This window comes from Protopterus annectens, chromosome 12.part0 (assembly GCF_019279795.1).
Source record: "Protopterus annectens isolate FY-2018-M chromosome 12.part0, PAN1.0, whole genome shotgun sequence".
Taxonomy (NCBI): Eukaryota; Metazoa; Chordata; order Ceratodontiformes; family Protopteridae; genus Protopterus; species Protopterus annectens.
Window position 1 is genome coordinate 1,437,653,120 of NC_056746.1, and position 72,089 is coordinate 1,437,725,208.

Here is a 72,089-nt window from a genome sequence, read left to right on the forward strand (position 1 = left end):
GCATGGACTATCCACGGGCAAGTAACACTGTCTCAAACTGTGTACCTGTTTGAAGCCTGCTACAGACCACACACACAAACCCAGGTACCCCAGCCAGCCTTCCTGAAGACACTTCAGAGTATGAATATCTCAACAAATACCAAACAAGGCACACACAAAGTATGACATAGGTGGCAATCCATTGTGTATGGAAGAAGTAATCATGGACCTAGGGACACAAGTGGATGGTAACCTGTCAGGTGACACTCACATTGCCTAGGTGGCCAGGAAGACCTGCTATATTGTCCACCTTAATATGAAAGGATGCACATGTAGAGCTACAGAGGTCACTGTGCCCCCATACTCTTCCCTTATCAGGCCCATACGTGACAACAATGCCCCAGTTTGGATGTACCTTACCTTACACATGCAGCAGTCAGAAAGACCCCAAATGTACCCCACCAACAGGATAAAGGGTCCAAACATTGGACATCTGAAGCCTGGCTGAAGAAATCACAGCCCAATTCAGAAGCATACTGCACAGTCAGAGGTGATATATGCCTGATATACAAGGCCATGTCCAATCCAGAATGAATGGACATGCTCCACTGCAGAAACCCCAAATCCAGCAGACACACCACAGTGAGATATCTGAACCTCCACACATAGATTAATAGGATGTGCTGGAGGGACAGATCCATAACCCAGAGGCTCCTGACACTCTGGAACAGAATACAAGTCCATGATAGGCTGAGCTCCACAGACAAACTCAACAAAAATCCGGTGAAGTGCATGGGAGATAGTAGGTGTACACTGGGGGCCATCCCTGTGTCACATCTAGGAAAGTAAACCCTACGTGGGCATAATATGCACATTGCAAGGGGTGTTGAGACCCACACACAGTCTGTCTGTGCTCAAACAAGGCCATGGCAGATAGCCTAGTATGAACCTATGATGATACAAATTGTGCAGGACACAAAGGATTATCACACAGCTGTCCTGCCATCAGGTAGGAACCATGGTGATAATCCACAGATATGCTCTACAGCACTCTAATATCACAAACAATACACCAAACCCACACACATTGCCAACAGCCTACCGGACAGATTCCTTCCAACCTCCCTACCAGCACATAACTGTCAAATATCTATCCCAGGAGAGTGCTGGCCCCCTGACATTACAGATGCTGAGGTAACAGCCAGCATCCACAAAGCACAGCACACAGCATCAGTGGTACCAGATGGTGTCCTGGGTTGTGTCCAAGTACTGTAAGAAGAATGGAACAGCAAATAGCATTACTGCGCACTATCAGACCTACCACAGGATATGTACCCAAAGAGCAGTGTACAGCAACAGTGGTCCCACACCACAAAGGGGGTGCCTGAATGGATACTGCAAACTATCACCCCTCAACCCCGACTATCTAGGTTGGCAAAGTAATGGAGAGGATGATCATGGATCCCATGAATAATGAGATTGGGTACCTACAGACATTGGACCCTCTCCAATGTGGCTGTCATAGGGCAGATCCTGCCCCTTACACATGTCTGACTCATGTGAAACGTGCACCAAGCCCATTGATATGGGGAATGTTGATCACACAGCCTATCTGGACCTTGCTAAACCCTTCCATACAATACCCTAGTTGGCGGTACAGATAAGCTCACCAGCTTAACTATAAACCCCTATGCAAGTAGATGGGTTGCAAACCAGCTCAAGGACAGAACTGACCTGGCAGACATTCTGTAGCCATGGCAGACTGCAAACCAGGTACAACTGGCATCCCACAAGGCATGGTCCTGGGACCTCTCTTGTATGCTATATATGTCACATAGGTACAGGCCAACATGGATGGACTCTGTCTGAACAGGTTTGCAGAGGACTACAAACTGGCCACCATATTGGACCCTCCAGCTGACACAAGCAACCTACAAAAGGCACACATAGAAACACACAAGTGGTGCCACAGCCATGTCAACAAGCTAAATGCAGAATAGTGTATAGTCAACCCCTGTGGAAACACGGTACATGGCCATAAATTACCACATAGGTGTTAACCCACTAAGTACATCAGGAGCAATAACAGACCTGGGGACACAAGGTGATAGATATCCTGCATGTGACAACCATGTGTCTGTAGTGGTTACAGAAACATACCATATACCCACCTAATCATGAAGGTAAGCACAGCTTGGTTAGGGTAGGTCAATGTGCCTCTCCAGTCATCCATCAGCAGCCTCACAATTGTGTACAATGGCCCTTCAGGGATGTACCATAGCAGACACCTGCAGAAACTAGAAAGACCACACAAATACCCCCACCAGGAGGATCGCAGAGCTGTAACAGATGCCATGTGTCACCTGAGTAAAGAAACTGCAGTTCCACACAGTGCCATACTGCCTGGCTGGAGGTGAACTGTGCCTGATGTATAAAGCCATGACCAACCTGGTATCAATGGACATTTGGCACCATGTAAACACTGAATGCTGGTGACTTATGCAGCTGACAGGCCTGAACCCCAGCACAGACATAAACAGGACATGCTGTACCGATTGGTCCATGACCCAGTAGCTCACTCCACCCACGACTAAACTCCCACTACAGGATATCCAGGGAGTCCCTCAGTGACTGTCATTCAGAGGAATCATGATGACTGGATGGGAGATGGTAGGTGTACCCTGGATAACACCTGTATGTCACAGGTAGACAGAGGTACAGCACACTAACCGTGACATATGTCATGGCAAACACCAGTAAATGTGTGTTGAAGGACAAACACTCTCTGACTAGCATTACAAATGGACTAGGGCACATGGCCATTGTTTGTCACTGTCCACACAAGTTGTGGAATACATTAACAATGTCGGACAATCATGTACTATGCTGTCCATATCTGAACAAAATGCAACATGGTCATATCTGCACAACTGGCCCTCAACCAGTCTGGTGTGCTCACTATAAATATTACAAGCAGTGATAGGACTGAAACCGATTATACTGTCCACCACAGTGAAAGTTTTGCTCCAGTACACTATACGACAATACAACTGTTTGGTCAGCAGGAAAGGATGATGGCAATTGTATGCAAACTATCCCATGGTGACCCTGCAGGCACAGCATAATGCCTGTTAGGTTCAGACACAAAGCAGTTGGGCAGTAAGAACACAACCTGATGTCCAACACTCAACTGTACATGTGATATATAGATGGCGTCCACACACAAACACAAATGTGGTGGTCCCAACATAAGGAAAGGTCACACTGGGCATGCTCGTACACTTAGATAAATGAGACGTGGCAGTCAGGAATCCATACAAACTGTGAACTGGGCATGCTCACACATTTAGGCCATGTCACAGTTCAGCAGTTGCACACACATATCTGGCATTTCTATGTGTTAACACAGGAACCTCCCACAATACAGACATCTGCCCAGTGCACACAGTGAAGTTACAACAGAGACATAAGTAAAGTACTGGATCCCACTGATATGCAAACATCTCCCACAGTACACACGTTGTTTATAGAGATAGGGAAGGCTATGGCAATAAAGACCCACAAGCAGTATATGAGCAACAGATACTTGCATCTGACAGGTAAACATATGGCCGTAGAGTGCAATACTTGACTGTTGTCCCTAGGGAATATAGAAGGCTATCCACAGTGTATTTGGCATCTGCTCCACAGTACAGTAGGCCACTGTGCCTGTGCAAAGTTAATGCATAGATATGCTCTCCCTTGTACTGATGGATAGTCACAGATGTACATACCTCTTCATCCATAATGATGTCAGCACACTATACATATGTCAGGAGCAAAAATTATACCCAGTAATGTGAATAGCACGCTCCTCTATTGCATCTATAACAAGTGTCATAACATAGTTAGATAGGGGTTTGAATCCTGCAAGTGCCCAGTGTGTATGTGAATGTGTGTGGGAGAGTAGTGTGTAATTCCATGTGTATGAAAAATGTCCCTTTTGGAAACTATTACTACACAACACATGCTGCATGTTCCACTGTCTAAATGCTGATGATGTCAGCACCCTATAAGTACAGCAGGAGAAAGTAACCCCCCCCCACCCAGTAATGCAAATAGCGCGCTCTGCTAATACGCCTCTCATTAGTGTCATAACATAGTTAGGTAGGGGATTGAATCCTGCAAGTGCCCTGAATGTGTGTGGGGGAGTAGTGTGTGCAATTCCATGTGTATGAGAAATGTCCCTTTTGGCAACTATTACTACACAACACATGCTGCATATTCCACTGTCTAAATGCTGATGATGTCAGCACCCTATAAGTACAGCAGGAGAAAGCAATCCCCTCAGTAATGGAAATAGCACGCTCTGCTAATATGTCTCTCACAAGTGTCAAAACATAGTTAGGTAGGGGTTTGAACCCTACAAGTGCCCAGTGTGTGTGTGAATGTTTGTGGGGGAGTAGTGTGTGCAATTCCATATGTATGAGAAATGCTCCTTTTGGCAACTATTACTACACAACACATGCTGCATATTCCACTGTCTAAACGCTGATGATGTCAGCACCCTATAAGTACAGCAGGAGAAAGCAATCCTCCTAGTAATGCAAACAGCACACTCTGCTACTGCGACCCTCACAAGTGATCTAACATAGTTAGGTAGGTGTTTGTAGCCTACAAATGCCATGTGTATTTTTGTCACACAGTTTGTACATGTGTGTGGGGTGTTGTTCCCAGTATTGCACGGCATACATTATATCAGTAATGTCAATGCACACCTGATGTATGTGTGTGCCACCTACACATATGTACCTGTGAACTGCAAGAGTTCCCATGTCCGAAGCCTGCCTCATGAATACATGGAATATGCATCAGACAACTGCATGGCTGTGGTGTTCTGTGCAGGGGCTGCATGTGGTATGTGACTATACAGTGTGGGTTGTAGATGGTGTCATCCCACCAGGGAGGGATACATGATTGGTCTGGAGCATATAGTCCACATGTTGGTGATGAACAGGTGCAGCATGTTGTCACCACTTGTTGAAGTGGTAACACGTTGTTCCATAGCAATGCAGGGAATGAATGATAAGAACCCTTCAGATAGGGTCTTGCAGGTAGAATAATGCTCACACTGTATGTTTGGGTAGTCGCAGTACAACCATATAATGGTGTGTGTAGAGACCGTCATATTCCCAGTGTTGTCAGGAAGGCCAAGTGGGTTTCCTGGGTATGGGAGTGTGGTGTGTGCCAGGCTATGAACCTGAAGGCAGTCTAACCCACTGTGTGTTGCACATGGAGAGGCTCTGATGCTTTGTGCAGTGCCACCAACCTGGGTGTGTGTGTATCTCAGGTGCCTTTGGATACATCCCCCCTGTTCTGGTTTGGTGCATGTGTAGGGGATGACAAGCATGGTATCAGGAATGACCTGGCACTGATGGTGTGCACCTGGGAACCTTGTACCAGGAGTCTGTTACTGCACGGATATTGCTGTACCCCATGCTAAGGACAGTTTCCACTGCATGCATCTTGAGGTTTACACTGCTGCTGTTGAGTAGCATTGCTATTAGTGTCCTATCCTGTGTGATACCAGTGTAGGTGGCTATGTAATGTCAGCCTTGCATACAAAGGCACTATGTGTGTAGCAACAGCCTCTGCCAATATACAACGGCCCATGGGTGACAGGTGCAAGCTGTCCCAAGCAAAGCAATGTGGCTTGTCCAGCATGTAATCCCACACTAACAGGCATTGGATCCCCTTTGAATGTCACTGAAAAATACGTTAATTGCAGAAACTGATGATCCTGTCTACATATTGTGGCAGCATTCTTGGTGAGGGTGAGATGCTACTCAAGGCCAGGGTCATACCAGCCTGTGCCACAAGCTCAGAGAGCCCCTCTATGTCCCCTAACATGTAGTCCAGGGAGGTGCATCAGAGGTCATACACACTGGCACAGACAATGACTGAGTCATACTTCTACATGCCTTGGAGTGACTGGTATGCTTGCGTTATGTGGTGGATCATAGTGCCCGACAGGCAGCTCAGCGTGACCGTCACCTTGTTCAGCCTGGGAGCAGGACCTCAGTGTACGTGATGATAGAGGTACCTCATACAACTGTAGCAGGTGTGTTGTCAAGCCGTATGGCCTGTGACTGTTTGGCACACAGGCTTTGTGAGCTATGTGTTCCATGTGCTCTGCTCTGGCTTAACGTTTGCTTGAGTATCTGCTTTGCAGGTGTCAGCTGCTCAGGCAGGATGCTATTCTGAGAGCCCAATAATGTACCTGTGTGTGTCTGTGTTTGTATTGCGGTCGTGGCAGGTCTATGGGAGACTGGTACTGTATACACTGTAGTATCCCACTCCACCTGACAGGGAATGCCAGTGCTGTGTTAACAGAGCTTAGCCCCCAGTTTGGCTATGTGGTTGCATCTCTCACATGTGTTGTACGTGTATGGGAAGGGGAGAGGGTTGTCTGTGTACATGAGGCCGCTGTAACATTGCCACATGACTCACAGATTCACCAACTGGACCTGAGAGCACATCGACAGGTGATCATTGCACATGCTACCATAGCATTGTGACTCCATACTAAGTAACGACACATAGGGCCAATGGGGAAAAAGGTACTCAAGGTGACTATGTGAGGGTGTAGTGCTCCTGATTTGTTAGTGCTGGCATATATGAATGCTGTCTTGAGCAAATGTGAGGTAAGTCATATGCAATGTGTTACAGGCAAGCTACATGCAAACAGGACAAACAGTGACGTTCTGTCAAGTGACACATGGACATCAGTACAGTAAGCAATACAGATGTCACTAGGGATCCACAGAGGCACTGTATATTTGCACTGCAGGTGGAATCAGTGTTTCAGGAACATAACAGGCAAACATGCATACAAACAAAGCTACAGTCAGCAGGCCTGTATGTAGACTATGCTACAACAAACAAGGTGTATGACTTCCAGTAGGTAACAGTGCATATATGCAGGCACTATAAGCCAGTACCCAGACATTCACAGGTCAGATGGGCTGGGTCCAGCTGCACCCCACACAAGTGTATAGACCACGTACCTTCGTAATGTTGAATGACCGGCCTGATACCCAAGTGCCCATACCTGTAACAATACACATGTCAAATAACAGACACTGAGCCCTCACTCAGAAGTTCCAGGCTTAGTATGATGTATGCTACCTGTCCTGGCACCAGTATCCTTGACATGTATGGACACTCTCCCTCCTGTCATAGTTAGTTCTGTGTTTTGGTGCTGTCATGCATGGTATGAGGTGTGACCTTGTAGTGCTAGTGTGCTCTTGTGAGCCTTGAACCTGTTGTGTAGTACTGCACAGATATCAACATCCTGAAACATCTGCATTGCAAAGTCGTGTGTGGACAGCATGCAACTCGCAGTTGACATGGCCATCATTGAGTATCAATATGTACATTGTTGTATCCCCTGTGCTACCTATGTAGGTGGCCATCCCTTCACAGCCTCACCACCAGTATGCAAAGATGTGCAGACAGAACACTGTGGTAATTACTATGGGTGTACAAAACAATACATTGACATTCATACTGTAACTGCATCAGGCATGCTGGTATATACCCACAATGCTATCATTACACTGTACTGTTGTCAACATCATACTATTACAATACGTCTATGTACTCACCCTGTGCATCAGCACTATGTTAACCTGTTCCTGCACTGATTTTACAGATTGCAGGAGGTGGAACAGTTTCATCATATGCACAGGGTGTGCACCTGGTATGCCTGAGCTGAGTCTGCCACTGATACAACCAATTGACATGTCTGTGTGTGTGTGTTGGTGAGGGACAGCAGTACAAGATGGGGCAATGTTGATGCAGTGTGTGCGTGTATGCGGTAGCCCTAGGTGTTATCACTTTGCATGTGTGTATGAATGCACACAGTCCCACCTCATGGCTGCCATATACAGGTGTTTGTGGACAGCCACAGACTGTACCTGCCAGGTCATACAGATCACTGTCTGTGGCCACGGACACAGTACCTGTGCCTGGCAGGGGTGCTACGGACCGTATCAGGTACTAAGCCAGACTGGGTACTGTCATCAGAAGCAGGTGGTTGGTGACTGGAGACAGGTCCCTGTTGGGACTGTCCACTGCCACGTGCACGTGGTCTCCTGGGGCAGTCTGATGACAGCACACTATGTGAGTGGCCCCGGGCCTGTTGTCATCTGAGACGGCTGCCAGCTGCTGCTGTTGCTGGCATACGGCCACGTCGATGCCTCAACTGTCCACCATTGCCCCGGCTCATGGACATGTAGTTGTGGAACTGATCTAATGTGTCCCGCCAATGTCTGTCAATGACCTTGGTGAAGTTGCGGATGGCAGCCGCAACATCACGCATACTGTCACTCATGGCTGTGCGACATGCTCTCAGCTCCCTCAGACCCTGTCTGGTGTACTGTTCCATACGTGACTGTGCCTGCATTACAGCCCGAAACATAGCTGAGGTTGAAAGACTTCTGTGGGCACGTCTGACAGGGGCGGTACGCCCACGGATGCTCCCACGAGAACCCATGGACGTCTGCCTGTGTGGTACCGTGTCAGGACCCTGGCTATGGCTGCTGTGTGGGGATGCATGTGCCACCGGTACCACATTACCCTGGTCAATGCCCACTGTATCCTGTCCATCACCTAGGGACATTGGTGACAAAGGATGCATTGGCAGGATAACTGTGTGCATTGATGGGGTTGACAGCTGTGTAGTGTCAATTGGCTGACCAATGACAGACCCTGGCACACCTGCCTGTGCCATTACACAGGTATTATCATTATCACTATCCACAGCAGCTGATTCAGGCTCCCTGCTGCATGACACCAGAGCAGCACCAGAACCTGTGTGAGTAAGACAGGAAACACAGTTTACAATGTGTACACAATGTCACCACTGATGCACACATGCACACATGCACACATGCGCACATGGGCACATGCACACATGCGCACATGCACACATGCACACACCTCAGTATATGAGATATCAACCCACAGTCACAAACACACCTGCAATCAAACACATAGCACTACTGCTTCAGTCTATTATTACTATTAGTATACAGAGTATTGAAGGTAATGGTATTACACACTCACCAGCATGGATAGGCTGCCTTGCTGTTACACCAGAGGGACCTGCAGAAAAGAGACATTTATCATCAGTGGGCACAACTGTGCCATTGATACTGTGGGCATGATACAGTTCAGTAGTGCAACAGTTAGCTTCCACAGGTGTACTGCAGATATTGAGGATATCACTATTTCACAATAATTACCAAGATTACAGCTGCAAAATGAGGACACACCTCACACATGCATAACCTAACAGTGTACAGAATGGTCAACTATGCACATGGCATGTTACCTGCATGCTCCGTGTCCTGCTGCTGTGTGGCTCCAGCCTCCATCATTACACATGTATGCTGCTGCTGTTACTGTTGTGCTGGAGCCACAACACTTAAGAGTAGTCCCTCCAGTCTGGTGAGTGGGGGATGTCTAGTCACCCCACACCTGTGGCAAGCTGCTGCCTGTGGATATCTGATGCACACTGACGGACATTTCTAATTAAATCACTGCAGTGATGGCGTACCTGCCCATATGTCCAGTTATGTGTGCCTATGTCATTTACCCAACGGACCAGGTCTTGCCACAGTGCAGCCCTCTCCTGCTGGTTCTGGCTGGTGTGGGAAAAGTGTACAGTGAAATCCCGCACCAGGCTCTGGTGTATCTCCTCCTCCTCTGCAGTGGAGTAGACAGGGTTCCGCTGGTGAACCACAGCCCTGAAAAGGAGAAGGAAAATATGTCAGCAATATCTGTCAGCAAACTATGGCACACTTAATACACATAATACTTGACTGCAGTGATATAACTTAAGCACCACATATAGCATCTGTCTGTCTATTGGGGGATACACATGTAAATGACCAGATATCAGTGCTCATCCGACAACTGTGCAACAGTACCTGGCACACTCCATACGGCAGACTAGTATACTGCAGCAGTCAACACACTGTTTCAGGTACAATACACAACCTCACACTGGGGTTTGTATCAAGGTACTGTATGCAGAACATTATCAGCCCATGCACTGCACACAATGCACGTTACATATTTCACTGGTAATGCACACTACTCTTACTTGCCATAACCCTACCTACACCACAGTGACATACAGGGTAACACAGCACAACATATGGCAATGTAGTATGTGTTGATCGCAATACCTCACACACCTGTCTCTGGCCTCACACCAAGGACACACACTACCATGACAGACAGACAGTCATGGTGAGCAATCACACCAGTACACAACATGCACCCAGTCACTAGCACACTCATTCCACCTCACATATTCCATTTGCAATGTGTTCATGGGTGTTCATTGTGTCTTAGGTAGGTAGTGTGCTTTTGGCCCTGGGCCTACAGCAGCATACTGTTATGCTACCCTGCCCCTTGTGACACATGTGTTATGATCGTACCTGCTCCTTACAAACAGTTACACAGGGTGACTCATATGGCATATTACCTATCTGCATAACATTCAGCAGGGGTATGTCTGACATCTACTCATGGGGAGCCTTGCTTCTTAATTCTGTGTGGTCTACTACAGGGTATGTCATATCTGTGGGTAGGGTCCTGTACCTCCACCATGTGCTCTAGTCTGACATCTACTCATGGGGAGCCTTGCTTCTTAATTCTGTGTGGTCTACTACAGGGTATGTCATATCTGTGGGTAGGGTCCTGTACCTCCACCATGTGCTCTATACTGCAGTGACAAGGACGACAGACATAGGTAATTTGTGTTGTGGATGTTGGAGGTGTTACCATGGTTGTTAGACAACTGTCATGGGTGTGACTGAACTATGTATATCCAGCAGTGGTAACCTCTATGTAGGTAGTCTGTGTGCGCTCTGTGGTGTTTGAGTGCATTGACACAGTTACTTTCATATGTCTGTGTCCTTCTCCATATCTGTAGCTGTCATGGGAGGTACATACCGTGTAGGACATTGTGTGGTGTGGAGGGGTACAGTGACCTACATGTCTATAGCTGACACACCATGTCCGCTGACACATTCCATGTACAGGTATTACAGGACTAGTGTGCCACTGTGTATATCAATGTGGAGCCTATTGTACACTTGTTGCCCCTGTTCCCCCTGACACATGCAGCGGTGGGCAGGCATGTACATATGTGGTGGTTACTGGTGTCAGTGTTTTTGAATGGGGTATGGTACTCCAGTATCCACACTGGTGTTCACTCCATGCCATTGACACCAGGCACCTGTTGCAAGACATCTGCACACAAATAGCCTCATACAGTCTATATATATATCTATCTATATATATATATATATATATATATATATATATATATATATATATATATATATATATATATATATATATATATATATATATATATATTTATATATATATATATATATATATATATATATATATATATATATATATATATATATATATGTTTGTATATATGTATATAAAATATGTATATATAGATGTAGACATATACATATAGATGTGGGGAGAGGGGGAGAGAGTGAGAGAGAGACACAGGGAGAGTGAGAGTGTGAGGGGGTGGGACAGAGAGAGAGAGATAGTCATATACAGACATATCTGTTGTCAGTCAGATCTATCTGTATATGTATATGTCTCTACAGATATCTATATATATATATGTGTGTATTACATATATCTGTACGTACATATTTTACCAATCTCGATGTCTGTGCAGTAAGTGAGAACCTGGTTCAAGGCTCCTGAGAGCACACCAGCGGTACCAGTCTATACCCCGTATCATGCTTTTTGGCCCCAGGACTCGGGACAAAACAAAAAGGGAAGTGGTGTGTCCATATTCATGAAGGACACACACACCTCCAGGTTAGTGGCAACACATGAAGCATCACAGACCATCCAGGTGCAGATAACCAAAGGCAAACCTGCTATACAACTGGTAGCATGTTACAGACCACCCTCCCAATCTCAGGAACCACAGTCAGCCTTCCTGAAGACATTGGAGGATATGAATGTCCCACCACACACCATCATATTGGGATACTTCAACTACCCTAACATACACTGGGTGCATTATTCTACCCCAAACACCCTAGCTCAAAGGTTCCCGGAATTCACTAAGTCAAATGCAATGGAACAGCTAGTCACCTCTCCCACAACAGGGGATAATATACTAGACCTGATCATCACAAACATGGGGACAATGTGCTACACACCGGAAGTATACCCCTCACTAGTCACATCTGACCACAGACTAATCCCCCTGGATATACATATCCCACCTCCCCCACAACACAAAAAAACTACAGTGGGAAACCTCTCACATGCCGACTTTACACTTCTTATAACTGAGTTGGTATCCTTAATGCCCACTGGGCCAGTGTAAACCACTTCCCACAATGGAGACACCTTCACATATGCTTTCTACGGACATCTCCAAGAATGCATGGATCATGCAATCACAAATGAAACCATGACCCTCTCCACCAAGGGCAGGCGTCCTGTCTGGTGGACCCCAGCATTGAACAAATTGTATAACAACAGAAGGTAGCTACTGCACGGCAGAGCATAATTCCATAGAGCTACGGCATCTCTGATCAGCAGTAGGAGAAAGATACATTTTGACGTACAAACATGCAAGGCCAACAATGAGAGGGACATCGCTATGGACACTACAGATAATCACAAGGCCTTCTTCTGCTATGTTACACACCTGGGTGGGAACCCTCAGTTGTGTTCACAGTTAGTTCACAGTGACAGACGCTACGCTAAACACACAGATAATGCCAACATTCTGGCAGACAGCTTCAGTGCAGATTTCTCCCCTCCCTCACCCACACATGAGGAATTACTTATCCCAGCTGACTGTAACCTCCCTGTCATCTCAGATGTCCAGCTGGGAATCACCCTCAGCAAAGCTGTAAACACAGCATCAATGGGACCCAACGGTTTTGCAGGTTGCATGCTACGTGAACTGCAAGAGGAGCTACACATGCACATTAAATGCTATTCAGCCATAGCCTTACTACAGCATATGTACCTGGACATTGGCATACAGCAACAGTAGTCCCACTCCACACAGGAGGCACCTCTACAGACCCTGGTAACTACCACCCCATAAGCTTAACCTGCCTGGTCTGCAACGCTATGGAAAGGATCATTATGGTACTCATACACAGAGACATTGGGGACTTAGACACTTGATCCCACCCGGTTTGGCTTTGTAGAGGGCAGATCCTGCCTTATGAATCTGGTTGACCTTTTCAAATCAGTCACTACAGCCATTGACGAGGGCACAGCGGTTCATACAGCCTACTTGGACTTGCCTACGGCTTTCGACACAATACCGCACTCTGGCATCATAGACATGATCAACAGCTGAAATGTAAATCCATATGTCACAAGATGGGTTGCAAATGGCTAATGGATAGAAACCCTACAGTCAAACTCACTGGTGCCATGTCAGACTCAGAGCCAGTCACAAGTGGTGTCCCACAGGGCTCTGTCCTGGGACCGCTCATGTTCGGCATATAATTCTCAGATGTGGAAGCAGACATGGGAGGGTAGTGGCTGACAATGTTCAAAGATGACTGCATACTAGGCGCCATAGTCGATACACCAGCTGACACATACTTCCTACTGACAGGCCTCACGGACACCAACAACTGGTTGCAGAGTCATGGCCTTAAACTGCATGCCATGTAATGTATACTCATACCCTTTTGGACGGACAAGGTACCCACATATTATCACATAGACAGTAACCCACTGAGTACAGACAAAGTAAGCGGAGACCTGGTGACACTGATCAATGCTGACCTCTCATTTGACAGCCACATTGCCAAAGTGGTTGGATAGACTTCCTACCTTGCCCACCTTATCATGAAGGCATTCACATCCAGATCAAAAGGGGTCATTGTACCCCTATACTCCTCCCTTATCAGGCCCATGACTGTGTACTATGCCCCATATGGTATGTACCTCACCTGGCACTTGCAACAGCTAGGGGACCCCATAAGTACATCACCAGGAGAATCAAGGGTCTGCAACAACTGTCATATGCTGCCAGACTAACGTAACTCATGCTCTATTCCATAGCATACTGCCTACGTAGGGGTGATCTGTGCCTGATGCAGTAGGCCATGTCCAATCAGGTATTGATGGACATGTTCCACCTCATACAATCCAAATCCATCAGAACCACAACAGCTATGGATTTAAACCTCAGCACACATATGAATAGGACATACTGTAGGGACAGATCCATCACTAAGAGGCTTCCCACTGTGGAACAGGATCCCAGTTCATGTTAGGCAGAGACCCTCACTGACACTCTTCATGTGCATTCTTGACGAGTGAATGGGAGATCATAGGTTTACAGCAGGGGTCATCTCTGTGTCACTTCTAGACAGAGGCACAGTAAACTAATGCTATTATGTAGGGGGGGTCTTCACTGTGTCACTACTATACAGAGGCGCAAGTTTCTAAATCTATTCTATACACTGTCTGCAGATAGCCTAGTACTAAACTATGACACTGTGAAACTATATATGTCTATGTATTTCTACATCCCTCTCTATCTATGTATACACATATGCATATATATATATATATATATATATATATATATATATATATATATATATATACATACATATCTCGATATACATATGTATACACATGTTTTATATATATATATATATATATATATATATATATATATATATATATACTCCTTTTTAGTTCCACATATGTATACACACAGTAACATACTGCTGAACATCCATTACTATACAACCTACTTGTACATTGCACTACAACCTACATTGCTATGTGCACATAGCTACCGTCACATACATATGTATGTGGAGCCTTCAGTGACAGTTTCAGTATGTCCCTGGCCCTATCCACATCTTCATATACATAGATACAGACCAATAACACATCTGGAGGGTTCACAGTATGTAGAGTATTATAGTAGTACTTTACATTACCTGTGTTTGTTGCAGCTGTTTGCGTAGGCTTGCAGTTACTTGGCCTGCTGTCAGCCTCTTTGTTTTGTTGTTACATGTTTTTTTTCTTTCTTTCTTTCTTTCTTTCTTTCTTTCTTTCTTTCTTTCTTTCTTTCTTTCTTTCTTTCTTTCTTTCTCTCTCTCTCTCTCTCTCTCTCTCTCTCTCTCTCTCTCTACCTCCAGCAGGTGCAATGACAGTATTGCATGTGTGGACTGGGAGTACAGGATGCTTTTGTAGGTATCTGCACATGTCCATGTGATGGCCTCTGCACCAATTGTTAGCCAGCATTTACTAATTGCATGCAGCCTGTTGTGTAGTGATTGCAGTTCTCACTGTGATTATAGGACTGTGCTATAAAAAGGCTGTTAGGTAGGTGTAGCCCTTTCAGATTATCAGGGTGGGGACCATGATGGTTTGCTGTGGACACTGTTCTGTGAGTGTAAGGGTTGGTATGTCTCTCATATTTCAGGCTGTGTTGTGGACACTGCAATGCATGTTGTTCTGTAAGCTGAGTATTCCTTCCTCCAGTGTCCTCTTCTCCATGTGTATGTAAACTGACACCTACGACTAGTAATACTGTGTATATGGGTGTGTGTGCTTTCCTGTGGGGATTGTGGTGTAACTGGTATGTAGCAGTGGCTCTTGCAATCTGTTGCTATGGCTTCAATATTTGGCCTTTACATTCACTCCTTGTATGCCTGCTAGGTGTCTTTCCTGTAATGTGTTGCTATGGCTTTCCTATTTTCCATTTACATTCACAGCTTGTAATGCTTGCTAAATCTGTTTGGGCAGCAATTCCCTATGTGTTTGTTGTGGTAGGATGTTACTGCATGCAGTGTGGTCTGGCCATGGTGTGGGCCTTGACACTTACAGGGGTATTAGATCATGCTGCTGAGCAGGCCTCAGATACTCTCCGGTGCATCTTTTATCAGCCTCATGGAATGGTACATAGCAGTGGGTTATTCCAATGACATATTCTGATATTCTGCAGTATTTCAAGCATATGTATTAGTACACCATTTGTGACGTGCAGGTGGTGCATATTTTCAGTCAGTCATAGTTACCATTGCATGTGTAGTTACACCTTTCTGCCTACTATTAGTACATTTGACAGGATGTTAGTGGGGCACAGTTGACATTTGTTTTCACATCAGGGACATCCCTGTAACAGTCACAGTTGCTATGTCTGATCTCTTAACTATTCAACTATGGCTGTGTTTATCCTGCTCTGAGTATGTGTGTGGCTTGCCAAATGCTACTGTGACATTATTACCTAGTAGCTACCAACTAGCATGTCTGTTTCTCAGCACACAGTACTATTTTACAACTCCACCAGATTTGACAGTAAATATACATGACATACTTTGTGTACTAGACTTGCTATATTCCCTTTACATTAATTCCTACTATTTTATGATATATTTATTTCAGCACAATGTTCTTGTATAGCAGTCATGGCTTAGTAGTAAGTCATGCAGACTAGTGTTTCCAAGGTCCTGGGTTCGAGACTGAGGGAGGCATTTTATTTTGCTGCTGAGAAAACTACAGGCCTTGTCATTCAGAGTGACTAAGGCACTTTTAAGCAGTTGTAAGCGGGTTAGTGCTGGTTTGCATGGAGCTCATGCATGCGCACTGCCGCTTAGCTTCGCGCGCACATGCTTAGCTAAGCGCACAGAAGCGCACACCCGCTTACTACTGCTTAAAAGTGCTTACTCTCGCGCACACCTGCGCTATTTTCTTTTAAAGAAAAGAAAATGGAGAGATAGGAAAGTGGTGAAAAAGGGGGCACAAAGAGGGTAGGACAGTAGGAAAACAAGTTCGGGTTTTGCAGGAGGGATGTAGGAAAGGCCCATAGCTGCCCATTTCTTCGTCAGCAACAGCTGTGCATATGTTTGTAATTTGTTGTGAAATTTGAAACCTTCCACCCCTGAGAGAGGTGTGAGGACAACAATAATATTTGTTGTACAGCCAATTGTAATTGCCAGTTTACATGTCCAGCAGACATGTGTGCAAAATGGGCAGCTATGTATGGGGCATAATTTTTTTGTGGGTACAGAGTGCCCCCTTTTTTTTTTTCAGGTGAGAGTGGTATGTCAGGTACAGGAAGTCAGTATAGCTGGGGAGGTAGGTAGGGGAGGTTAACAGACAAGACAAACAAGACGCATACGGGGGTGGTGTATGACACATGTGGGGGGGTTACACAATTGACGGGGATGGATGTTTGGATATCTCAAACCCATGAGCCCACAGATGGCAACAGTGGAACTGAGATCCCCACCCAGGGGCAGTTGCCACTGTGCCTTCACTGCCCGGGATGGGGCTGTGCTGGGGGGCTGTGTAGGCCGGGCAGCAGGCACGCCCATGAGTTGTGCCACCCATGCCTCAAGCTGGTGTAGGGGCCCAAGCACGGCGTGCCGGATCTCCCTAGGCACCACAGTCCGGACACTACGGAGGGTGAGTGGATGTTCTCCTCTGGCCACGCTTGCAGAGGGGGAATGAGCTCCATCCCCTGAAGCGCTTCCACTCGCAGGTGGCACAGGGCCACCAGAGGAGGGTCCGGCCTGGGCACTACTGCCAGATGCACTCGCCAGCTGAGGTGGGAGAGGTGGGTCCGATAGAACCCGCCTTCCCTGTCGTCCTATGTTTTGCATTATTTTATGACAGTTTGGGTTAATAACGTACAATACCATTCACAATTAGTTGTAACAGCATGCATTAGTATTCCCATTAATCAAACACCCATAAATTCAAGCCATTGAACAGCAAGCATAACACATGCATAATTTGAACAGCAATACACAATCCAACAACATGCAGGGTTGATTGATGGCAACAGGCCATCAGGTTTGGATGTATGAACAGGGCATATGCATCAACGTACATGCAAATATGTATGAACCAACAGGACAAATGTCCAGGGCTGTTAATTTTGTATGCACATACCCATTTCACGTGGAATGGATTATTTGTGGTTATAGGGTAGAGTGAAGAAATATTTCATTAACAACTTCAAATACCTATACATATGCTGTACATTTCTACTAGCTGCAGATATATACACACTACAGGTCTGACTACAGTTTCCTATGTGATAACTAATTCAGGTTGGTGATAGGAATGTTACTGCTACATCAATATACATTTCACATTTATTTGTACACATTCATATCTGGCTCTGTTCAGCTACATCATCCTGCTACATTTGCTTTATATGGCTCTAGACAACTGTGGATGTTTGGTATTTCCTACAACCATACTATCTGCATATTGCAAACTGAGATCAACATATCCAGATTTTGGGACACACATTCCAGCTTCAGTACTTTTTTCAACACATGTTGCTGTTTGGTTCTGCCTGTCACATTCATTTCATTCTGTACTGACTGCAGTATACTTTATTCAGGAGTTATTACTACTTTATTGGTGGATTCATACCTCTTTCTCACACTCTCTCACTTGTTTTATTTTTACAATTCAGGATGGTACTTAATTCTAGGCTTTATTGACATGTTTTACTTTTAGTTATAACAATCCTTTCCAACAGTCTCACTTGTGTCATGTTTCAGAATTTAAACAGGGATATATTTCAAACGTGTTTTACTCAGCTTCTGTAGCTGTACTTTTCAGCCTGCTGCAGGTTATGTACTATTATATTACAGGTGGGACATCTTTATTTCAGACTTGTTTCATTTTTATTTTTGGATTACAGGCTGCATGACACTTTTGTAATCAAGCAATACTTGCAAACTCTCTTACACTGTTACTTGTACATTTTATTAATAAGTGACTACACTGCACTCTTTTGCAAGCTGTCATACTTACATATTTTTTTACAGTTACAGGGAGAGAATTACTAACCTGCCTGGTGGCGCAACTGCACCAGCCTATCGGCATAGGCTTGATGGTTCATGGAACGGACACCTGCAGCTGTAATATAAATGAAGTAATATTGGAATACCCATCTCCATAATATCAGCTAGGTTAATTTCTTAAATAAATAATTACATGTAGCTTACTCAGTAGTGGGGCGTTGGGCATTTGCCGGGCCTCCTGTATCCAACGGTTCAGTTGGTCCTGCTTCTGTCTCTTCAGGTCCGCATGGTGGTGACGGACCTGTTCACCAGTCCTTGGTATTCCTGTGGCACTGGTGAGATCATGTGCCAACCGGTCCCATGCCTCAGCCCTATATGCTCCCCACAGGACCTGGCCCTGCATGAGTTGGGCCTCATGATCATGGACGAGGAGCCAAACCATATATTTGGACTCCTCAATGCCCCATCTCTGTGCTCGGAAGCAACTACCCTCTCCTACACCTGCCATCCTGGCTGCAAATCGGTTCCACAATCGGTTATGCTGTGTATTCCCGCCTATGAGGCTTATATATGCCGTTTTTCCCACACTTATCTGTGATTGGCCATTTTGGAATTGTATCAGCTTCACAAAACCTGCTTTGTCATGCTCCTCTTTCTATTCATTCATATATATATATATATATGCTATTACTGTACTTCTAAGTGCAACTGCCATGGCTTAGTGGTTCAGTACTTTGACTATGGTGCATGGGATCCTGGGTTCAAGTCTGGCCATTGCTTTTTATATTTTATGACTTTCTACACAGGCTAGGAGGTGTGTCTGTGTAAAGGCAGTTTTGATACAGCTTGCTCAATGTTGCCCGTCAGTTAGCTTGTTGGCGCGGTGGGCAGCTCCGCACAAATGGGCCATGCTGGTTTATGGGTCGTTTGGCTGTCAGCACGCATATTACACTCAGCTCAGCTACGGGCACACAGTTTCAGCGTGTCAAAATGCTGCTCAACCCCGGGCACTCATTTTACACCTGTTAAACCACTGCTCACCTACGGGCACTCATTTTAATCCTGTTAAACCACTGCTCACCTACGGGCACTCATTTTAAACCTGTTAAAACACTGCTCACCTACAGGCAGATATACTCAACTTGTTAGACTGTAGCTCAGCTATAGGCACATCTGACATTTTTTTTTTTATTATCTCACATTTCTTCAAAATACATGGCCCATTTCATTACATTTTACATAAAATATAATTTTATATATGTACATATATGTCAGGGAATTGTGTCATGCTTATTTCATTAAAAATAAAAATTGATGTTGTGAGGGCTCGAACCATGACTGCCTCCTCTTCAGCCAACGTTTCTACCGCTACGCTATTGCTTCTTGGCTTACTTTGCCTATTTAGTTCTTATATGCTTTTCCACTTATTGCTAACTGTGGCTAAGCGACAGGCACGCCCACACAAACAAGTGCACTCACGGGCAAACATCTTTACAACTTATAAAAAAAAATATAAGATGTTCATTTATACATTTTATGTTCATAGTCTGTGGGGGCATGTGTTGTGTTGTGTTTATTCACATTTACACAGACTCTGTCATGGGGGTTTACTTTCGGGACTTTTACTCTTCTGGGGGCGTGTCCGTTTGCAGGGCTCGCCCTACGGACACGCCCCCTACTGTCTTACACAGACCATGTTAGCCTTAGGTGTGATTCAGCATGCCCTCATGCATATGCATGGCATGCTGACGTCACACCGTTTAACTGCAGCCTCCGTGTAAGCCTTGTAACTCTTATACGGAGGCTTTGTGAATCCTGCCCATTGTCCCTGACTGGGGACCTTTGTACCCCTCATTAATATTGCTTTATCCCTGATCCTCCAGATGAAGAAGGTGAGACTTACAGTGGAAGCGAGCTAGAAGTCATGGCCAAAGAGATACTAGAGAGTTGTGTGTGTGTGCGTGTGTGTGTATTATTATACACACACACACACACACATATATATGTATATATATATATATATATATATATATATATATATACCTACATATATCTATATATATATATATATATATATATATATATATATATATATATACACATATATAAAACATTTTTAAATAATTTGACTTAAATTTCTGTAGACATGCTGTGTGACTCTATGGTAAGTCCACTGGATTTCAAAGTTGCTCCTGTAAAATCTTTATTGTTGGATCAGAGATCTTTTATGCAATGCATTTATGAAATCTGATTTAGGGAAGAAAATTTGTAAATGGCTTTAATTCAATAAAGAATATACATCTCTAGAACATATACAGCAGATATGACTTTAAAACTGAAATACTTCTTGGTAGCTTAGAATGGCTGTTTTAACTATTGAAGATATTTGTACAGACTTGAAAATGTTGAATCAGTGGCTGAAGAAAAGCATGTTTGATCCAAGAGGTCTGTGGGCTGGGAAGCAGTGGCAGGTGTGAAAAATGAAAAGGATGAGCTTATTCATCTTTGGCTAAAGAGGAGCTCATGCTTCAAATATATCATGCAGCTGATTGCATACTATTACTTTGTACAGTCTGTATATTTAATTAAGCAGAAGTAGTGGAAAAATAAATGCTGTGAACAGTGAGATGAACAAGGACACTCGGACATCACTTAAACCATGCTGTAGAAAACGTGGGGCTTCAAAAGCATTTGCAGATGGAATATGATTCTGAAGTTGAAGGGGTGGCAATATACTGGAAGTGTGGAAGACTCAAAGTGTAAAAGAAGTAGCAGTGAAGTAGTAAAAGATGTTATTAGTGACAAAGCTGTAGTATTATTAAATACACAAGGAGAAAAATATATAAAAAACTGGGAAATGAGAGGAATGTGCAATGCCTATAAAACAAAGATGATGTCTTGACAAATCATACTGAAACTTGTTTAGAAGACAATACCATAAATGGGATGAACATAAATCGTTCATAGGTTCATAGGTTCATAGGTTCATACTAGGCTATCTGCCCAAGGGCATTTATAAGCCTAGCCCATAGTTATGTGGCTTTCGCCACCCCTTTAGTTTGAATAAAAACTATGCCTATCATTTTTCTGTGCCTCTGTCAAGCAGTGACACTGAAGTAATCCCTGGGGTATATCTGCGATCTCCCATCCATTGGTCAAGATTCCTCTTGAACAAGGCCAGCGAGGTGCTCTGCCTCACATGTACCGGGATTTTGTTCCACAGCATAGGGAGTCTCTGGGTGATGAATCTGTCCCTCCAGCACGTTCTATTTATAACCGTGTCAAGGTTTAAGTCTCCGCCCTTGTGGTTCTGAGGGATCTAGATTTTTGAGGTGAAGCATATTCATCAAATCTGGGTTTGACATGGCCTTATATGTCAGGCACAGGTCACCTCTGAGCAAGCGGTATGAGACTGAATAAAGCTGGAGTTCTTTCAGTCGGGCAGCATAAGACATATTTTGAGACCCTTTATCTTTTGGTGAGGAACTTTTGGGGCCTTTCAAGCTGCATCAGGTGTCTGGTCAGATACATTCGAGCGGGCATTGTACTCAATCATAGGTCTAATGAGTGATGAGTACAGGGGACGATGACCTCCCTTGATCTAGATGTGAATCCCTTCATGATCAGGTGGGTGATATAGAAGGTTTTCCTAACTACTTTAGCAACATGAGTGTCAAACGAAGACTACTGTCAACTTGGGTCCCCAGATCCCTGATGACTTTTCTGTGCTCAGTGGATTGTCACCTATATGGTAGCTAGGGGTAACCTTGTTTTTCCGAAGGGTATGACTATGCATTTTTGGCGTTTAACTTCAGGCCATGGCTCTGGCACCAGTTATCCGTTTCTGTGAGGCCCTTCTGGAGGATATCTGTGTCAGATGTGTTTTCGACTATGGCCAGTTTGCAGTCATCTGCAAACTTTGTCAGCCATAACCCTCCTGTGTTTGCTTGTACTTCAGAAAAGTAGATGCGAACAAGAGTGGACCCAGGACTGAGCCCTGTGGGACACCACTTGTGACAGGCTTTGAGTCTGACATGGCTCCAGCAACTCTGACCCTGTGGGTTCTGTCGCTTAGCCAGTTTGCAACCCATCTTGTGATGTATGGGTTTACATTCAAGCTGATGAGTTTTTCGATGATACCTGAGTGGGGTATTGTGTGAAGGCCTTTGCCAGGTCGAGGTAGGCTGTATGGACTGCCTTTCCCTCATCAATGGCCTTGGTGACTGTCTCAAAAAGTCAACCAAGTTTAAGAGGCAGGATCTGCCTTTGACAAAGCCAAACTGGGTTGGATCCAAAGTCTGCAAGTTCCCTATGTCTTTATTTATGAGTTCCATTATGATCCTCTCCATGGCTTTGCAGATAAGGCTTGTCAAGCTAATGGGGCGGTAATTTCCAGGGTCTGTGGAGGCACCGCCCTTATGAAGTGGGACCACAGTCGCCACTCCTTGGAGTGGTGGGTAATCCTGAGGTGAGGCTAAGATTAAACAGCTGTCCTAACTGTGGGTTTAATTCCTCGTTGAGTTCATGAAGCACACAGCCGGGGACACCATCCGGTCCCATGGATGCTGTGTTTTGCCTTAGTGAGGGCAGTTCTCACCGAGATGTTTGGGGGCTACAATCCTCTGGAATAGATATCTCTCCTTTTGGGGGGGAGAAGTTTGCACTGAACCTGTCAGCCAGTATGTTAGCAATGTGTGTAGGTTCAGTAATTTTCACATCATTTTGAACTAATTCTGAGCATATCTGGGAGTTTCCTCCTAGGTTTCTAACATAGCTAAAGAAGGCCTTATGATTGTCTTTAGAGTCCTTGGCGATTTTTCTCTCAAAATTTGCCTTGGATGATTTTATGAGAGCTCTTAGTTTTTACTTATAATGATCAAAGGTGTCTTACCTTTCAAGGATTTTGCTCTATCTTGTAGTAGCTTCCTCCTTTTGTTGTAGAGCTTGTTTATGGCTGGGGTCCACCAGACTGGACGCTTGCCTTTGGTACAGAGAGTCTTAGTTTTGTTTGGGATTGCCTGATCCATGCAGTCCTGTAGGTGCTGGTAGAAGGCATTTGTAAGTGATTCAGTGGTTTGAGTAATGTTTACCACTGGCTCAGGGGCCTTAAAGGAGACCACACTAGTTTTTAGAAGTGTGAAATCGGCTTTTGAGAAGTTTTTCACTGTGGTCTTTTTGTTTCAGGTGGGCGGATGAGGACCTCCAGCGAGATTAGTTTATGATCTGATCTTACCAGTGAAGGGTATACTTCGGTGTTGAACATTTTGATCCCATGTTCGTGATGATGAGATCAAGTATGTTTTCACCTCTTGTGGGGATGGTGACTAGTTGTTCCATGGCATTTGAGTTTATGAACTCCAGGAATCTTTGGGTTAGAGTGTTCGGGCTTGAGTAGTGTTCCCAGTCTATATTAGGGTAGTTGAAGTCACCTAGTATGATGGTGTTTGGAGATACATTTATCCTCCAATGTTTTCAGGAAGGCCATGTGAGGTTCCTGAGTTTGAGAGGGTGGCCTGTAACATGCTACAAATTGCAGAGCAGTCTTGCCTATGGTTAATTGCACCTGGATGGTCTCCGATGCATCGTGCGTTGCCACCAACCTTGAGGTGTGGGTGTCCTTTATGAATATGGACCCCTCCTTTCTTGGTGTTGTCTGGATTTTGGGGCGGATGATATGAGGTGAAACCTGTTAGTGCTGGGGTGCTCTCAGGAGCCTTGAACCAGGTTTCTGTCACAGCACAGACATCGATGTTCTCCATATTGAGAAGGGCCTCGAGTCGTGCATCTTGAGATTGAGACTTCTGGCATTGAGCAGCATTACCCTTAGTTTTTTCCTTTTGGTGTTCTAGGGTGGTAGGTTTAGAATTTGAGCCTTGCCTAAAAAGGCACTATGGGGTGGCAAGAGCCTTTGCCAATATCCGGAAGCCCAGGGTGACAGGTGCAAGCCGTCGCCTTGGCAGCGTGGCTTGTCCAGCATGTCATCCCAGGCAGACAGACATTGGATCCCCTTTGAATGACACCAGAATTTAAGCCAATTATTAAAACTGATCATCTTATCACTGTATTGTGGCATCATTCTAGGTGAAGGTAGGATACTGCTCAAGGTCAGGGTCATACCTGCCTGGGCTACATAATCAGAGAGCTCCTCGGCGTCCTTTTCATGTAGTCAGGAGAGTGTCTCAGGTCGTTGACACCAGCGTGGACAATGACTGAGCCGGACTTGTACCTGCTGTTGAGAGACCTGAGTGCTTGCGTTATGTGGCGGATTCTAGCGCCCGACAGGCAGCTTACTGTGACCTTCTCCTTACTCAGTCTGGTGAGCAGGGCGTCAGTGTGTCTGACTATGGAATCACCAATGACAAGTGTGTCTGGCATTTTGTTTGGCCTTAAGGGCTGTGACTGTTTGACACTCTGACTGTGTGGTCTATGTGTTGCATGTGTTGGGTCGTGAGGTGGTAGTTGTTTGGGTGTCTGCTTTGGTGGCCTCTGCTGTTTTGGTAAATTTTGACCAGAGCCTCCGAGTATGTCTTTGTGTGAGTATGTGTATGATTTGAAGTTGTGATGGTACCATGTGTGACTGGGTATGTATTGTGTGTGGTTGCCTTCTCCTCCTGTCTGGTCTTGCCAGTCCTATGTTGAGAGAGCTCAGCCTCCAGTTTGGATAGTTGCATCTCTCGCATGTATTTGTGTTTTGTGGGAGAAGGAGAGGATTGTCTGTGTACATGAGGCAATTGTAACATTGCCTCAATATTCCCAGGTTCACCAGTTGAGCTGGAGAGGACACTAGCAACTGATCCTCGACATACTAGAAGTAGTAGATAAAGAACTTTCAAAGGACTCCGGGAAGTGGGTTTTGGGCTGGTGGGGTACTATCTATAATAAGAGTGCTTTATCAAGGTGCAAGTACTGTAGGAGTAAGTGCTAGGCTTTACAGATAGAGAATAGTCTACTTGGGAATCAAGTAGAGATGAACTTTTCAGTTATAGGATATGCTGTTTAGATCAGCAGTACAGTTTAGCGTGTTTTATAGCAGGGGGCTGAAGGGAGCTAGGAATTGGCCCAAAACGACCAAGGGACTACTAGTTTCTGGCTGAAACTTCACCAAATCGGACAAAAGGCTCAGTGCTTCCCACTCCCACTGGTAAGCAAAGAAACTTCCCTCCTTCCTAATAAGGCAATGGATCAGTAACAGGAACTAAAAACAAAGCCCAGGGATCAGCAACTCTGAAACTGGACTACTCTAGTTCAGTAAAGTGGGAAAACAAGAGATTTTTTTGTTTTATTACAGAGATAAGGAAAAAAACAGACAGTAAATGCTATAAATGCTGTAAATCTTTAGTGTGTAGCCTACAGAAACAATTTGCAACAATTAGTAACTTAAAGTGCAATAAACAGTGTAAAATGCAGAAATCACTTAATGTTTAAATGCAGGTTTGTTGTTTAAATGTAAATAGCATTAGGACTCAGTTGAGAATGTTAGTGGTTGGAAACTGGAAACACTTTTTCATGTATGAAGTTTTTTGGTTGGTGATAGTAAACAGAACCAGAAGAAATACAAGCAATGCCATCTGTTCAAAAAGAGAAGATGCACAGGGATTATAATAGTAATAAAATAAATATGCTAAAGATATATTTTACTGTGATATGGTTTGAGGGATGTGTTACGGTACATCCTTTAGTTAAAGAAGTAGTACTGAGATGGTATGTATGTATGTACTTATGTATACACAACATATGCATACAGGAAAGATTTGTTGGAGAAAGAGAAACCTTTTGTGCTAGTAAATATGAGCATTATCTGGGTGGGGAATTTTAATAACACTGATGAAGACAGCAGATGAGAAGGAATAGTCAGAGATATGCAATTTTTGAAATTTATGCCTGGACACTACTGTTTGGTAAATATTCCAAGATATCCATATGAGCATAAATATATTTTATGCATTTTCTGTCATTGTGCTCATGAATTGACTGTGTGATTCATTATTTCACATGCCCAGTCACCAGAGAGGTCATGAATGGCTCCTCAAATGAGTGAGCATTTGGTAACATAACAATTATGAGTTCTTTCTTGGAAATACTATGAGTGGAAGACACATGTTCATAATTATGTTATTAATGCCCACAAGATGGTATTTATATGGGACTGCATGGTATCAAAAGAAAGTATATACAATTCCTAAAAAACTTTGCACTGATAATTGGTCTCTAACCAGCACTGCATGGCAGATATTTACATGTATTTGTCCATTACATTTTCAGATATGCACAGCATTCATAATTATATAAATATCTTAAAAATGGAATTCCATCTATAAATCTAGTATGCAGTGAATATCTCATCTTCCAAACAAAAGTCACACTGATAGTTGAGGTCTGTCAAGTATGGTTACAGAGGTGTTAATGCTTCTTTGCATAACTATAATAAGTAAATGTATACATTATCTAATTACTTGTGAAATATAATATTATTATGGCTGTATCACCATTGTAAAGAGTGAGTGCTGAATAACTTTTGTATTTTAACTCTTTGTAACTTTTATTGTTTTGGAGATATATGCATTTGTTTACAGATGAGTTGAAAAAGTGCAGTCTCAGAATTTTAGCTCAAGTAAAGCTGTCCAAGCAGGAACTCTTCAGGGGTCAGGAGATGTGAAATTCCACTCAGGCTAGGGGTGAAGGAGTTAAGGAGTGGTTTACCTGAGGACAGATATTGTTACAGAACTTAATGAATTGCTAATCTCTGAAGAGGGAAGGTTAACAGTTAATTTTCTCATGTTCTCAAAAGAAGTCAGTAAAATGTTCAACATCTGAGCCTGGCAGTTCAAAATTCTGAAAATTAGAGTAGCATAAGAATAAACTTAATTTCCATATGTATCAAAAGTTTTCCCATCCTTGTCAGAGAGAACGTGGCTAGCATTAACAGTCTGTTTAGCACTAGACATTTTAGATAAGGAAATAACTGCAGAATCTGATTTAGGATTATAAAACAGATGTTTCAGAGTTTGATGTACTTTGTATAACCCGTGAGACTTTTCAGGACCTGGAGGATGCTTGCCAGGCATGCTGCAAGCTCTTATAAAAACATTGTCTACAGCTGATAAAACAGGAGAGACAGTGGCTGGCTGTTGAATATCAAATTGCAATGAATCATAATAATCCCACGGAAATTCATCTTTTATTTTTCCTCAACATCTTCATCTTTTGGAGAAATCACTGAAACAAAAACTTTCTCCATTCACTGCTCTTGTGAGTAGGAATCAGTACCAGCACACAAAGGCAATCTTACTATTTGTAGTCATCGAAGCAATGATATTTAAACATAAAGGCAGAATGCAGTCTCTTAGCAAACCCTAGCAAGTCTTCCATGTCCATAATTAAAGAAACAGGAGAAGAAACATTCTTAATTTCCAGTGGTTCAAAGATTTCCTCACCAGCCAAACTGTCGCAGTTAAAATTGGGCCTGCCTCCAGTCTTCCCTCTTTCAGGTGTTCTTCAGGGATCAATTCTTGCAGCAATACTATTCCCTATTTTTATAAATAAACCCACTCTTGACCTACCACATCAACAACTCTTCCTTTACACTGATGACATGGTTATCTATACATCCAACCATTGTCAAGACACCATCCAAAATCAATTTCCAGCTGACCTTCTACAACTAGACAGTTGGCTTTATTTAAAAAAGAATACTCCTCAACCCTAAAAAAAGTCCATGCTGCTTGGTGCAAACAAAAGACTCATTAAAGCCACAAGCCATTAACATTTCACAGTCCAAGACCATAACCTAATTGAATTCAGCATATCAGTTAGACACCTTAAGATTTGGCTTGACCAGTCCCTCAAATTCCAAAATCATATTAAGAAAATCAATCACCAGTTACCAGAGTCAACTACTTCTTAATCTGGGCCCAAAACATATATAATTTCTTCTCACAACCTGCAATAGCAGCCTTAGGCAAAGGCATCCTACTTATCCAACTAGAATATGGCCTATCCTGATTTGCTACTGTCTTACAAAAACACTACTAGCTTACAGTCTCTGGTTCTGATTGCCCCGAAGAGGGAGATGATCTTTTTCCAGATTTGTCAGATTTTTCAGATTTCACTGATTTTGAAGTACCTGGACCTTTTTCCAGTGCTTCTGCAAAGAAGAATTTCAGTAAACTTCTCACTATCAACTTATTTTTTTCTTTCAAGCAGTACTCTTGAGCTGAAAGAATAGCAGATTTAACATGACTCCTGTAGATGCACTGCTCCCAGGCAGTACACACAAACACTATGGGCATTTGATAAAGACATCTTTTGGCTGCACTTACCACATTTTTTTGAAGCCAGAAGGCTTAGTTTTCTTATGCTCCTTGAACATATTCAAAAATGACAGTCAACCACACAAAAAAAGCAGAATAACAGCAACAACAAACTTAGCAGAATAACTAGTCAAAATACAGATGTCACTACAAAAGGTATAATATATATATATATATATATATATATATATATATATATATATATATATATATATATATATTTTTAAACAGAAATAACTTCAGCAAACAAGGGCAGTTCTCTAAGTTAAATGAAGCTGCCTATAGATAAGGGGAAAGTCAAGAAACTAAGTAGCCCTCAACTTCAAATGGGCAGCGGCAGCCCTCTAACTTAAACGATCTGACACTTTTTTTTTTTTAAAGGTAGGAAGATTAAACTACTTATAAACTTACAAAAACTACTTATAAACTTACAAAAATCAACAAGAAAAAAACAGCAGAAAGCCCTTTAACTAAAAACGGGCTTGTATGATAGAAATTTAAGCCGGGATAAGGGAGGGAACAAAGGCCTAGTGGTAAAATGATGGCCTGTAGCAAAAAAAAAAACCACAGCAACAAACTTTCTAAAGTTAACTAGAAAAGTAACAAACACTAATCGCTAAATTTGCAATAAGAGAGAAGAAGAAAATTTTTAATAATGAATAAAAAGTTTTCCCATTTAGCCAGAGCCAATATGGAAGCACCTGATCTGTTTAATGGCAAACGAGATCTGAGGAGACGTACTAGAGCGCTATGGGATAGGGGATTCAGCCATGAGTTAGTGGAAGACCTCGAGTTTTTGTATACGGCTAAGTCAGAACCGAGGATCGGTTCCAAACCAGTGAAGAATGAAGGCGAGATAGGACAACAACACACTGAATATCAAACAGGAGAAGGCCTAGTACAGAACCCTGTGGTATGCCACTAGTGATTGGCCTCTTGCTAGGGGTGAATTCACCAACTTTGACAGTATGTGTCTTGTTGGTGAGGCATCAGGCTACACATCTGTTGATGTAGGGGTTTATGCCCAATTGAGAGAGCTTCTCTATAATAGCTGAGTGAGGAACTGTGTCAAATGCCTTGGCTAAGTCAAGGTAGGTGGTGTGCACAGTCTTTCCCTCGTCTATGACCTTGGTAACCTTCTTGAAGAAGTCAACCAGATTTAACAGACAAGTTTCACCCTTAATAAATCCAAACTGGGTTGGGTCCAGATTTTGGAGATTACTTTTGTCCTTGTAGATAAGGTCCATGATGATTTTTTTTCCCATGGCCTTACAGTTGAGATTAGCTAGGCTTATGGGTCTATAACTCCCTGGGATGGCATTCTGCCAGAACATAGCCTGTCTGGAAGTTGTGGTTAAACAGGGATCCAAGTTAGTTTCCTAGATAATGTTTTAAGTAATTTAAAAGGCAACCTTGAATGTTGTCAGGGCCCATTGATGCTGTGGTTTTAGTCTTAGAAAGTGTAAAGATGAACTGTTCTCTTGAGATAATAGGCTGAGGAATGGTAGCAGGTATACTTTGCGGATGACTGGGTTGACAGGGGTGGGGGGGGTGAAGTTTGATCTAAATTAGTTAATTAGCAGGTTGGCTATTTCCTCCAGTTGTGTAAGGGTGGTGCCATCCACAACCAGCTCTGCACACAGCTGCGTATTCCCTTTAAGGTTCTGGACATAGTTAAAAAATGCTTTGTCATTTTCCTTGGCTAGGCAAGATATTTTTTCTTCATAATTTGCTTTTAAGAACTCAACCAAATCTCTGATTTGTTTGTTTATACTAATGAGGGATTTCTTTTCTGCTGAGTTTGTTCTGCTTATTTTTGGACTTTGGCTTCTTTCTTTTGTTATATAGCCTGTTTATATCAGGTTCCACCAGGGTGGCTTGTTTTTCAGGCAAGACCTGGGTTTAAAGTGGTACAATACTGCCAATTCTTTATAATTGCTTAAGTGACTCAATAGCACGTGTCATGCAACCAAAACAGAAAACTAAGAAATCTAAAACACCAGGCCTTCGTAGTGATTCCTGGTGCTGCTATGTGAGTCTGGTGTTTTGGATTTTGCAATTGCTTATGTGGCTATACAGGGTATTGGTGTACACTTCTGCAAAGGATTCTTGTGTTTTCTAGGTTCAGTAGAACTATGAAATTTCTTATGCCATTGCCTAGTAGGAGATAATTTGCCTTGGCAAATTTCTTTAGCTTTTTTTGAGCCTGAAGGATTATCTGGCCTTATATTTATTTCAAAGGAGACTGTTTTGAGGTCTGATTTTACCAAAGAGGACATTACATGGCGGGGGGAGGGGGGGTGCAACTGTCCTCCATGTTAGTGAGTACTATGTTCAGGATATTTGAGCCCCTAGTGGGTGTAGCGACCAGCTTTTCCAGTGTATTTGCATTGACAAATGTCCAAGAGCCCCTAAGCCTGCATGTCAATGATCGTGTATGTCTCCAAGTCAAAGGTAGGAGTGAGGTATTTGGCTGCATGGTCACCGACTTCAATAAGTCCAGGTATGTAGTATGTTTTTCCTGGTTCATGGTAGGGGACTTAGAGCTAGCGATGGTGTGGTAGGGTTTTTGCCTGTGGTTAGTTGGACATAGAGTAGCTTGAAAGAGTTGTACTGTTTGACCAGTACTGAGGTTTCCTTATCCTTTATGAAGATGGATACACATTGCTCATTTAGTGGTCTGAATGTATGGAAGGCATTGTTGCCTTGTATGTCCGGCATGCTTTACATGGCTTTAAACCATGTCTCAGTGACTGCACAGATGTTAGCATTTTCCAAGGTGAGGAGTGCTTCTAGGGAGTGCAGTTTCTTGTTTAGACTCCTAGCATTGAGCAGCAGTATCTTAAGCTTATGAAGGGAAGATTTTGTTTACATTGGGAGGTTGGTTACTTTGACACTGCCTAAAATAAAGCACTATACAGATGGCTAAAGCCTTTGCCAGTATCTGAAAGAATAGAAGAGACAGGTGCAGACCACCTCAGGTAAAACAGCATGGCATGCGGATCATGTCCTCCCAGGCTGACAAATATTGGATCCACTTGGACTGACACCAAAAGTTAGGCCAATATTTTTTTGTTTGTATTGTGGCATCATCCTTGGTGAAGTTAGAATGCTGCTCAAGGGTAGGCTCATACCTGCCTGTGACACATAATCTGAGAGCTCAATCATGTCCCTCTTCATATAGTCCAGGGGATCTATATCAGTTCGTTGAATGGCTAGTCAGTGAATACCCATTTGAACACCTATTTGTCAAAGCCACTGTTCAGAGAATGACAGATTTTCACTAGGGCAAACAAGCATTTGGCCAGCATCTGGAATTTGCTCTTTTCCCCACGGTAGTGGAATCTCGGAGTTGGTACATTTAGTTGGGGGGACACAGCCCCCACCTTGGCAGGTTTTACATTTTATGTTTCTTTTTTTGTGGTCACTTGGTTGATTTGGAGCCCAAGGGTAAGAAGACAACACAATCTAGATGCAACAGCCCTGACTATCTGATAGAATGTAATAAATAAGAAGCAGTAGAACACTTTAGTCTCCAGCAATACCCATGGCTGCAGGGGACCCCTCTTAGTCATCCTAGACTTTGTTGGGGCTACACAAAAGCTGCTGCTAGTTGGGGAAAATGAGGAGAAAAAAGTTTTCTGATTACAGTCTTTATCCGAAACAGGGTTGAGATATGATCCTGTTAAGATAAAGCCAGTTATCTGTGAAAGAACTTGAGCAAGGTAAGCAGTAGAGATCAGCAGTCGATAGTGAACAATTACAGTGCTTACCTTGGATTTTAAGAATAGCAGATGGTTTCAATCTTCAGGAATTGTTTTCTGTTTTAGGGAGTTTTATAAATATGGGCAGAACACTAGATACTATAACTCTGAATTTCTTTGCACAAGAATGTAGGGCAAAACCAAAAAAATAGCAAAATAAAGGCTCAAAATCAAGAAACTTTTTAAAATTTTACTCTAACTTAAAAAAGTTATAAGAATAACCCATTTTACATCAACATGCACATTTTTTGGACACTATGAAGTATAAAACTCTGATGTCTGAATGTACTGACTGTCTGTAATCCTTAATGATTTACTAGCAAATCAAACTTTTTTTTTCAAGAGACAGAGCAAAATTATGGGGGAGAATCAGGGATGGTCTGTGAAATCAGGGACAGTGACAGGTATGCATCACTTCTCAGTGAGGTCATTAAAAGTGACTTACCCCTGCTGTTGTTTGTTGATAGCTAAACAGTAGTCACTAATCTGGTGTGCAAGTACCACTGTTACACAGTATATTGCTATTTGCTAAAATGAGTGCAAAATTTGTGCGTGTGCGCATATGTGTGTGTGTGTGTGTGTGTGTGTGTGTGTGTGTGTGTGTGTGTGTGTGTGTGTGTGTTGCATGTTGCAGTTTAAGAGTAGCAAGCTGGCTATGATTTATTTGACTTTTTCACACAAACATCAGGGTGTGTGTGCTCGCAGTGTATTTAAGAGTAACAAGCTGGCCATATTTTCTTTTACTTAACATCACAAAGGCAGACCTTATACATGATAGGTGGCTATGTTTGGTGGTTTGGCACAAAGAGGATTTGTGTGAAAGCACCTGTTCATTGCCACTGTGGTGGAGTGAGTAACATTGCCATGTCACAGTGTTTTATTCTGACTGAATTCTTGGCTCTGTTTTTTATTTTTCTACATGGAGTCTGCATGCCCTCTCAGTCTTTGTGTATGTATAGCCATGTGCTCTGGTTAACTCCACCACCTCAAAAACATGCAGCAGGTTAAACAGAATTCCTCCAGTTTCTGTGAAGGTGCAGTTTGTGTGTTTAAAAAATATGTCAGATTTTTATCTGTGCACATACACACAATAATGCCAGGCACATGCTAAACCCATCGGGCAGCAGTAAAAAAAATATTCAGTTAACAAGTAATTACATTTCAAAGGTAAGGCAAAAAGTACATCACACAACATTCAGACATTTAAAGCTTCTAGGAATCACACACACCCCAGACTGTATAAATTAATTTTGACATGGAATTACTTGTGACCTCTGCCATCAATTGCATCCATTCTAAAACCAGCCCTTCTCAGAGGTATACCAACGATTGCTGTAGGATATATGGGATGTCGGAGATAGTGTGGTCATTACTACTCTAATTTTCATCAGAATCAGGCCTTAGAGGTGTGTACAGGACATCATTATAGCTTGTGTTGAGGTTGAGGACAGTGTCATTATTAGTTATTTTATTTTTCTCACAGACCTCAGAGGTGTACAAAGGTGGTTACTATAGCTTATGTAGGGGCAGTGCACTGTTTAGCAACAACAAAGTGGAAAACATTACTGTAATCATTATTTTTTCATTTTCGCATAACCACACATCAGGCACATATACAGATGGCTAACTTTGGAGAGTAGGGGTGAGGAGGCATTCTATATACATGTATCTCAGCAGTCACTTGAAATATATGACTGTGGCCATATAAATTGATGCTTTCATTACAATCTAACAGGCATGCAGCCAGTATTCCCAGATATGATTTGTGTATCCTCACAACAGTTGTTTTGTTAATTTGCTGTGAGCTACTGTGTTGTCAGCTTTAAATATTAAGCACTGGGCACAACTTATGTCTTTCTTGAAATCCTGATGCTTTTAGATCAGGATAGCCATTAGATTAAAAAGTTGGGAAAATTATATAAAATGCATCCCGGACATCTATAACCCTATGGATTATGGGGAGTCCGTCTTGAGTTATTTCCGAAATGGATATCACTGTACTGTTTTTTTCAGGAAAGGTGTCTTTAAAGGATGCAAGGAAAACTAAAGCTGAACAACAACATTTAATTTCTTCCCTTAATTTTAATTTCTGTTCAAGCCATTACTGAATGAAAAGATTGCATAAAAAAATGTTTAAAATGCACTTCATATTATATAGAAAGTTAAGGCTTCTTGAAAAAGCTGAAGAGTAAGGCAGAATTTGAGAAAAGGAAACAATATATGTAATGCTCATGATGTGGAGAAGATCAGGATGGGGAGAAAACAGGTGTGCACTGGAGGATGTGTGTGCGTGTGTGTGTGTAGGGGGGGTGAAACAGTTGACAATACTTAGGGCACCATTTCACCTAAGTCCACTCCTGTACATAGAGTTTCTGTAAAGTATCATTGTTGCAACTAAGTGCCAGTAATTGTGAATGCCCCTCTGTGAGATGGGCGAACAGAAACACAGAGTAGTACACAAACCTGCGTTAATGTAATACCATTGTAACCACAGTTCAGTCTGTGCAAACTACTCCTACCAGCATGAACTAAAAGGTTACTTAGGAGGGGTGGCACTGACAGGGTAATACTTAAACTGGAAGTCCCCAAAATGCCAACCCTGGCTCTGGTTCAAAAGCATGTAATACTTTCATATTTGTCACCCACTTAACAGTTTAAATCCCGATTTATCCTGAAATTCCAAGGACTAAGCTGCTTTACAATGAATATCAGGAGTCAAAGTGTCAGTAAGGGGACAATATTCTAAATCCATACCTGCAGTACTTACTTATAACACCCCCTCCCCGAATGCTCAGTAGTAAATCCTGCCCACCACTAGCCAATCAATGATGCTTATGACTACCTAATGAATATTTATTAGGATCTAAACAAGAATATCAACATCAATATTCATTAAGTAATCATGGCAGGGAAACTGAAAACAAAGTATTAATGCAATGAGTAAAAATAATTCATTAAATATATACAAGATAGTTCTCTTCCACTAATCAAGTCATGTCTTGAAGTGCCGATCACTCCCACCCAGCTGAATTACTCATTCTGCAATGTAAGCAATTAATTAATGTAAAGTAGGCAAGGCATTGAAAATAGTGCACCTGTAGAATGAAATAGAAATTCAAATTAACTAAGCAATATTGACAGAAAGAGTTATATGGAAAACTGAGTTGACAAAAGAATGTGAACAATCACAGTACAAAGCAAAGCAGTGCATGTACAAAATGCTATGACTTCAAACACAGCAAAGCAGTTAAATTTTAAACATCAGCAAACTGATACTGTCTGTTCTTACAGCACAATGTTTAAGGTAGAAATAAAGCACTGTAACAAACATTAAAGAAAGCACAAGACAGGCATTGTTAAAAACATGGTTTACTGCTGTGCTTAGTTATAAAAATTAGTACAAGCTAAAGGCAAGCAGCACAGTCATATCTGTCATAATAACATGATTGTCAGTCACACTTCATTTGTGTACAGCATCGCATACCAAACGGGACCTGCCCACACAGGCACAGCCCTGTCTAGGGGCTACTATAACTGTCAGTTATACCTGGTGATTTCAGAGTTAATACACAGATGCATGAATCAGTAGTTATAACAATTTCTGTTTTATGTTAATTGAGAATAATACAGAAAGTGCATTATCTTTTCAGTATGTTCACTGCATTAAGACAAAACTACTGAGTCTACAGTATGGATTATACCACTGTATATGTGGGAAACCATACCTCCAAACTGAACATACAACTGATGGGAATGCTAGATAGATCCAGTGAAATTATTCTTAGCAATTTCAATCTTCAAGTAATCATTTAATTTATTTTTATTATTTCAGGGGTTTCATACAGTTTTGAAAGCATTTGTATATATCCATTGGAGTTGTGTTATCCCTGATGTGTATGCTTTTAGGAAAGATAGTTAAAAATCATCTGATTTAAAATCCATCTGACAATGCAATGGCCTATGGGAGATATTACTTTTTAGGCATGATATAACCTCCTTTAAAGAATCGCCTTTTTGAGACAATGCAAAAAAATATAAGTATCATTAGAGTATGAGCAAAATCCTGCTTCTCAGCATCCCACAGTTACAATTCTGCAAGAGAAAAATGATTATCCAAATGAAATACCTAGAATCACAGAAGTGAAAAATCTGATTTGGTAAGAAGGGCTGCAGCATTGCAAAACCAAACTCATACGTTGATCACAGAGAATATTAAGTTAATAGCTACAACTGGGAATCCTGGCACTCAGTCAAGAATGTGCAACAAAAAGATGGAAAATTTTCAACTTGACTGAAGCACATTTTTAGTGGAGGAAAGAAAAATCTCCAGGAAGCAGCAGTAATTGTTAAGATACTGCAGCTCTGTGGCATCTGGAAGTGCAGGCCTGATTATGTCCTACATAAACCAAATTTAAGTACTGGCTCAGGCTCTGGAGGAGTCAGGGAGGGGTTCGTTCATCACCAGTTCATCATCCAGGAAATGGGAGAGGTTATTTGCTTGTGACAAGGACACATCCCTGATAATGGGGATGTCACCATAGTCATGAAATAGACTGTTGTGGGGGGGGGGGGTGAAGCTAGCTGACAACATATGTGGTGATGTACATGACATCACTAGCGTCATCCAGTTAAGGCATGCCAAGAAAATCTGGCATGTACAACTACCATATGCAATGCTGTTGGTTACTCCCCACCAATTCCCATTCCCAGTCTACTACTGGTATGGTCTCATCCTTGAAGCAAAGTACTGGGGGCACTTATGGTAAAATGATGCAGCTTATAGTCAACTGTGAGACATGCAAATTGGGGGATGTTAACATAATGGTGTAAAAACAGAACAATTCAATTTTACATAATTAAATAATGCAAAAGTGGCAACACTAGGTTTTCTTGACACTTGGTTCTTTGAAATATACTGTGCTAAGAGATGTTAAGGCTTGACACCACATTCCATTTAGGAGCCATTGAAAAATACTCATTTTGAGCTATTTTGTTTCTTTGCATACATTGGACATTTTTCACTGTATTAGACTTGTACTGCTTATATGCAAGAAATTAGGTGTCAGCTTCTCATATAGCACCAGTGATAATGTAGAGTGTTTTCTTGTAGAGTTTTAAATATATCCAGATTATTAAAAATGTCAAGGTAGAAAGCAATAAAATAGTCTGTAATATAATATGAGTTGGCAACGCAATCTGCAGGTAGAATGCAAGATTATTAGTAGAACCTGTAAAATACAAAAGGGAAATATCCTTGGCATGAAGAATAACAGCAGCTTATATGGAAAAGAAGGATGGGAGGAAATAACAAGGTAATATGGTAGGTAAATACCACTGATTGCCAAGAATATTAAGTGTATGAAGATGCTATATATCTATGACAAGGGACATATAGTTAGTTTGAGTTCAGAACTTTTTTCTGTTTCTCATGTCTTTAGGGACAATTGTTCAAGATATAGCATATAGATAACTAGCATAGATAGAGAAGAGGCTAAAGCCATATAAGTTGTAAATTCTTGGCTGAATAATCTCCTCTGCACTTAGGGTGTGCAGACATCTAGCAGGGCAGTACCAAACTAAGGAGGAGTGTTGCTATGATAAATTAGCTGTCTATAGAAAGTGAAAAGAGAACTACAGTAGGAGGGAGTTTAGTTTGCATAAAAATGAAACACAGTTTAACCTCTTGTAGAAGCTGAGTTACAGTCCCTGGATGGAACTAAAGTTAACACCTTTGTCATATTTTACAATTTAGAGGTTATGTAATGTAATATCCCATAAGCAAAATGCTGGCATAGAAAAAAAAAAAAACAAGACAATTATTTTCTAGCTTTTATTATGATTTTCACTCAATACAAGCAACACGTTTAGCATACATAATATTTCAGTATACTAATCATACAAATGAGTGACATTTGAACTGAGAACAAAGTAAAGTTACTAATTACTATTACCTCAATTATATCTACAAAAATACAAAACATGCATCTTATCTAAATGTAAACTATCAACAATATACACAAGGTGCACCAAAGTCTTTCAAATAAATGTTAATAGTAATTATAAATTCAAACAAATTATGTTATCATAGAGAAACATTTTTGTATTTTGCCAATAATAAGGACAGTTTATGTCCTAATTAATGAATGTTGTTTTATATTGTATTGTAAAAGAATTGATTTTATTTTCATAAGCATTAGAGTTTATATTTGTAAAACAGAAGTTAACAACTTTTTTCATTTTTTTTCATATTATTCACATGCAACTGTTAAGAGACACCAAAACCAGTCTTTATTAATGCAGACAGGACCTGCAGTGTTAAACAGGACTGAATGTTTGGTCAACTGAAATTTAGCTAATTACAGTGCTTAAGCAAATAATTGAAAGTGTGTGTGTACACCTCTGTTAACAGATTACACTTGTAAACATGTGTTGACAATCGGTGCTGACCACTAAACTGTATATCCAGCAATGTATGTCCATCCATAACTTGGGAGAACAAGAAATGCTTTACAATTAAATTTCCATATAATTCTTTTAAAGAAAATTTTTATTAATTTAACATATTTACACTATATACAATGAAAGGAAGAAATTCAACATCACCTATCTTTATACAATGGTAGGAATATATTGAATTATCAAAGTAATCTTATACAATTAACACATTAAGATTCTTGGTATTTCAATAGCAGCATTTCAAGGTTATCCCAACCACTAAAAATCTTAATATGATTTATAGATCTTATTGTAATCACTTATTTTTTCAGTTTTATATACTACTGCTGTTAAATTTAAAAATTATTTGAACAAAGGAAATGAGTTTGATTTCCAATTTTTTTGTAATAACTTTTCTAGCAACTGCCAAGAAAGCTCAAAACATTTTTGCTCTTTGGCTTTTACAGATACAGGAAGTAGAACATTCATTAGCATTACTGATCTAGTTAATAACAATTATCATCCCATAACCCCTTAAAAACATACTTATCTCTTCCTAACATGCATTTAAGTTTGCACAATCCATAAACATGTGTATCCAATCAGCTTTTACATCTTTACTACATTTCCAACAAACTGAAGTCATTTTACTAAACAGAGATTTTGTAGGGAGTAACAAACATTATATGTATATTTCCCACATAAAAAGCTTTCTAGTATAAATCTGAAGAAGCCTGACTAACTGATTTAAGTAACAAAATTTTATTCTTACCATCTATTGAGTCACTCAACCTACGACTATTTAAAAAGTTCCAGAATTTTGCATCAAAATTATTATTTATAATTAACTTCTATAACTTAGACAAGCTTCCTTTGTCAGTCAATCTACTTCTGATAATAGCATTCATATATTCATAAAATATGAGAATTGTGTTCTGTTCCTCTTCACTCATATTATCCACAAATTCATCTAATTTCTTACTGATGGATAATATTAACTGGCTATCAGATTCACCCAACTTATATTTTTTCATTAACATTTTTGGGAACTTAGTTTTTCCATTTTCAAAGCTATCAGACCATAATACTAATCCATTCCTTTTTAGTAAATTCATTTTAACATTGTTCTGAGTTTCCTTAAATCTAGAGGTGCGTGCAAAAGGAAAGCACAACATTTCCATTTTGATATTAATGGAGTTTTAAAAACATATTTCTTAACTGTTTTTAGAAATTATTTCATATATGCAGAGTCTAACGATTGAAATTAATTTCCTTTCAAGGCAAATTCTGTTAACCAGATGAAAGGATTATATATATATATATATATATATATATATATATATATATATATATATATATATTTCTAATTTTTCATATTTATTAAACATAATAATTTAGTATAATCTGCTCCTGGATGATTTTTAAATGACTAGTGTAATCTGAGTCTATACAGAGTATTAAAACTTGCAGCAATAGAATAAGATTCTATATCTGGGAAGCTAATGTCACCATACTCCCATAATCTTATATAATTTCTATAAGCAATTTGTGGCTTTTTAGGATACCATAAGAATGATATTAACATTTTTGTCCATTTTCTTAAAAATGATTTTGTCGGGTATTAAAGCTTTGAATGCAATATATATATATATATATATATATATATATATATATGTATATATACATATATATATATATATATATATATATATATATATATATATGTATATATATAGGAAAACTAAAGCTGAACTACAACATTTAATTTCTTCTCTTAATTTTAATTTCTGTTCAAGCCATTACTGAATGAAAAGATTGCGTAAAAAAATGTTTAAAATGCACTTCATATTATATAGAAAGTTAAGGCTTCTTGAAAAAGCTGAAGAGTAAGGCAGAATTTGAGAAAAGGAAACAATATTTGTAATGCTCATGATGTGGAGAAGATCAGGATGGGGAGAAAACAGGGGTGCACTGGAGGATGTGTGTGCGTGTGTGTGTAGGGGGGTGAAACAGTTGACAATGCTTAGGGCACCATTTCACCTAAGTCCACTCCTGTACATAGAGTTTCTGTAAAGGATCATTGTTGCAAGTAAATGCCAGTAATTGTGAATGCCCCTCTGTGAGATGGGCGAACAGAAACACAGAGTAGTACACAAACCTGCGTTAATGTAATACCATTGTAACCACAGTTCAGTCTGTGCAAACAGCTCCTACCAGTATGAACTAAAAGGTTACTTAGGAGGGGTGGCACTGACAGGGTAATACTTAAATTGGAAGTCCCCAAAATGCCAACCCTGGCCCTGGTTCAAAAGCATGTAATACTTTCATATTTGTCACCCACTTAGTTTAAATCCAGATTTCTCCTGAAATTCCAAGGACTAAGCTGCTTTACAATGAATATCAGGAGTCAAAGTGTCAGTAAGGGGACAATATTCTAAATCCATACCTGCAGTACTTACTTATAACACCCCCTCCCTGAATGCTCAGTAGTAAACCCTGCCCACCACTAGCCAATCAATGATGCTTATGACTACCTAATGAATATTTATTAGGATCTAAACAAGAACATCAACATCGATATTCATTAAGTAATCATGGCAGGGAAACTGAAAACAAAGTATTAATGCAATGAGTAAAAATAATACATTAAATATATACAAGATAGTTCTCTTCCACTAATCAAGTCATGTCTTGAAGTGCCGATCACTCCCACCCAGCTGAATTACTCATTCTGCAATGTAAGCAATTAATTAACGTAAAGGAGGCAAGGCATTGAAAATAGTGCACCTGTAGAATGAAATAGAAATTCAAATTAACTAAGCAATATTGACAGAAAGAGTTATATGGAAAACTGTGTTGGCAACAGAGTGTGAACAATCACAGTACAAAGCAAAGCAGTGCATGTACAAAATGCTATGACTTCAAACACAGCAAAGCAGTTAAATTCAAAACATCAGCAAACTGATACTGTCTGTTCTTACAGCACAATGTTTAAGGTAGAAATAAAGCACTGTAACAAACATTAAAGAAAGCACAAGACAGGCATTGTTAAAAACATGGTTTACTGCTGTGCTTAGTTATAAAAATTAGTACAAGCTAAAGGCAAGCAGCACAGTCATATCTGTCATAATAACATGATTGTCAGTCACACTTAATTTGTGTACAGCATCGCATACCAAACGGGACCTGCCCACACAGGCACAGCCCTGTCTAGGGGCTACTATAACTGTCAGTTATACCTGGTGATTTCAGAGTTAATACACAGATGCATGAATCAGTAGTTATAACAATTTCTGTTTTATGTTAATTGAGAATAATACAGAAAGTGCGTTATCTTTTCAGTATGTTCACTGCATTAAGACAAAACTACTGAGTCTACAGTATGGATTATACCACTGTATATGTGGAAAACCATACCTCCAAACTGAACATACAGCTGATGGGAATGCTAGATAGATCCAGTGAAATTATTCTTAGCAATTTCAATCTTCTAGTAATCATTTTAATTTTTTTTTTATTATTTCAGGGGTTTCATACAGTTTTGAAAGCATTTGTATGTATCCACTGGAGTTGTGTTATCCCAGATGTGTATGCTTTTAGGAAAGATAGTTAAAAATCATCTGATTTAAAATCCATCTGACAATGCAATGGCCTATGGGAGATACTATTTTTTAGGCATGATATAACCTCCTTTAAAGAATCGCCTTTTTGAGACAATGCAAAAAATATAAGTATCTTTAGAGTATGAGCAAAATCCTGCTTCTCAGCATCCCGCAGTTACAATTCTGCAAGAGAAAAATGACTATCCAAATGAAATACCTAGAATCACAGAAGTGAAAAATCTGATTTGGTAAGAAGGACTGCAGCATTGCAAAACCAAACTCATACATTGATCACAGAGAATATTAAGTTAATAGCTACAACTGGGAATCCTGGCACTCAGTCAAGAATGTGCAACAAAAAGATGGAAAATTTTCAACTTGACTGAAGCACATTTTTAGTGGAGGAAAGAAAAATCTCCAGGAAGCAGCAAGTAATTTTTAAGATACTGCAGCTCTGTGGCATCTGGGAGTGCAGGCCTGATTATGTCCTACATAAACCAAATTTAAGTACTGGCTCAGGCTCTGGAGGAGTCAGGGAGGGGTTCGTTCATCACCAGTTCATTCATCCAGGAAATGGGAGAGGGTATTTGCTTGTGACAAGGACACATCCCTGATAATGGGGATGTCACCATAGTCATGAAATAGACTGTTGTGGGGGGGGGTGAAGCTAGCTGACAACATATGTGGTGATGTACATGACATCACTAGCGTCATCCAGTTAAGGCATGCCAAGAAAATCTGGCATGTACAACTACCATATGCAATGCTGTTGGTTACTCCCCACCAATTCCCATTCCCAGTCTACTACTGGTATGGTCTCATCCTTGAAGCAAAGTACTGGGGGCACTTATGGTAAAATGATGCAGCTTATAGTCAACTGTGAGACATGCAAATTGGGGGATGTTAACATAATGGTGTAAAAACAGAACAATTCAATTTTACATCATTAAATAATGCAAAAGTGGCAACACTAGGTTTTCTTGACACTTGGTTCCTTGAAATATACTGTGCTAAGAGATGTTAAGGCTTGACCCCATATTTCATATAGGAGCCCCTGAAAAAAACTCATTTTAAGCTATTTTGTTTCTTTGCATACACTGGACATTTTTCACTGTATTAGACTTGTACTGCTTATGTGCAAGAAATTAGGTGTCAGCTTCTCATATAGCACCAGTAATAATGTAGAGTGTTTTCTGTTTTGTAGAGTTTTAAATATATCCAGATTATTAAAAATGTCAAGGTAGAAAGCAATAAAATAGTCTGTAATATAATATGAGTTGGCAACGCAATCTGCAGGTAGAATGCAAGATTATTAGTAGAACCTGTAAAATACAAAAGGGAAATATCCTTGGCATGAAGAATAACAGCAGCTTATGTGGAAAAGAAGGATGGGAGGAAATAACAAGGTAATATGGTAGGTAAATACCACTGATTGCCAAGAATATTAAGTGTATGAAGATGCTATATATCTATGACAAGGGACATATAGTTAGTTTGAGTTCAGAACTTTTTTCTGTTTCTCATGTCTTTAGGGACAATTGTTCAAGATATAGCATATAGATAACTAGCATAGATAGAGAAGAGGCTAAAGCCATATAAGTTGTAAATTCTTGGCTGAATAATCTCCTCTGCACTTAGGGTGTGCAGACATCTAGCAGGGCAGTACCAAACTAAGGAGGAGTGTTGCTATGATAAATTAGCTGTCTATAGAAAGTGAAAAGAGAACTACAGTAGGAGGGAGTTTAGTTTGCATAAAAATGAAACACAGTTTAACCTCTTGTAGAAGCTGAGTTACAGTCCCTGGATGGAACTAAAGTTAACACCTTTGTCATATTTTACAATTTAGAGGTTATGTAATGTAATATACCATAAGCAAAATGCTGGCATAGAAAAAAAAAAACAAGACAATTATTTTCTAGCTTTTATTATGATTTTCACTCAATACAAGCAACACGTTTAGCATACATAATATTTCAGTATACTAATCATACAAATGAGTGACATTTGAACTGAGAACAAAGTAAAGTTACTAATTACTATTACCTCAATTATATCCACAAAAATACAAAACATGCATCTTATCTAAATGTAAACTATCAACAATATACACAAGGTGCACCAAAGTCTTTCAAATAAATGTTAATAGTAATTATAAATTCAAACAAATTATGTTATCATAGAGAAACATTTTTGTATTTTGCCAATAATAAGGACAGTTTATGTCCTAATTAATGAATGTTGTTTTATATTGTATTGTAAAAGAATTGATTTTATTTTCATAAGCATTAGAGTTTATATTTGTAAAACAGAAGTTAACAACTTTTTTCATTTTTTTCATATTATTCACATGCAACTGTTAAGAGACACCATAACCAGTCTTTATTAATGCAGACAGGACCTGCAGTGTTAAACAGGACTGAATGTTTGGTCAACTGAAATTTAGCTAATTACAGTGCTTAAGCAAATAATTGAAAGTGTGTGTGTACACTTCTGTTAACAGATTACACTTGTAACAATGTATTGACAATCAGTGCCGACCTCTAAACTGTATATCCAGCAAAATATGTCCTTCCATAACTTGGGAGAACAAGAAATGCTTTACAATTAAATTTCCATATAATTCTTTTAAAGAAAATTTTTATTAATTTAACATATTTACACTATATACAATGAAAGGAAGAAATTCAACATCACCTATCGTTATACAATGGTAGGAATATATTGAATTATCAAAGTAATCTTATACAATTAACACATTAAGATTCTTGGTATTTCAATAGTAGCATTTCAAGGTTATCCCAACCACTAAAAATCTTAATATGATTTATAGATCTTATTGTAATCACTTATTTTTTCAGTTTTATATACTACTGCTGTTAAATTTAAAAATTATTTGAACAAAGGAAATGAGTTTGATTTCCAATTTTTTTGTAATAACTTTTCTAGCAACTGCCAAGAAAGCTCAAAACATTTTTGCTCTTTCGCTTTTACAGATACAGGAAGTAGAACATTCATTAGCATTACTGATCTAGCTAATAACAATTATCATCCCATAACCCCTTAAAAACATACTTATCTCTTCCTAACATGCATTTAATTTTGCACAATCCATAAACATGTGTATCCAATCAGCTTTTACATCTTTACTACATTTCCAACAAACTGAAGTCATTTTACTAAACAGAGATTTTGTAGGGAGTAACAAACATTATCTGTATATTTTCCACATAAAAAGCTTTCTAGTATAAATCTGAAGAAGCTTGACTAACTGATTTAAGTAACAAAATGTTATTCTTACCATCTATTGAGTCACTCAACCTACGACTATTTAAAAAGTTCCAGAATTTTGCATCAAAATTATTATTTATAATTAACTTCTATAACTTAGACAAGCTTCCTTTGTCAGTCAATCTACTTCTGATAATAGCATTCATATATTCATAAAATATGAGAATTGTGTTCTGTTCCTCTTCACTCATATTATCCACAAATTCATCTGATTTATTACTGATGGATAATATTAACTGGCTATCAGATTCACCCAACTTATATTTTTTCATTAACATTTTTGGGAACTTAGTTTTTCCATTTTCAAAGCTATCAGACCGTAATACTAATCCATTCCTTTTTAGTAAATTCATTTTAACATTGTTCTGAGTTTCCTTAAATCTAGAGGTGCGTGCAAAAGGAAAGCACAACATTTTCCATTTTGATATTAATGGAGTTTTAAAAACATATTTCTTAACTGTTTTTAGAGATTATTTCATTTCAAATTATTTTATTTCATTAACCAGATGAAAGGATTTTATATATATATATATATATATATATATATATATATATATATATATATATATTTCTAATTTTTCATATTTATTAAACATATAAGAATTTAGTATAATCTGCTCCTGGATGGTTTTCAAATGACTAGTGTAATCTGAGTCTATCCAGAGTATTAAAACTTGCAGCAATAGAATAAGATTCTATATCTGGGAAGCTAATATCACCATACTCCCATAATCTTATATAATTTCTATAAGCAATTTGTGGCTTTTTAGGATACCATAAGAATGATGTTAACATTTTTGTCCATTTTCTTAAAAATGTTTTTGTCGGGTATTAAAGCTACTGAATGCAATATATATATATATATATATATATATATATATATATATATATATATATATATATATATATATATATATACACATACGTGTTTGTTTGTGTTTTTGTGTATATGTATATATAAAATCTTTGGGTAATAATGATTTTAATAAGTACTAACCTAGCCTTAAAAAAAAGCATTCATGCCATTGTTTAATAAGAAGTAATACTTCTTCAATTAGTTGTTCAAAATTATTATTAATAATATTACTCAAATTTTAATAGATTTTTATTCCTAAATATTTTAGTTATTTTCCTTCCCAATTATATTTATCTTTAAACTTGCTATCTAGTAATTCACGTAACGCTAAAGTTTCCATGTTATTATTAGATACTTCTTCAAACTTTTCAATTTCCTCATCTATTTCTTCAATTGAATAATTTAAATCTCCTATAGCTAGTAAACTATCATCTGCAAAAAGCTATATTTTAGATTGACAATATCTGTTAATTGAGAATCCATCATTTTTTTCATTACTTCTAAGGGTTTGATAAATAATGCAAATAGTAGATGGGACAAGGGACACCCTTGTTTTGTGCCTTTCTTTAAAGTGCTTTGGTGTCTCTATGTAGGTCTGTTTAATATTCCAGTGAACTGTTATGTTAATGCTACTAGTTCCAATCTACAGAATCAAAAGCTCTCTCAATATCTAATTTAATTAGGGCCAATGTCTTGTTCATTCCTTTTGATAAATAGTTGCTACCCTTTTTATATTATCATACATTAATCAATTGACTATACATCCTGTTTGACCTCTATTACTCCATCTACTATATCTCTTAATCTTGTAGCAAAAATGGAAGTAAATACTTTATAGTCTACATTTAGTAGTGAAATAAGTTTATATGAAGAAACTAACTTATTATCCTTTCCTTGTTTAAGTATAGGTGAGATTACAGAAAATTTCCATGAGGGAGGAATTATTTTGTCACTCTGAATTATCCTGAATATTCCACACAGTAATTCTAAAGTATTTAATGGAAGCAAACTTTATAATTCCATACTTAAACCATCTAACCCTGGGTCTTTACCATTTTCCTTTTTTAAAAGCTTATTTAACGTCTATCAGGGTAATATGCTTATTCAACAGATATTTGATGGTCATTAAGATTATTAGTAACATTTTTATTTAAATAATTGTTAATTTTGTAATCATCAGGATTATTATTTTAATCTTTATTAAGATCCTCATGGATTTTTTTTAACATTAAGCATTTCATGTATGTCTGAAGTATGCTTATTGGTGTGAGAGTTTCAGATATTATTTGTGCCCTTCTGTTTAACATCTTATTTCTAGTAGCTAATCTATGTAGTTATCGCATAAATGTGCAATATTATTTTTTCTAAAGCTGTCTTCACTTTATGTGTTAAAACTGGTTGATATTTTGTCATTAATTTTTTTTAATGACTTAAGTATTATCTGATTTCTTTCTTTTGTCATTAATTTTTAATGACTTCAATTTTATCTAATTTCTTTGTCTGTTGTTGCTCAAACCTCGCTTTATGTAGTTCATCTTGTATTTCTAACAACTCTTTATTCCACACTTTCATTTTATTACTAGTCCATCTTCCCATTCTATCTTTAATATGCATTTTTAAAGAGTCCATTAATAAAACTTTACTAACCTGACCATTGCTATTCAAGATTAAAACATTCTTGATTTCTTCCTTAATGTAACTTTTAAATTCTTTGAATTTCATTATATATACTTGGATTCTATAAATAATCTGAAATGTCCTTATATCCATTACTATATTCATTCTTAGTGCATTATGCTCAGATAAATGACAAGGAATAGTTTTAAAATAATTCCGTTTATTAAGTAAATCTATAGAGGCTTAAATCCTATAAATTGTAGTTTGCATCCCATGGACATGAGACTAATGAGTGAAGAACAATGACTTATCTTATGCTTTTACTAGTAAGTCAACTAAATTATTATGACTAATCCACCTATTTAGAGCTTTAGTTGATGGCAGTATTTTAGCTTTCTTCTGTTCAACTGTATCTTTTATACTGGGTGTGAAGTTAAAATCCCCTGCTCAAATTAAACTACCCCTCCAATGACTTTGCAGTAAGTTTAAGTGATCTTTAGCCACTCTTGCACCTATTCAAGGGATCCAGTAAAAATTAGCTAGTGTATAGAGTTTGCCATTATATTTAATTTTTTCAACTGTTATCATTCCTTTGGGATCATTAATGGATTCCATGTCCTTAGGCTTTCCAGTAGATTTTCTCCAAAAGTATAGCTATTCCTCTGCTCTTTTTTAAATGAAGCAGATGATAACAGTTCATAACTTAATTTATTTAAATATTGTGTATCTTTATCTTTCAAGTGAGTCTCTTGCAAGAATATAATATTTCCTTTATTTAATTTTAGATATCACGTTAATGATTTCATTTGGTTGCCCTTATTTAATCCATTTACATTAATAGATAATGCATTAAAACTATCCATATTGTTTTTAAAAACATTTCTTTTAAAAAATAATATGACACATTTATCCACCACATTAATTTAATAATATATAATACTGTAATGCATTCTTCCAACACTATCTTAACATTCTACATAGTTTTCAGTTCATCCTTTCTACATTATAAAATACCAAAACTCATAAATAAAATCAAAGACAAGTCTACAACTATATTTGTATATATTGCTTATGAAACACAACCTACTGTGGATACAAAAGTTCCTAGTTTGCCCATCGAATAGCTAAACTGCAATGCTATCGCTCTACCTACCAACGCCTAAATATTTATCAAAAAACTAGCCAAAAGTTACTGTGACCTACAAATAATTGATATAATATTATATATAGGTCAAACATAATGATAGACTATTAATTTGGCTATATATTTTGCCATATAAATTACCATTTAAATAGCCCTAAATTATTCACTCATTCAACATTATCTCTAAATAAATAAGTATAACAGAGTGGGACCTGAAGAGATAAAGAAATGTGTAAACTTACATGTGACAGGCAATCTTGTCATACTAAACTATAATAAAAAAAGGAAATTAATGCACATGCATATTTATCATGCTAAAAGACACACATATATTTTATAGATCTAACAAAAGCTCTGAATTAATTTTGAAAGTACAAGTGTCCATATCTCAAAATTGTGTAACACTCTTACAACAACACATATCAACATATTTAAAAATCCTTTAACTTATAAACTGCTTCATAAAAATATAAAAATTACTGAGGTTGGAAAGATGCCTTGCTATTTCTATGGAGTAAAACATATTTGCAGTCTACAGTATATTCAAAAGCCACAATGTGTTCAATTCAAATCCCATACTATCTTCCTAGGTTCAAACACATTAAAGCAATCTACTATACTTTCTATGAGAATGTATGTACTGATTCACCAATAAAACACTAAAATTTTAGCTCTGACCCATGAAATGAGTCACCTCAGGTAGTCTTAGTGAATCCAGTAACAAATATCATGTAAAAGGTTTCAAAGTTCACATGACCAAGCTTCAGATTTCAGCCTTCAGATTATTTTTAAATATTCTTATATGATTTTATATGTAAATTATATGGGATCTTGTACATTCACATCTCTGCCATATGCAGGTATATGTATTATACATTGTTCTTTAAATCAGTTTGTTATTTAAATGCATTTTTTCTGCCTTATTTTCCTACTAGTATTCTACCTTATTCTATATGTCTTATATTTCTAAAATCTGCCATCAAACAGCTGTTTAATCCTCAGCTGTCTATAAAAGATTACACTATTTGTACATATTTTTTAACTTACCAATACTGTTCTTTTATTAATTTCACATATTAAATATTTAATTTCTTGTGCATTTGCATATTATTCATAAGATGTTTACTCTTCTTATTAATTCTAGTATTACAAGCAATTTTGACTATATAAAGGAATTTCTGCTTGTTTAATCTGAATGTGTGTTTTAGCCATTGTGAACTGTGGCTCTGATCTAAGCTTCTCATACTTGACTACAGCATGTGAAAAAGAGAGATCACAGCACACAGCACACAGCAGCTGTTAATTTCCTCTCTAAGTTTCTCATTATTCTTAGTTCTTTTAAGCTGTTCTAATCAGTAACAAACATCTAATTTTACTTGTTTCAATTAATATGTAATCCTGTTTTTTTTTCAAATATTCAGGTATCTTAGACCGCACACTTTCTGCATGCAAACATATGGACCAACTAAAATGAAACACCCCAAGACAATGTTCACCTAATACAGACTTTCTAGGTACCTGTAACCCCACCCAACAACCCTCCCCTGAGTATCAACTCGCAAAGATGTTTTTACAATCTGACTTTAAATATGGCTTGCTTGCAGACAGACCATACAAAAATACATTTGACCACTACAGCCCATTTCCTAACAAACATGACAGCCAAAATAAATGAGTATATTTCCACAGCTCTTCTACAGACTTTTTTCCATCATCTTTATTAAATTATTACGTATGGCACAGACAATCTTACATTTGTATAAATGAAAAACAATGACACCACTTTAGTTGCAAACATCATACATTACAGACACCAATGAAATAGCTTTCTTTCAAGCATTATACAGAACTTATAATCTATCCACTCATTGTCAGTGAAACATTAACTGGCTCATTCAAATCTTGCCTCTTAAACCTCATTCCTTCTCTGCATATATTGTTCCCACAATTCACATGTTTTTATATGAGGTTTGCTCCTACCCTTTTCTAAAGATCCCATTTCCAGTTGTTTTATCTCTGTTACTATAGTTACTTCTTTTAGTAAAGTTGGTCTAGACTTTGATTTCCATTTTCTAGTAATTGCATTTTTGGCAGCCACATAATTTCACTCAGCAAGGCTTAGCTCTTCTACAGACTTCATCCTGAAAACACTCCTTACTCCAGTACAGGAGACACTCCAAAAGCCCAAAAATCCAACTCTGTAGTAACTCTGACCATGTATTGTCCCAAGCTAGGACAGCCTTTCATATATCAGGAAGAGCCAGGCTACCTTAGAATTTTATTTGAAAAAAAATACTACCCCGGATTCTCACAAGATCGGTGCAGGAGCTAAAGCAGGCAATATGTCTGCTGTGCGATCCAGGAACAGCCTGCAGGGGTGTGCACGAGCGCTGCTGCACTAATCTTGCACGGACTAAGTCCTGGTTTGCAAATCACCCCATTTGCAGGTGAAATCCATGAAGTGATTTTGCAATCCAGGAAGCTCGCAACAGTCCATGCAAGACTAGTGCAATCTGGCAGAAATGTACTCAGTAACCGAGTACATTTCTGCAAAATACAAAACGGAGCTATGACAGCTCCAAATAAAGGCTGCATATCATGTAGCAAGCATGACAATGGCCAAGTATAAGGCCATTGGCATTGCAAACAATACAAAAAATAAAAAAAATCAACTGTTATTTTTTTAGCCAATCTCGGCTGTTTAAGAGTAGGGCAGCAGCAAGCAAATGGGATCGGGGGGGGTAATTAAATAAACCTAAAATAAGCATTCTAACAAAAATCAGTATGCTGTCATGCAAGCCAATGACAGGCAGAAGACAACCTGGCCAGTGAGTAGTGGTTGCTAAGGGGGGAGGCTCAGTGTGAGACATGTAACTATGCATTAGCAGGCAATCCTATGCAAATGAGGGGAAGGATAGTGAATCCCAGTTTTCCCCCAGCATGTGAGTCAGGTCCAAACAGTGTAAGAGTAGGAATAGCTTGGTGCAAGCCTAGGAGGTAGGTGACATCATGGGGGGGTGTCAGGCATACTGTAAGCAGATTGGAACCCTGTGGCTTGGGTTTGCTCCTAGCTTAGCACAGCTAAACCAGGGGGTGTGTCTAAACCTGCCTAGCACTCTTTACACAGCCTAAGCGGGTGTGCGCACCGTGCACCGGGTTTTACAGGAGGAAAAAAACAGTTAAACAGGAAATAGCAGCAATGTGCACATTTGAGCACTCTGTGCGGGGTGCCCCGGGGTTTAAACAGGAAGGCAATGGGAAGGGAAAACAGCAGTAGGAAGGTAATTTAGGAGAACTAGCATAACTGGCAGGTGAAATGTATCAGAATCAGCCCATTACACAGGCAGCAGACCAGCCCAGCCCAGAACACTACTATAAACTATGCAAAAACCTACCCCTCTCTTTTTTTCCCTCACTCTACACCACCAGTGGATACAAGCAGGGACATTTTAACAAACAAACCTACAAAATGAGAAGGGCTGCAGCAGGCAACATAGAACAGGGTGATGAGGATGTGAATGCTGCCGATCAACCCACAGTGAGGAGATGGAGAAGAGTGTACAGACCCAAGGTAACCTACCAGGGGCTACATGAGCTGGAGATAGTGGAGCGCTATAGGGTGGACAGTGACCTCCTACAGCAAATTGTTTAGCTATGCCGGCCACAGCTGACGCACTAAACTGACCGAGGAGAACTCATCCCAGTGGATACCAAGCTATGTGTAGGCCTAGGAATACTAGCCACAGGCACCTCCCAAAGCTCATCTGGAGATATCATGGGGATCTCACAGGCATCAGCATCCAGATTATTCCACCAGTTCCTGGATGTCATGTCAGCACATCACAGTGAGCACATATAATTCTTCAACATCTGCGAGGTGTTGGCCAGCAATATGCATCTCTTCCACCAAATAGCAAAACACCCTGAGGTAGTGGGTGCTATAGACTGCATACACATATGCATCAAAGCACCACCTGCTGATCAGGCTAGGGCCTACATCAACCGCAGAGGAATCCCCTCCATCAACTGCCAGATTGTCTGTGATGCCCGTGGCATTATAATGAATGTGTGTGCTTGCTGCTCTGGAAGTTATGACGATTCCCACATATGGCATCTGACGCAGCTGTACCAGAGATTTGCCAGTGGGGACATCCCCTATGGTCACCTAGTGCGGGATGCTGTTTACACACTGGAGCCGTGGCTGATGACATCCATCAGAAATGCACACACACCTGAACAAGAACGTCATAATGAGGCACACGCACAGACCAGACTTATAATACAGCATGTGTTTGGGATGCTCAGGTCATGGTTCCGGTGTCTGGACACATCCGGTGGAGCCTTGCAGTACTTGCCAGCTACATGCACCCAAATTGTTATGGTATGTGCCATGCTGCACAATATGATCCTGTGGAAACAGCTGCAGCAGGAACAGCACGGGACGGGGCTACACAGCCCACCACCAGTGCCAAGGCCTGCACAGGCACAGAGTGACTCAGAGGAAGAACAACCTGAGCCTGCCCCAGTAGGCAGATGGAGGCATGCCCAGTATGCCAAGGGCATGGAAAAGAGACAATGCATAGCACATACACTGACACAGCAGGGACCCAGGGAATGACACCTCTCTCTGACTCGCACATACAGTAAAAGGGATGACAAACATGACACTACCTGTTCTCAACCATGTATAGGGAGTGTACTATGTGCATCCAACAAAGGCAGCCCTCCAGCACCATCCGCAAGTCTGGCACACCCTCAAGGTAACGAAAAAGTTGAGGTAAAAAACACACCTTTATCAAACACAAAGCTTTCAGGTACAAGACCCTTTCTCAATGATAGACACAGGTACATTAAAATCAGACATTAAATACACGCCCAACACATCACGTGACCCGCAGCCATGGTCATGTGACTAATACATTAAAATAATTGCATGTACTTATAATTTTAAAACATAAACAAGTAAAATTAGATAAAATTCATACATACATATATTTGCTTACTTTTGTGTACTTATATATATACGTAAATACATTACTTATGTTACTTTAACTTAGTGTGTTGTATTTTTATTAGAACAGGTTTTAAGGAAACATCAAAATTTAATCCAGGGGATGTGTTAGCTGCTAGCCTTACTATCCACTCGTATTCTTTATTATCTAAATGATTACATAAGTCCCCTCCTCTGATAGAGCTAACAACACATTCTATTACTCTAAACTTGAAACTGTGTGTAGAACCACAATTTAGGCATGCGCTTGTTTCTATGTCGGTAAGACGACTAGAAAACTTAAGGAACGCATCATAGAGCATAAATCAAGTATAAGGAGGGAAGTGGAGACTAATGCTCTATCTAAGCATATTTTAAATTGTGGTTCTACACGGGTCACGTGATGTGTTGGGCGTGTATTTAATGTCTGATTTTAATGTACCTGTGTCTATCATTGAGAAAGGGTCTTGTACCTGAAAGCTTTGTGTTTGATAAAGGTGTGTTTTTTACCTCAACTTTTTCATTGTGCTTTGTACCTTTGACTCTGCAGCAGTATATACTTGGTACACCCTCAAGGTAAGTCAATCAACCTACCAATTGCCATATGGAGTAGAATGTGTCATTACCTGTATCTATGGTATGGATGTGAGCATGCAAGGGAATTGGGTGGCTGAATGTGATGGCAGCCGGCAGTAGACACCCATAGTGGCACCATGACATCTGTAACACATACTGAACTCACCATAGGAGCCAGTACTACACAGGGTACAAAACCCACTGCAGGAAATGTGCTGGGCAACATGTGTGTCCATATGACTCACACATGCCAGTCAGGGCAGTTCACATACCCAACAACAGTCCCAGCCAGCAGGACAGGTGTAAACAAACACAAACAGACCTTGTGCCATGGCCCCCTGAATGATGGCTATGGTTAACCTCCCCCCCAGGCTTACATAGACAGACTACAGCAGGTCAGGTAGTGGGATGTTAGTTCTGAATGGTAGTAAGTCAGACACTAATATGTAGGGCAATCAAAGCTACGATCTGTAGTACACTGGTATGCCTCTGGTCTTTCTAGACTAGTCTTTCTATAGGTAAGAATACAGAATGACATGGAGTACCTGACATACAAGTACAGTCATAGTGAATGTGTACAAGTGTCAGGTGTGCCCCCCCCATCCGACGTAGTAACATAATAGCAGTCAGGTGTGCCCCCCTAAGCCCGTGTAGAAATGTAGAAATAGTCAGGTGTGCCCCCCCAGCCTACATAGTAATGTAATAACAGTCAGGTGTGCCCCCCACTCCTGTGTAGAAATGTAGGAATAGTCAGGTGTGCCCCCCTATCCTACATAATACTGTAATAACAGTCAGGTGTGCCCCCCCACTCCTGTGCAGAAATGTAGATACAGTCAGGTGTGCCCCGCCCTGCTATGCAGAATTGTAGTAACAGTCAAAGCAAAATGATCAATGGATACCCAGCAGAGACAGCATGCAACCTGTCGATGTACAACACAAAGCTCAACACTACAGCACAAACTACCTGGACCCAATCCACACATTCAATACAAACGGCCATACTGGGCATGCTCACACACTTAAACACATGAAGGCCTTGTCTGCAAACACCAGTGGACCAGACATATCTTGCAGTTGCAGTTGTTAGTGCAGACACTTGTCAGTATGCAACACTCATGCCTTGCACACACAGTGGATAGGAATACAGTCATATATGTCAGGACAACACACTATAATAAACCATAGGTAGACGTACATAGATGTGTGGTAGAGGGTGACTGTGACAAGGAGCCATCCAGGCCTGTCCCACCCGACACACACTCAAAGGGCCCCAAACACATGAGGTGCAGATGTCACTCGCTGCAGATACTAGCCATCAGTATCATTCAACAATGCAGACTATGTGGTGCACGTGCCAGCTGTGCAACATGACTGTACAAGGAAGAAGTCATCTAGCAGCTGTATAAATGTACCTGTGAAATATGAACCTCTGTGTGCCCACATGTAGTGTGTCAACCCCTAGATGAATGAGTTTTGGCCCATGCACACACTGCCCTCCCCATAGCCCTACTATGACAAACCTGATGTCATCCAATGTGAAATACACCTTTGGGAGAGTTGTAGCCCAGTAATCTCCGTGGGGTGTCCCATAACTGCTGTAGTGTGATAAACTAGTCAGGTAGGAGTTCCAACCCCAGACTTGGCAACTGTGTGAGTGTGTGTCTGTTTGTGTGCATGTCTGTCTCTGACTGCATAGAGAGCAATGCTTTTTAGGGTACTCACATTCCCTACAATTCATATACTTAACTTTGGCAAGGCTGCTGATGTCATCCACCTAGAAATACACCTCTGGGAAGGTTGCAGCCCAGTAATCTCCATAGTGCGTCCTGTAACTGTATACTGCTATAGTGTGATAAAGTAGTTAGGTAGGCGTTCTAATCCCAGACATAGCAAATGTGTGTGTGTGTCTGTCTAACCCTGTCTGGGTAGAGAGCAATGCTTTATAGGGTACTCACACTCCCTACAAGTCATATACTCAACTTAGGCAAGGCTGCTGATGTCATCCATCTAGAAATACACATCTGGGAAGGTTATAGCCCAGTAATCTCCATAGCACATCCTGTAACTTTGTACTGTTGTAGTGTGATAAAATAGTTAGATAGGTGTTCTAATCCCAGACATGGCAAGTGTATGTGTCTGTCTGTGTAAAGAGCAATGCTTTTTAGGGTACTCACACTGCCTACAAGTCATACACTCAACTTTGGCAAGGCTGCTGATGTCATCCACCTAGAAATACATCTCTGGGAAGGTTGCAGCTCAGTGATCTCCATATTGTGTGCCATAACTGCGTACTACTGTAGTGTGATTTAGAACTGTGTTAGCATTCCATCCTCACCCATGGCAGTTGTAGATGTTTTCTGTGTGTGTCACTGTCTGTGTGTAGGGAGCAATGCATTTTAGGCTAGTCACATGCAGTGCATTTCAAATGGCCTACTTTGGCAATCCTGCTGATGTCATTCATTGTGAAATACACCTTTGGGGAAGGGGTTTTCCAGTAATCCCCATGGTGCGTCCTATAACAACTCCATGCTGCAGTGTGATATAGATCTCTGTTATAGGTTCTATACCCACACATGTTGGTTGTGGATGTTTTGTGTGTGTGTCACTGTCTATGTAGGGAGCAATACAATTTAGGCTAGTCACATGCAGTACATTTCAAATGGCCTACTTTGGCAATCCTGCTGATGTCATTCATTGTGAAATACACCTTTGGGGAAGGGGTTTTCCAGTAATCCCGTTACTGCGCCCTATAATAATTCCATGCTGTAGTGTGATATAGACCTCTGTTAGGGGTTCTATACCCACACATGTCAGTTGTGGATGTTTTGTGTGTGTGTCACTGTCTGTGTAGGGAGCAATGCATTTTAGGCTCATCACACACAGTACATTTCAAATGGCCTACTTTGGCAATCCTGCTGATATCATTCATTGTGAAATATACCTTTGGGGAAGAAGTACTCCAGTAATCTCTGTGGTGTGTACTATAACTGCATAGTGCTGTAATAAACTAGTTAGGTAGGGGTTCTATTCCCAGACATGCCAGGTGTGTGTGGTTCTGACTCGTATCCTGTGTAGAGGTGGTTGTGAGGGTGTGGCCAATGTGAAGTGGGTTTTGCATATTTCTTATATGGTGGCCCTACTATATATCACAAGATACAGGGATAACAGATGTGAAATAGCTGAGAGCCTGTGGTGAAAAGCCATACCCATACATGTGACAGCAAGGCCAGGCAATCACAGTTAGCAACCTGAGTATTAGCCAGAGCACACTCTCAACCCATGTCTCATTCACACGCACACATGCCTAGGCAACAGCCAATATGTGGGTAGTACACTGTATATTGGCCACTGAAAGTAACTATGGGGTGATAGGAGTGGGCTACAGAGGGCATGGAACCTTGTCCATCTGTCCAATATGCATGTACATGCAGACAGTGCACCTTCCCCATGTTCCCCAATGGACACCTGCAACACCTCTGGTGCCATCACATGTGACCCACAAAGGACATACCATGCCTGAAAACATACCCTGTATTGACAGATGCCACTGACACCAGTGAATGTTGTTAGCATGCTATCAATGTAGGTGCAGGGTAAACCTGCTGCCCATTACCAGTTCCCGATGATAATCTGTGTTCACAACATGGGCCAGGCACCCCGGGTACAGTTCCTTGTCACTGTACATGCATGTGGGAGGTGTGCTCATCCCAGACACCTTCCATGTCATGGACTAAGGAACACATACATGGCAAGCGATGCACAGTATTGGCCACACACAATAGTCACCCAGGTGACTGGATGGGGGATACAATAACCACCTGTGTGGGCAAATGCAGACACTACAGGCCTGAGCCACAATGCAGACCATTGCCATGTGGCCTGATGCCAAGTTATATCTATCGCCTAGCCTTGTACAGCCATCTGGCACAGTCGACCACCACACACCCGTGCAGACATGGACCCATGCATGTCAGTACTCGCACCCTGTGTGTATGTGTGTGTGTTGTATGGTGTGTATGTTCACATCCACACTCTCTACAACCCCCATGGGCATACTATAGCATGCTGTCTGATGTCAGACACCCCCATACCCTTTGTCCATACAACCCCCGTATGACCCGTGTGGTGCATGTGATACCTGCACAGTGATGTGTTGTGGCAATCCCATTACTGATGAGTTGTGATCCTGGCCCTGCCAAGTGTGCCAATCTGTGTGCGTCCCTGTGAGAGTGTGGCTGTGTTGATGCTGGCACCTGTTCATGCAGATAGTCACGTGTACATCACCTTCCATATAACTAAAGTATCCCTGTTGCAGATGTCACTCACCATCATATATATGAGGGCTCCACAACAGGTAACCCATGTGGCACATCCAATAACTGCATAGAACTGTGATAGCACTACATAGTTGTCAGGGGTTTGATACCCTGTGCCGGTAGGTGTGTGACACAAACATGCTTATGTTTTACTCTCTCACCCTTCCCTGACTTGTCTTTGCCTCTGTCTGCCTCACCCACTCCTTCTCTGGTGGATGTGGAGACCTACACCTGCTTTGCTTAGGCAGCAGCATGTGTATTGTAAGTAATGCTCATGATCAGCTGATGGCCTCTGCACGAATTGCAGCCCTCCCCTAGCTGATTGCATGTGGAACAGCTGTGGTAACATTCCCATAGCAAATTGCATGGAAACGCACTCCAATATCTAGGAACATCATGTTGGTGTTGGCCCTTTTCATTCACTGTAAGCAGGAACTAGATCTATTGTTTGGCAAACAGCATCTCAGATGGATTGGGGATTTACCTCTAACAACATACACCGTGGATACAAGGCAAGACACAGGAGGGGGATGTGCCTGACCTGACTGCAGACTGTAGGTACTGCTATACTGCATTTGAAGTAATGCTCTGTGTGTGTGTGTGTGTGTGTGTGTGTGTGTGTGTGTGTGTGTGTGTGTGTGTGTGTGTGTGTGTGAATATGGTTATCCAACATGTCTCAATACCTGCCATGTCAGTTCCATGTTTATGAGGAATCCCCATCTGCAGGGTCATCTGCAGACTGGGCAGTGTGTTGTGCCTTTGGTTTCATGTGTTACCCATGGAGCATCTATCTGTGGACTGCAGAAGGTAGTGTGGGGATTGCAGTCTGTAGATGGTGAAGGCTGTGACAGTTACTGACTTTATATCCCTCATAGGACACATGTTGCAACAAACCTCGTTACAACAGTAAATGTATGAGGTAATCACAGCAACATGTCAATATTGGCCCTGTGTATGTGCTTCCAGCCACAACTCTGTCAACCTTTGTACATATGTCGTGCATGAAGTGGTGCATATATGCTGTACACCATAATTAGTGTCATCATATCTGATAACAAGCCAGTGAGATATCAGACTGCTACACATGTCATGTACAGTAGGGGTTATATTTCATGACATAACCTGGACATTCTGTGGATGTTTGTACAGTACTGAGGTCTGTGTACTTATGGTCAATGTCGACAGTATGTATATTGTTAATATGTACTTTAGCCTGTGTACAGACTGTAGTAGATGTCATTGTTCTAGTTCCCGTCTTATCTGATGTTACATGCTGCTCCACTGTATGGTACCATATTGGCGTACATGTTTGTAAGGCCGTACACACACACACACACACACACACACACACACACACACACACACACACACACACACATGTGCCATACCACAGACAGCCATCAGACCAAACTACATAGCAGCCCAGTATATGTAGGGTCAGTCTGTGAGTGGCACATAGGAGGATGGTGTTGAAAAGATAGTCCATATACTGTAATAGTATGCTAGCTTAACATATGTGGCTGTGTTCAAAATTGGTTGTGGCTATGCACTTTCACACAGGTGTATCTTACCCTGTGCTGTGACATGCCTGTAGAGCCTGCTATATATGCAGGTACATGTGCATTCCCCCATAGGAGATGTAGGCCAGTGTTGAGCCAGTCTGCCTGTAGCCTGCATAGTGCATTGTTTCATGCCTAGCAGCTTAGTGTACATACCCAGTGAGATGACATGTGCAGATACTTGCCAGATGTACTGCTGCCGGGCCTCCCTTAACAGTCATATATGTCAGACAGAGCAGTGGGATGCTGTACAGATGTATGTCAATATCTAGTGGGTAGTACGTGGCCATGGCACCCCTGTACCAGTGGTTATTCTGTGTCAGGCCAGACAGATTTGTGCGAATGCATAACCTATGGTGGCAAATGTATACCAGTCATTATGTGTTATACCCATCTACATGACTGTCTACATCCATATTGTCAGGCATGGTACACATGTTTTGCACTAAGGGGTTATGTGTATACCTCTGGACTGTACAGAGTGTCAGAATGTCCACATATATTGGCCAATATCTCTGCTGCAGTCCCCAGGGGCATTACGTGCTAGCAGCAGTACTTTACTATGATGTCCTTCAGATGTCTGTCAGTAGCCAGTGGCACACATGTTATAAGCAGATGTGACCTCCCACACACACCATGTCTGTGAAGACAATCCCAATGACAGTAGCAATAGTCTACCAATATACCTGCTATACATACCTGACATCCCTTTGCACTATGACTTTGGGACTGTAGAGGCTGGGGTAGGGCTACACTCCATGTCCAGGACATATGGTGGAAATATATGCACATATAATTATCCAGATAGCCATATAGATATATATATATATATAGATATAGATATATATATATATATATATATATATATATATATATATATATATATATGATTACACATGTGTAGTACTTCCAATTACCACTGTCATGGCAACCACCTACTCTAAACCCCTACAACATGTGGGCGTGGGTCCCTTTACATTTCCTGTGTGATGGACATCCTTCCTGTGTGTGGGCATCAGTGTTACAGACAGCAGGTAGCAATACCTCTTACAGGTGAACTGGCACACGCAGGGCAGCTACATATTTGTAGGAGGTTCAGGAACTACAGACAGAGTGTGAGTAGTGTTGTGTTATGCTTTGTATAGTACTGGTGTTACAGTGTGTGTGTGTACATACTAGTTTACCTTGGAATGCAGTCTGTCTGCATAGCTCACAACTGTGGGCCTCTCCTCTTGCTGGCCAGATGCATGCCTATCATGTTTTGTCTGTCCACCACACAGGTCCTGTGTCAGCTAATTCACTGGCAGTGTGTGTGTTCAGTGCTATCAGTACATGGCTACATTCATTTCTGTTTTTAACCTCAATTCCCTGACTAAGGGTATGTTGCAGACTATCCTGTAACACCAGAAACTTACTTAGTGTATGGCAACAGTTGTCCAGATATGTGCCTGTGTTCCAGCTTCTGTCCTCCATCTACATACCAAGCTTTGCACATATGACATGCTATCGGGGTTGGTCTGTAGTGGGCTGTGAGTATATCACACTGCCATTTCTGCCATCAGTCCACTGCTGTTGTATCCCCCACACATACGGTGGTGCTGGGGCCATATATATGTGAGCGTCACCTACACAATACATGTATGCCCTTATGCACTCCAGAGGTCAGTGTATGTAACAGTGGTATACGGCCATGTATTATTGAGTCTAGCGGGGGAAGCACCATAAATGATGTAGGCTATTAAAAAATGTGCGGCTATCAGGGATGAGCTGCCTTAAGGTATCTGGATGAACAGTACTGTATACTTCACCTATATTTACATTACTTATATAAATTGGGTTAATGCAAGCCTACTGCCTCCTGCCACACAGACTGTTCTGTTTGTCAGTGTGCTTGTGATGGTGTCAGTTATGCCTTGTTATGTAACGGTTACAACCCATTTGGTCACATGACATCTTTACCACCTAGTGATTTTGTACAGAGTGTAGATAGAGGCTGCTAAACCATACACCTGTATTACATACTGTTGAATGTTTGGTATCCTGTGGCCCAGTCTGTCTTTACTATTGTAAATTTGATGGGCTTGGCCTGGACAGCAACAGTTGTGAACATTTCCAAACTACGGTATTAGTTTAACTGTTTCACAGTTGCATTCCTCTGTTTATATGGATGTCAGTGTCTGAACAGCTATATGACATGGCATACAGAACTGTAACAGTACACAATTAAAGGTTTTCCATTTCTGCAAACCTGTGTGTGGTGATTTTCCTATGACCTCTCTGTGGGTATATGTTGCAGACAACGATTGTCATTTGTATGGGTGGCCCATACAGTATCCAGTTGTTCAGGTGTTAACTGTAGGCATAGTGGCTGTTCCATATTGTGTGCACCTTCTACATATGTATCTTACTGTACATATATCTGTGTGTGTATGTGTAGTCACATGTATATCTATCTATATATATATATATATATATATATATATATATATATATATATATATATATATATATATATATATATCTATATCTATATATATATATATATATATATATATATATATATATATATATATATATATATATATATATATATATATATATATATATATATATATATATATATATATATATCTGTAATATCTGTATCTGCATATCTGTGTCGGTGTATGTGTATCCTGGGGATGTTGATGGCTTCCACATTTTACATTTCCTATGGGAGGGAGACTGCACTGCATGACATGTTACCAATACCAGCCTGGCATCATACAGGTGGGATGTAGTACTGTTAAAATATTGTGCCCATGTCGTGTCATGTCCTGGTTATGGGATCTGCAACACTTTGTAGTGTATTCAAGGGTGGACGTGTTTGGCTGTGGGGGGATGCCTATTCATACAAGACGCATAGTGTGTGGGCCTCTCAACCCCATTAACAGTGCATGTGGACATATGTGTTTTTATTAATCTGCCATTGCTATCTACAGATGTTTTTGTTCTTCTTCTTTCGGCTTTTCCCGGTTAGGGGTCGCCACAATGGAACTCCGGTCCGCCAATGATTAGCAGTAGATTTTTATGGTGCCGAGGTACCAGCCCAATGCCCAGTCTTCAACGAAGGCACTCCCATTTACGCATGTCTTTTGAACACCACTATACCACGGGGAGGAAATGCAGACTGACCACATATACCTATATAGATATATACATATCTGCTTACATAGATATATATATATATATATATATATATATATATATATATATATATAAAACTATGTCTATATATACCTACATAGATATATATCTGCGTACACATATGTAACTTGCTGTGTATTTGTAGACATATAGGTGTAGACATATATATGTGTCGTTGTAGGCATTTGCATGTATATATGTTCATATACATTAATATATATGTATATATTTTTAGAAGTATATCTATCTATCTATCTATCTATATATATATATATATATATATATATATATATATATATATATCTACATGGGATCCGTACAGATCCCAGATGGCACTTTCTGCTGAAGCAGAAATCACCGAACATACATAACCAAAAGTTCTGTTCACTGAAGCAGCACTTTTGGTTATGTATGCTGGTTGTGCTGGTCGCACTACGGTGCAGTTAAGCGAGAATTCCCTTTTCCCCACTGTAGTGTGACCTCAGAGTGAGAATATAAAAGTAGGGGGGGCACAGCCGCCTCACATGGGGGGTGCAGGGGGGCTCGCCCCTTGCATCAAAGAAGATTGATTTTTTTTGTTTCTTTTCGAATGGACTTTAACGAAAGCACTTTTTCAGTGAAAGAGCTTTCGTTAAAGTGCGTTCAGTTATTGTGGATTCAGACTATTGAACTTTCGTTCAATAGTCCTAGATCCGTCTACATATATTGATATGTTGTAGCTGTAAGATATTAACATATTTGCACACACATACATCTAGATGTTGGTACACATTCTCTGTACTGTTGCATGACTAGACTGGATGATATGTTTCTGAAAACATCAGATTTATTTATATCTGGCATGGCTTAGTGGAAAATCACTTTGTCTATGGTGTGCAGTGTCCTGGGTTTGAGCCTTGCAGGAGCTGTTTATTTTGTTGCTGGGCAGAACACAGCCTGTTGGATACGGAGTGGTTAAGGCACTTTAAAGCAATTGTAAGTGGGTTTGTGTGGGTTTGCGCGGAGGTAAGCACTGCCACCTCCCGGTTACAGTTTCTTACACTCAGTTAGCATTTACATTGCTTAACCAGTGTAGGCATTGCTTAAACCCGCTTACTGCTGCTTAAAAGTGCTTACTCCCACTTACCCCGCGCTAATTTCTTTAAAAGAAAAGAAAAAGGGGTTGATAGGAAAGTGGTGAAAAAAGGGGCACAAAGAGGGAAAGACAGTAGGGAAAATAGCCAGGCATGTGCAGGAAGGGTGTAGGGAATGTCCATAGCTGCCCATTTCTTTTACAGCAACAGCTGTGAATATACACTTAATGTGGAGGTGATTTGGGCACTTAAACCCCTGGGTGGAGGTGAGGACAACAATAATAAGTTGTGATGCCAATTAGACCAGATTACATGTGTCCAGTGGACACGAGTGCAAAATGGACAGCTGCTATGTATGGGGTGAGATTTGTTTGTGGGAACAGATTGCCTTTTTTTTTTTCAGGTGAGATTTTGATGTTTGGGAGGGGTAGTAGGTATATTTGAATCTCCTTGTCAAGCTCCTTAAGCACCATAGACAGGACCTGATGGTAGGTGACAGGTACCTCTCCGCCCCTGCTCCCGGGGGGGGCCGAGCCCCATCCCCTGTGGTGGTTCCACCCAAAGGTGGTGCAGGGCCAATGGAGGAGGAGGTACCTGGCTGGGCCCCAGACATGCTGGTGCCCGGTGCCATGGCCAGCTGAGGTGGGACACATGGGTCTGCTGGGACCAGCCTTCCCATATGAGCTATGGTGTTGCGGTTTTAAGACAAATATCGGTTAGTAATAGTCAACAGCATTCAGGATTAGTTATAACAGCATGCATAGGTATTCCCATTAACCCAAGACACCAGTTTACAACAGTTGCAGATCAAGCAGAACACGTGCATATATGGGACAACAGTGGCCATTACAACAGCATGCAGGTTTCATTGATGGCAACAAGCCACCAATATGGGAGTATTTTAACATGGCACATGCATAGAACCAAATGTGAATATTTATAAACCAATAGGACATATGTCCCAACAAAAGTTTGGAATGTACACGTACCCACTGAGGTGTGTAATAAGGTTATTGTTGCACATATGGAGGGGGGTGAGAGATAGAGTTCAATTAATGACTAAAATATCCCTGTAGTTTTCACAACTGTCTTAGTCACTACAGTGATCTGTCATTACATGTATTATTACACTACCAAATGTCCTTACATTGTACAATGGTATGTCTGTAGATTAGTATATGCATGGACTGTGTCTTACGTATAGTCTACACCTCTTACATGTTATACCTGTTGAGAAAATATTTGTTAACACTGCCTGACAATTCTTCACATACTCCCAGATTCTATGCTTGTAGACAAGTATATACGTGACCTGTGTTGTACCTACAGTCTACACCTCTTACCTGTTATAGCTGTGGAGAAAATCTTTGTTAACACTACCTGACAAATACTACACATACTCCGAGATTTCATGTTGATGTTATACACATACCTAACAATCCATTATTACACACACTGTGGTCAAGGCTTGACAGGATGCAGGTGTTAATGTGACATATTTTGGAATAGCTGTCATACACTTTGGGTGAGATGCAACAATGGCATGTTTGTTTCCATATGCATTCTCTTTTTATGTTCAGGTCTGACTATCCATTATATGTCAGTATAAGCTGCCTACATTTCTTGGATCATCACAATGATTTGTCAGGGGAACAGGTTACCGGGCAGCAGATTTGGGCCATGTATCCGGACATGCTGGTCAGATCTGAACAGTTGAGGGGTAATCTATGTATACAACTTACGACCTGAGCATTCTGCCACAGTCTGTACAGTTGATGGTTATGATTATGCTTACAGCATACTATCTGAACATTCTAGCAAAGTCTGTACAGTTGTTGGGTCTAATTATGCATACAGCTTTCTATGTGAACATTCTCGCAAAGTTTGTACAGTTGTGGGGTATGATTATGCATACAAATTACTACCACTCCCGGGATTCAAACCCCTGCTGTGTGTGGTAAAAATATTGCAGCTGACATCACAGTACACTGTGCTATCAGGGAATTGGTGTAAAGCATTCCAGTGATTTCTGTCTAAGTCTCCTTCAGTTGTTCTATATGACTGACCTCTTGGGACTTCCAACATTGTTATACTGAACTTTCTACACATTTGTAACTGTGTTCAACAGTGTGGGAACACTGCTTAATACAACAGTACTATTTACAGAATGCAACACTACAACAACATATGAAAGCAGGATGTACACAAGCACTCCAGGGTTATACTTTTATTCACAAGATATTATACCTTTATTTCCATGCAACTATATGACAGTCTTCCTGCCATATTGTCTGGTTTATTCAGTACATCCCATACACAATACACTTCTTTACTGGTACAACACTTTCCAGAACTGTTATATTTATTTGCTATGACAGTACATGCAGGAATATTACTAACCTGCCCTGCGATGCAGCCTTTGCAGCCTAGCAGCATGGGCTTGCTGGTTCGCAGCCCACTCATTTGCAGCTGACAGAGAAATACAGTGATACTTAGCCATTACCTATCCATAGTATACACAAGCTAGGCAATCATTATCTACATAGTAGAATGGGTACTTAGTGCTGGGGCATCAGCCATCTGCCTTGCTTCTTGGATCCACCGGTCCAAGAGATCACCACTCTGTTGCTTCAGGTCAGCATGGTGATACCTGACCTGCTCACCAGTCTAGAGGATACCAGTGGCACTGGTGAGGTCACGGGCACAACTGTTCTAGGCCTCCATTTCTACTGAGAGCCCTGGTACTGGCCCTGCATTAGTCTCTCCTCATGGTATTTTACCAGGAGCCATACCCTGAATCTGGACTCCTGTGTGCCCCAATGCTGTGCTCTAAATCGACTGCCTTCCCCAACGCCAGCCATTCTGCCTACAGTGGGGAGCTGCAACCAGTTATGGGAATTATTGGCGCATGTGGGGTTTAAATACGCCCGGTTTCCTGCACTTTCCCATGATTGGATGGTTTTGAAAAGGCTACACTATGGGCACACCTGCTTACCTAATGTCGGCATTGCTTAAAGTGGCATACCACTGGGCAGATTGAGTTAGCCGGCCTACACATTGCTTACCCCAACTAAGCTGAGCTGTGCAATGCTTAGCATTGCTTAATATTTAATTTGCATCATATTTTCCTTTTGGTATTAATTTCTTATTTGTTACATGTTATATGTCTCTGGTATCCGTGTTTCATGTGTACATACACTGTATGGGATTCTGGGGACTTCCACACTTTATTAAAATAACACCTCACATCTGGCCTTACTGCAGTACTCCAGTTCACATAATTATGTTATGTAGCAGGTTATATAACATCACACTGTACATAGATTCCTTTCACATGTTCAGTTTCATTTTCCTATGGTGAAGATTTGTCTGTTGAAACCTCAATCTTATGTACTGCTATGATGGCTTAGTGGTTGACTATTGTGACTGGAGTGTACAGGGTCATGGGTCTGAGCCTTGCAGAGGCTGTTTATTTTGTTGCTGGGAAGAACAGGGGCCGTTGGATACAGAGTGATTAAGGCACTTTAAAGCAGTTGTAAGCGGGTGTGTGCATGTTTGCACGGAGCTAAGCACTGCTAACTTCCGTTTACACTTTCTTCTACTCTGTTAGCTTCCATATTGCTTATTCTGTGTAGGCAGTGCTTACCCCATGCAAACACACTTAAACACACTTACTAGTGCTTGCATATGCTTACTACTGCTTATTTGTGCTTAAACCTGCTTACTAGTACCTTATTCATTATGACACTGACACTTCACATGTGCATGCCCTGCAGTACTCTAGTTCATAAATATGTGTTATTTAGTGGGTTATGCAGCAAATTAATTGGTTATAATTTGCTTTGCCATGTAATATAGACTGTGCTGCAGTGGGACTCGAACCGGGAATGCCTGCTCATTAGGTGGATGCTCTGCCCACTACACTATTGCTGTGCTGTTTCATTTGCATATACTTTCCATAATTTCATACCCATGGTTCCTTCCCCTGCCCCCGAGCTCCATGTACACAGCAACCATCCATTCTCCAGTTGCTAGCTCAGCCATACCACACATCCAAATATTGCCCTCTCTCCACGTCTCGGTACTCATCTAGTATACTGTCTCGACCCAAGCTTCTTCAGGCTCTTCATCTGGGTAGTCCACATATGTACGAGCCTTGTCTTGTTCATCTTTCGAGACATGTGTAGACAACAGTTTGACTCACAATGTTTTGGACCTGTTTTTGTGTCAAGATTAGACTTAGCTGGTCTACACTGTTTCTCCCACTGGTAGCATCCTGCCAGAGGTTTGAGAAGCAGAAGTTTGCTCATACACCTATCCGGCCTCATCTCCTGGTTCCGCGGAACCGGCGTCCCAGGTTTGAAGTTCTGAGCATGAAGCACCCCCACACGCCCCCTCAACGTGCACTGTTTTTCATTATTTTCTTAAGTTTTCTGCAAGACTGCTGTTCCCACATTATGATTGGACAGGCATTGTTTTGTTGATATACACAGACTGCTCGAAATACTGTATTTGAGCAATATACAAATGGTTGCTCATATTAATCTACATAATTACATACATTTCCTATACTATTGAATGACTGTGCTGGATGATATGTTTGTGATAACATCAGCTCTATGTGTATCTGCCATGGCTTAGTGGTACATCACTTTGTCTATAGTGTGCAGGGTCCGGGGTTTGCAACTTGGGAGTGCTGATTATTTTGTTGCTGGGCAGGACGAGAGCTGTTGGATAGAGTGACTAAGGCACTTTTAAGCAATTGTAAGCAGATTTGCACTGGTTTGGGTGAGGGTAAGCAATGCTAACCTCTGGTTACATATGCTTACAGAGAATTAGCTTCGATCTTGCTTAACCTGTGTGCACATTGCTTACCCCCATGCAAATGGGCTTAAACCCGCTTACTAGTGCTTAAATATGCTTAGTACCTCTTACTACTGCTTACTAATGCTATGTTTTAGACAGTATTACTGGAATGGTTATTGGGGAGGTGGGTGATTTGGAAAATACATAGCGTTATCATTCATTACACAGTTTACCTTCCATTCGTATCTGTGATACTGTTTGGGGCACATGTGATTATCTGTGGACTTCACAAATGTATGTTATTTATTAGGTTATGCCACAAAAAATATTTATTATATACCTGCTTGTACGGCGAAAGCTCTGCCCGCTACACTATTGCTGTAGTGCATCATTTGCATATATTTTGCTTTTTATCCTCTTTCTGCTATTTAAGCTGCATTAACCATAGCTAAGTGATGGGCACACCCATGCACCTATGGTTAGCTATACTCGGATTTTTAATTAAAAATTAAGAGGGTTTCTTCATTTAATTTATATGTACTGTTGCTGTTGTACACATGGGGGACTGTTGTTGAGGATATGCGGACACCTATGAGCGATCCCGCTCATTTCTTAACACTTTCTGCTGTTCTACATGGCAGGGGTGTGTGTTTATTCTGAGAGCTTTGCTTTCAGACACGCCCCCTGCACTCGTACACATAAGCCTAGGAGCTCGGGCAGTGTACCTTGACGTCCTGCTCACCAGGCTGAATAAAGAGAAGGTCACGGTGAGCTGCCTGTCAGGTGCTAGGATCCGCCACATAATGCAAGCACTCAGGTCACTCCAAAGCAAATACAAATATGACTCAGTCATTGTACATGCTGGTGTGAATGACCTGAGATGTACCTCCCTGGACTACATGAAAAGAGACATAGAGGAGCTCTCTGATCATGTAGCCCAGGCTGGTATGACCCTGACCTTGAGCAGCATCTTACCCTCACCTAAAATGATGCCACAGTACAAACACAAAATGATCGATTTTAACAATTGGCTAAAATTTTGGTGTCATTCAAAGGGGATCCAGTGTCTGTCAGCCTGGGATGACATGCTCGACAAGCCACGTTGCTTCACTAGGGACGGCTTGCACCTGTCACCACTGGGCTTTCGGATATTGGCAAAGGCTCTTGCCACCCCCATAGTGCCTTTTTTAGGCAAGGCTCAAAAGTCAAACCCACCCCCATAGACAGCACAAGGAACAAGAAACTAAGGGTAATGCTGCTTAACGCCAGAAGTCTTAACCTCAAGATGCACGCACTAGAAGCTCTCCTCAGTATGGAGAACATCAATATCTGTGCAGTGACAGAAACCTGGTTCAAGGCTCCAGAGAGCACCCCAGCACTACCAGGCTATACCTCATATTATGCTTTTAGGCCCCAAAACCCGGACCGAACCACAAAAGGAGGGGGAGTTTCCATATTTATCAAGGATATCCACACCTCCAGGTTAGTGGCATTGCACAAAGTATCGGAGACCATCCATGTGCAACTAACAGTGGGCAAGACTGCTTTTCAGTTTATAGCATCCTACAGACCACCCTCTCAAAATCAGGAATCCCACTCGGCTTTCCTGAAAACATTGGAGAACATGAAGATCTCTCCGAACATTATTATATTGGGCGACATCAACTACCCAAGCATTGACTGGGAGCACTACTCAAGCCCCAGCACCTTAGCCCA